Consider the following 72,089-nt stretch of genomic DNA (forward strand, 5'->3'; position numbering starts at 1 on the left):
GAATTCTCTCATTTCTTTTTCATTTACTAACAGAAGTAATTTTATAAAGAGATGGTTTCCCTTATGTGCTATTTGATTCCTTAGTGCTACAGTACAGTTCACTTAGGAAAATTAGTAACGGTGTATTATTCCAGCATGCACTAGTTTAGCTATTAGGGCCATATTTGAAAGCCAAAACCCTAAAAACTGTTGATGATAATTAAGCTGCTGTAATTTAAAATTTTTTTAATTGGAGAAATAAAAATTTGTCAAGCATATCAAGAGTACAGATTTTTCCAAATAACATAACAGCAATTATTAAACTTGGCTGTTAGAGGCAGAGCTTGTAAATGCTATTCTTACCATTGGTATTTTTACACAGTAGAAACTATACAGCAATAAGAATGCATAACAACAAGTTACGCATCTTAAATACATACAGTTTTAAATTGACTACTTACACATCAGTAAGGGGGGATGTTTCTTTTCTGTTAATTTTTTCAGGCCCTTTGCCTTTCCCATATAAATGTACATTAGAACTGTATATAAGCATAGATATATGTTGAGGTAAGCCTACTCTTGTACGTAAGAAGAAAATCATGCTTGTCTTAGATATATGGTTATATAGTCTTTATATGTAAATATTTATCTTTCTTTCATACAGATTACAAATGATTTAAATATTTTATTAATGTAACAATACAGACTTCTCTATATTCCTGATATGTTTTCCTTCTGTGTTATTCCAGTAGTGCTGCTTGGCTCATTAGACTCTGTTGCCGAGGGCAGCCTTGATGAGCAGGACAAAGCAACAGCTAAGCCGAAGGCCCTGCTGGGTGTGACTGATAATGAAACGACAGGGACGGGTGAAAGTGAGAAACTAGCTGTTCTCTAAATACATAAGAGCCTGTGACTAGTTGACTTCATTTCTAGGGAAATACATATAATACATAATAATATATATAATAACTATCAACAATAAGACTTTACATTTCATATTTTCTACCTCTTTCTGTTTAAATAATCTGAACTTGCTAATGGTGACACAATGCTAGTAGACTCAGTGAAGTGTGTTTTTAAATAAATACTTTTTAAAAACTGAATGAATGCTGTTGGTACAAAGTATAGCACTGTAGATGAATATTAACTAATTTTCTGTGCCCCCAGAGTATTCAGTTAAATTTGCCATGTGTAGGAGAATTGAGACTTTGGTTTGGGGCTTTTCCATAGTTCTCTCTGTACAGGAAAAAGCTAGCTTACATCCCCCAAATTCTGAAATGTCTAGGACCGTACAGACTTCACCAATGGTTGTAAAGGTCTTTAAGACAATGCCTTTCAGACTTTTTTAAAAACAGTGGAACCCTTATCTCCAAATGGAATCTTAGATAGTACTCTATAGATAAAAATTATATTTTATCAGTATAAATATAAATGTTTATATTCGTAACATTTATTTAAAAAATTAGTGATAACAATTAAAACAGACCACTACTGTTAAAATTGGGAGTTATAGATACTTGTTATATTCTTATATCATCAGACTTACAATATGTTTGTATATTTTGTTTTTGTTGTATATATACAAAAATACTCTTGGTTGATCCCTTAAATAGGTGCAAATAGGAACTTTTCATCTTTCTTTGCAAGTCCCAGTTGACTAGTTTAGTCAACTAAAGCAACCCAGACTCTTAAAGAAAAGATCAATAGAAATGATAAATCACTAGCCAACTCTGAACATCTGCTTGCATTTTATTTTTATTTTGTTTTTTTAAACTTTTTTTTATCAAACTTTAATACGCTTGTAGAAGAATTCATGTATCATCATAGTGCAGATGATGAATTTTCAAATACTGAACACAGCCATGTAACCAGCAACCAGATCATAAAAACAAAACATGATCAAAACCACAAAGTCCACTCAGATCTCTTATTTCCAGTCACTGCCATCCCAAGAATCACCATCTTGATTTATCCACTTCCATTTTAAAATGTAAGTATAAAATTTAATAAATTACAGCGGAAATTTTCCATCAAGACATGTCACTCCTTTACTTGTTATCATCCAATTGAATATTCTGCCATGATGAAAGCGTGTGCTGGGCAAGTGCTCCTCAGTCTCACTGCTGGTTAAGTACATGTCATGTATGTGCTGTGACAGTCAGGCCACTTGCACTGTTCTCAGTGAGTAGATATGAGTTCTTGTAAAAGACCAACATAGAGCTACAGATTTTCTAGTCAGTGACCCATTATGGGACACACAGGATGGCCAGAGGAATTTGATTCTGTGATGTGCGTGAAAACAAAGCTGGCGGCCAAGTTACTATGCTGGTGGTCTTCAAAATATTAGTTACATAAAAGGCACATCTGAGTGTGTAGATTAATTTCTATTGCAGTTTTTATGTTTTAAAGTGAAATTCCAGTCAAACATCTGTGGACCCCATGATTTTCTCTGAAAACTATCATTTTGTTAAACTCAATATGAAAACCACAGCTATAGATTATAAGAAAAACTCAGAAATAAAAATGCTATTACTGAATTTGGGAGTTCAAGATTTGCAGATACTAACTACTATGTATAAAATAGATAAACAACCAATTTTTACTGTATAGCACATGGAACAATATTCAATATCTTGTAGTAACCTATAATGAAAGAGAATATGAAAATGAATATATGTATGTATGTGTGTGACCAAAACATACTGTAGACCAGAAATTGAAACAACATTGTAAAATGACTATACTTCAATTTTTAAAAGAGTCAAAAAAATGGTTTACTGAAAGAAAAAGTCTATTAAGATGATCTGGGAAGTTATATAATGCTAATTTTTAAAATCTTATTTCTTAAATGTTCTTGATTCTGAAATAATTTGATGAGTCACTTACTAGAAGAGTGTAGAGTATGAGTTTATTGTCTTGTGGCCTTGGATTTATATTCCCAGCTTTGGATTTATATTCCCAGCCTTGCCAGTTGGCAGCTGGGTGACATTGGACAATTAATGCCTCTAAGCCTGTTTCCTCTTCTCTAAAATGAGCCCATGTGATGATCAGCTGAGATAACATTCAGCCTAGTATGTTGCTGAGATTCAACAAGCAGTGCCAGCTGTGTGGTTCTCATTATGTGCATCAACCTCTATTAATAGTACAGATTATGTGAAAGAACATGAAGGCATACATATAAATTCTTGTTGGCTGTGACCTGTTAAATTTACCTAGTATTTCAAAAATACACTTGAAAAATCTTCAGATCAGCATATGAATTTAGTTTAAAACCTGAAAAGATCAGTGGGTTTTTTTTTTTTTTAAACTATTTGTTTTCTGGGATTAAGCAGGCTTGGTTTAGGTGATATGTTGTCAAAGATTATCTTTTTTTATTAATATTACTCATGAAATTCTTTATGCTTTATTGTCTTTAAAAAGTTGATGACTATAAAATAAGGGCCAGATCTAGCCTTTTGCTTGTTTTCATCTGTCTCACAGGCAGGTGCTGTTTTGTGCTGTGGCCATGTGACTGGCGCAGTCACTGAATGTGACAGTACTCTACACATTGGGACCCTTGTCACTGCACAATAGAATTTGACACTTCTCAACTTGTAAGTGGGAAAAAAATAGGAAGCTTTTGACCTGTAATAATATACAAAATAATTAATTACACAGTATCTTCTTTTTCTAATGTAAAAGGCCCTTCTAATGTAAAAGTCAGCCCTTTACTTTTCTCTCTAGAAAATACATGGATAGAGTTAACATACATGACCCTGGGGTTATTTTTAATATCCATTTGGTTAATGACTCAAATTAGGAGAAACATACCTTCCTCCTGCTCCGTTGTCTGAGCAGCCCCTGATGCCTCTCTGCCTTCCATTTCTAATTTCTGACTTTTAGGTCATTTGCTTTTCTGCATGTTTGCTCTGCTGTTGCTTTACGGCAGAACCCCTTCTTTCTGACACCTCTCACCTGTTAAATTAGGTGGAGTGCTCAGTACTGCTGTGCTAGTTACCATTGGGATCATTTATTTTGTGCATACTAAGCGATACTTACACCCCCTGGTATTTCTGTAGAGGAGAAAAAATATATTGTGCCTTTTTCTCTTGTTCATAAAATCAATTCTATCCTTCAGTCAGGCTACTCTGAGTCTGATCAACCATTTAGGGGGCAGGCAAGATCTTTTCCCTAAAGTCCTACTGAATATCCCTGCCACTTAGAGACTCTGCTCTGATGATATACCCTACTTTTTTGTTTTTAGTTTATTTAAGCAACTCTATTCCTTTTTGGGCATGCTTCAAGTAACAGTGGTGACCTTGTTACTGAGTCCAAATTCATTCTGCTTGCCACAAAACAGGCCAGTAAATCAGGAGACAAGGTGTTGGGACAAGGAAAAGTGATTTTATTCGGAAAGCCCACAGACTGAGAGGAAGGCCAACTAATATCTTGGAGAACCATCCTTCTCCAGTCAGGATACAGACTCCTTTTATAAGGGGGAAAAAAAACCCACAGGGAAGGGGGTGTGGTTGGTTGTTGCAAACTTCTTGCTGTAGGAATTCTTTGTTCTTGCAGCCATCCATGTGGGTCAGGCCATGGTGTCACTGTAAACCTCCAACAATACAAAGGTTATTCTCTATTTTGCAACTTGCCATCTCTGCATAAGTGCAGAGGTGCTGACAACCTTAAAGGTCAGAGCCCCAAGAATAGGCCCTCCTGTCCATTTCAGGCTAAAGGCAACATTGTTTCACAAAAGGCACAGAGCTGGCAAGACCAAGCCTGGAAAACAGGGCGCAGTGGTTAAAACTAAAGGAACAGATCCAATGTGGGGTCAGGTTTGTTCTCCTCTGTTACAACCTGAAGCATTAGATGGAAAGATAGCCCATTGTAAGGCATTCTTACACAGTCACATGTAGGAGTTGGCTACATCTTAAGTTTAGAGTTGAAAATAGTCCCTCAGAATTTTATACTATGCAACTCACAGATTGTGTAGAGGAAGAGGAGGCTGTATATACTGTTTTATTTTTAGGTATTAATTATTTAGTCATGGTTATCAGGAGAAAAGGAGACTGCTCACTCTGCTTCTCTTCTTTTTTTCCACTCTTCTATGACACTTTTATTCTTTTCTCTAACTTCCAAAATTTCACTGTTAGTAATGAAAGGTACAAAATGAGTTAAGGAAAGACATCAAAATCTTAGATCATTATCATCATTAGGTCCTTTGAATTCTTTTTTCCAGAGTTTGTTTCTTGGTGGGAAGAGGAGGAGTTTAACAGGGATGGAAGAGTGAACAGTGACTTCAGGTTTTCTCTTGTGGATGACTGGGTGAGTAATCATGCCGCGGCTAAAACAGCAGATCCTGGGAGTAGAACTGGCTTTGTTGGGGAATATAATTAATTCATTTGAGGTTGTGTTAGATGTGATTTACTTATAGAATGGTCTGAATGTTTATTTGGAAATTTAATATTCAGAAAAGAATTAAGGACAAAAGACATAGATTTGTAAGTCACATGCATATGGGTAATAATTAAGTGAAGATTCTTGATGAAATTATCCAGTCCTCTTCCCTAAAAAGAGAGCTTTTAAAAAAGAGGGCTAAAGATGGAGTCCTGAGATGAGCAATGTACCATAAAAGATGGAGAAGTATCCATCAGAGTGGTGGGGAGAGGAAGGTGCTGTATGCAAGAAACAGTTCCCAGGGAAAGAGCTGTGTCAGATGTCTCACAGGGTGAAAAAAATTACAACAGTTGAAGAAATTGAAAGGTTGGATTTGGCCACTAGGAAATTATTTTTTTGTTACAGCAGCTTTAACACAGGATATTGGAACACATATTGGATGGCAAAGTTGGAGGATTGAATTTCAGTGGAAGAAACACAGAAGATGAGATGCTTGGTGGCATCAGGAGGCAAAGAGAGAGAGAAAGAGAGGCAGAGGAAAGAAAGAATTCTTGCAAAATTGTGTCAGTTTGAGAAATTTAGGAGTAGTTTTATCCAGCGCAGAGATTGGTTACAGATGGTAGGAAGAGACAGTAACTAGTGGAGTGAGATTTTACAATGGCCACATCAGGACACATCTCCACCTGCCGACAGGGGTTACTGAACCCGCCGTGATTTCATGCTCGTGGGCTGTGCCACGTACTAGCAAGGTTTATATTTCACCCTGTCTTTATCACATCATACTGTCCCACAGCCTTGTCCACCATTTCTGGTAGATTAAGGGATGACATTAGTGTTTTATATTTTTGTGTATTTGTGTGGTCATGCTAGAGATTTCATTTATTTCAACAGATGTTTCTTATGGACAGAGCAGCAGTGAAATTGAAGCTCTACATCAGACGTATTGTCATGTAGGCATTTCTTGGGAAGATGCAGATGAACAAGGATCTGAGAGTGATGCAGGGGGAAATACGGAGAGCTCGGTGAAAAAGCATCCTCAAGAAGATGAAGGGTCCTCTAAAAACATCTCTACCATGGAATGTTGTAAAAACTTCTTCCTTTGAGACCCTCTCTAAACAGTTTCCAGTGTGGTGTAATTTAAATACAATTTACTGTAGTGATTGTTTCTCTCTCTGAATTTATAGAGTTTGCTTAAATGGAATCTGGGAATCATTGGTTTAACTATAAAGCTAGAGCTAAACATAGGGTAAAATTTCAGTTCCTCCTATAATATATCTTCCCAAGTTAAGAAATCACTTAAGTATTTTCACGTTATTTATGCTTTTCCATGAACATATGCTAAAGTTATTTTTTAAATAGAGAATGGTATTTGGGATCAACTAAATACATATTTAGCGTGTATGTGTGTGTGTGTGTATGTACACCCATACTCATATATTTGATATGTGTAAGGGGGAGGGAGAGAAAATATATAGATATATAATTCAAATATAAATACCTAAGATTTTCTTGTACAAGCAGGTTTACCATGGGATTATTTTATATGCCATTTTATTAACTGTGTCAATCAGAGACAGTGTAATTTTGGTGGTATTAGATATTAAATTAAGCAATTTACATAACATTTTTGGTTGCTATTTTAACTTTTCTCCCCTCTTAGATCTGCCAACAGTAGAGGAGCTGATGACCTATCAGAATAGATTCCTTTGGGGTTGGTGGTTTTGATTTACAACCTGTCAGGTAAGAGTTTTTTGGAATGGATTGTGCAGGGTGTTTGTTTATTTCTTTATTGTTTTGTCACTGGAAACTTTTGGCATCATTTGTTCTGTGTAGCCATCCCTAGTGAATGATTAACGGGTAGCTAGTATGAGTCTACCTGTGAGACACTCCTCTCTTCCCTTAATATTAGTCTTTATCAATTACTTTATTAAAATTCTTCTAGTGCTAAAATTTTTTTTAAAAAATAGATGCTAGTAAAAATGTTAGTACCATTAGGTAGGTAATCTTAAAACTTTTCACTGAAAAAATAAAATCTCATCAGCTTTAATAGCTCAGGGACAGTTGATTCAAATGGTGAGAGAGAACACGGATTTTATTCTGTATATGAGTCATCCATTTGCTTCTTTTTAAGCCAGTTAGTTTTGCACTTAGTCACAGAGCAGCCGTCATCTCCTAGGGTGAGTTCTTTGGTCACAGGATAAACAGGCTTTGTGAAAATGTTCCAGCTCCAGTAGCTATTAATGGAAGCTTGTGGGGCCTTGCTGTCATTCACCAGCACAGGGTACCATGTCACAGTAACCTTGTCATAAGACAAATGTCACATCCATTATCTCATGAGAGCCACACAATAAGTAGGTCAGGCATCTTTATCCCCATCATTCAAGTGATGAGACTGAGGTGAACCAACTTGGTGGCGGGGCTGTCACAAGAACCAGATGATGACAGCTAACACTTTTACCCCTCGCTTACTGTGGGCTTGATACTGTGCTAGGTTCTTTACATATTAGATTTAATTTACTCTTACAGCAGCCCCATGAGGTATATATATTCCATAGATAAGAAACCTAGGCTTTATTTATTTATTTATTTATTATTTATTTATTAATTTAAATAAATTGCCCACGATCACATAGACATAGCTCAGCGATGCTCTTGGATTGCCAGGTCTTTCATCTCTGTGAAATATTTCTGTGAAAAGCCTGTCATCCATTCTTGTACTATTTGTTCATTTGTGTTTTCAACAGACAAGTTTTTGAGCCCCTCCTTGAACCCTGTGCTCATCATGAAATCCACGTACAGTGATTTCCTGACCTTGTTTGTACTGAGCGTGTTAGTTGAGAGAAAGGGATGTGCTGTGGCTTATCCTAAACCCTGTCTACTTGACCGCTAAGTCTAGCATTCCTCCCCTGATCTGTGGTGCTAGTTAGTGTTTTTATGGGGCTGACTGGGCTCCCCTATCACTGCTGTTTGGGGCTACACTTGTGTCACTGAAGGGATTTTTCTACACATCTTGTGTCTTTGTTGGCATAACTGACACCATTTTACTAATGTGAATTCTAAATAGAGGTGTTTACATTTGTGTTTAAAAGCTGAAAACAAGTATACTTACATTAAAGGCATAACAATAATTATAGGAATGTCAGTAGTAGGAAGTTGAGTACACATATCCAAAAACTCTTTAGTAAACCATAGGATAATTAATCCTAGCTGCTGTAACAAATAATCCTTAAAATTTTAGTAGTTTAACATCATCAATTATTTATGTCTTGCTCACATCATAATTCCAAGTGTCTCAGTGGAGTTGGGGGTGGGACTCTGCTCCACATAGTCATTTAGGGACCCAGGTGGCTTTCTGTCATCAACACATGGTTTTGAGGTCCTCCTGGCCTCATCAGTCAATAAGGAAAGGAAATAGATGGTTAGCATGTTTCCTTTTAACTGCCTAATCACAGGAGTGTTACCTCCCTTCAGCTCACGTTGTGTTGGTAAGAACCAGCACATCCAGCTAAACTAGGTCCAAAAGGGCTAGGAAGTGTGGTTTGCTCATGTGCCCAGAAAGAAACATAAATGTGTTTGGTAGGCATCTAGCCAGTCTCCACCAGAAACTTCCCTTCTAACAGCCAAATATCCATTCTGCTCTTCCGTGAGCAAAGACCTACTCAGCCCTTCCCCAAAGCAAACAGCCCAGGGTCCCATTCAGAACGGTATCCACCTGGAAGGCCAGGGTTTCCAGGTGAAGCACGTTCTCTTTGTCAGGTTTCAGGGCAGCTCCTCATTGTCTACTAATCAGTGAATTAAAAGGCAAGTTTCATCCTCCCTTCCCCACCCCAATGTGATGGTGAGACTAAGCCTATTCCTATTCAGGAAGGAGAAGAGTGAGGAAGCTACAGCAATCAGCAGTGCAGCTTTGAGATCCACTGAAAGGCCTTATGAAGACCCCCTACCTTCAAGGTGGGCATTTCCCTTAATTAGGCCATTATTCTGCTCTTAAGGAGGAACTACTTTATAAATATATTGTTCCGTGTAGCTCCTGGTTCCAGTGGTCTTGTGTTTCTTCACCACTGGCTTCAACTGAAGTGGGTAACAGGGGAGGGGACGCCCATCATTGAGGATACACTCTTTTCTCCACCCGCTTTCTGCCTGCAGGTAGGTGGTTGTAAGGCTGCCAGACAAGTATCTAGCCTTTTTTTTTTTTTTTTTTTTGTAAGTAGAGTTGTGGTTTCTTTGTCATCTTTGTCATTATAGCTCCTTCAGAAAGTTTTTAAGGCTTCTGACCTATTTGGTTCCAGTCAGTCCCATGTGCTAGTAACTACATTTAAAGAAAATTAGTTTTTGTTGATCGTTGTTGTTGTTGTTGTTTTTCTCAGTTTAATTGCAGCTGTCTGGTTATTATGAGGGACAATAATCTTAAGTTTGAAGATGACACCTCTAATGTGATATTGGCATTGCCAAGGGACTGAGTCACTCTTCAACCAAGAATTCTCATGAAATCTTGCTTTTTCATAGCATTTTTCAGTGCTGAATCTTAATTGTTTGAGTCCAGACACAGAGAGTGAGCCTAAGAGGCCCTGAGTTTCTAGACGCTGTTCCCTTGGATTCCTTCTTTAAAGACCAGCCCATTCTGTCTTGAGCTCATCTTTTTCACGTAGTATCTTGTTATCAGTAGCCAGTAGTAGCTGGTACTTAAACACTTCCTGTCCTCTCCTGCCGTTCTCAGACTCTGCTGAGGACCCCAGACTCAGAAGCTAGTCGTCGGTCTTATTAACCACTGTGGGTGACAGCTTAGCAAATGTTTTGTCACTTTTCATAAAATGTGAGTTTTCCCCCTCTCCAGCCTCTAGTGTCAGTTTCCTTGCCACCCAGAACCCGACCACTAAGCCCATGACACGTATTTTAGCTTCTGGTCCCTGTCGCCTCACATTCTAAAGGCCAGAACTGGTGCTGGTCCCATGTAGACTGGAGGTGGAGCGGAGTGCGGTTCAGCTGGTGCAGGGCTCGCATGGGGAGCAGTTAGTGAGCGGCCAGCCGGGTTCTGCCACCACGAAGGAGGGAGGGCGCTTAGGTTTTCTGATGATTCCAGCTACTTCTCACAGTTATTTCTAGCAATTATTGAGAAGCCAATCTACCTTATATGAATTGGTAGCCTCTTAAACTTTTCTTTAATCTTATTTTATAAATTACAAAATTAAGTCACCTCATTGACCATAATTAAGGTAATTTGAAAATGACAATATCTGTATTTTTGGAGCTCCCATAATATGCTGATGTTCATCCATATTTATAAGATCTCCTTAAAGGATATTTCTCATATTTTAAAAATGCAATGTTCTGAAATGTTACATTGCATTTAAGTGTTTTAAGCCACAGAAATGATTTCATTTAAAAATCCTAGTGATTTTGTTTTAAGATTTTCCTATACTGTGATGAAATTCATGCATTTTAATATTTATATTTTATGCTTCATCGATATAAATTATGGTTGCTTCTTTAGTTTCTACTGGAAATGTATGAAATGTTTTTCCTGCCTCAAATGTATGTTGACTTTATAATATGGATAAAAGATATATTACAAAAGGGCCATTTAGAAATTCATTTTTTATTTTTCTTAAACAAGAGCAATCTCAGTCTTGTTTGGTTTGGCTTTCCTTTGAAGTAGTTCTTTGAGTAAACCATGAAATCCCTTACATTATACTGTATTAAAATTATTATCTGAAATTTAAAACAATTATGTGACACCATGTGAATATACTCCAGAATTGTAAGTAATATATTTAACATTAGTGACCTAATTTGAGAGTTACAGTATTAAATATATTTAATAGTATTATATGTTAATAATATAAATGTTTCCATGTATATCATGTGTAAACATATATAAATAAAACTAATATTTGAGGAGTCATATAGGGTTCATTCTCTGAGTCCTGTTTTGTTTTATAGCTACAAGAAACTGGCTGAGAATAAAGCAACTGAATTTGTTAACACTTTACCTCTTAAGATGAATCCAAATGTTATGTCTCAAGAAACAAAATATGAACCAATTTTTGGACAAAAATGAGGAGCATATAGTTTTACAAAAGTCACCAAATGAAGGTACAGAAAATAACTGTCCAAGAGTAAATACTGTGGAAGAACAAATAGATAAAATATACCTTGATGTTTTGAAGAAAAAAATACCTGTTGGTCCTTGATTATTACCTCAGGATGACAAAAATACATAAGGTAAGTGTTTATAGTTTATATTGATTGGACATAGTGATCAATGAAGTTACATAAATACTGCTGACAGGTATGTACTTCATGAGCCAGTGGGACTGATTACAGAGTAACCTCCACGTGGATCCTGGGCATCTGTGAGCAGTAGCTGTTACAGCACCCTGTTGTCCCCAGATTTTAAAATGCCACTATAGCATTGGCTTTCTTTTAGAAGCCATTTTTACACTTTAAATTTTTTAAACAAACATAGTCCAGAATTTGAGTAGCATAAGAAAATCGCTTATTCTGGTGCTTTTTATTCAGTCTTATCAGTAGTCTGTGTTTTGCAAAAGGGGGTAAGTTGGCATTTCATATAAATGCTGTTAGCGACTGTTGAGAGACTTATACATCTCTGTTCCTTGTTACTGTGTTCTTGATTTATTCTGTTTTATAGACTCATGACCACAGTATTCCATTTTTATTTTATGGTTTTGACTTATGTGTTTACCATAAACTAACCATAAACTATTTCCAGTTCCTTGTGGAATAAGGCAGGGTGCTAAGCAGTTTTTACCATGAGAAATCTGGAGAAAAAAGATAAAACTTTAAGTCATTTCAACTATGTTCTTCCCCACTCTTCTCCATGTTCACACTTGTAATTACATGTCTTGCTTTCTGGCAAGCCTATTTTGTTTTATTATTTTGCTATTTTTGGTTCTGACTTTGAAGATGTGTTTCAGAGTACTAAAATTCTGATGAATTAGGCTTGGAGAACTTGAACGTTGTGGCTCACCTTCTACAAACTGTTCTTCAGTAAGCACTATGGTTTTGCCATCTGTTAAATCATATTTACAACTGTCACTGATGTTTAAGTACTGAAGAATTTGTACTTGTGCACAGACTCTTAGATCTCAGATGAGTTCTGGAGAAGCAGGGGCTGGTTGGTACACAGCTACCACACAGGAAGGCCAGAAGTGCCCCTCCTTTATTTAGAGAAAACCCCAGAGTGGATTATATGCATCAGTGAGGAGCTCAGACTAAGGCAATCCCAGTTCACCATTCAAGACATTTTCTACTCTTGGAAAGAAAACTTCAAAGGACATTATGAAAAGCAAATACTTGAGGTCCATCCCTGCCTCAAATCAAGCCAGGAAAAAAGGTAATTATACACACTTTTCATAATAAAATTCTGTACACATAATGTATTATTTCATTTTCCTTATTCTCTACTTTCCCTGTTTCCTTCTCTCCTTCTGAGAACTTTCCTTATTCATAGAAAAAAAATTAATCTTATGATGCTACATTCCATCTCTGAAAGACAGATTCAGTTCACTTCAGTTCAGGGGTTTGTCATCATTAATTCTAGGTTTTCCTGAATGAGACCCAGAAAGTATGGGAGGTGAATATAAAATAGGAGAGCCAAACCCCTCCTCATCTGGTTGGCTTTGTAATATCCAAAATGTTTGCCAGAAAAGAGCTATAATTCAGAATGCAATGTACAAATGAAGGTGGATACAGAGAGAAATATCTGGTTGTGAGTTCAGTCTAGTGTTGGAGAGTCCGGATGTTGTATCAGTCACCTGCATGGATTTATAAAGCACCTCTGTTAGTTATTTCCTGGTGGAGTCATCCATCTTGGTGGGAAGAAAGGGTGGTTTCCCAAGTAGCAGCCCATGCCACTATTAATAGGAATAGAAACTCTCAAGTCAGACCAGTGTCTCTGCTGCCTTTAGACTCCGGCGGGGCCGAGAGAGCAGTAGAGCCAGAAGTGATTCATGCTTTCCTTTGTGGTTCAGCCAAATAGACAACTGAGCCCATCCCTGCTGCCTGCTGTGATGGGAGAGCTAGCCTCACTGGGAAACTCACTTCCAGCCTTAAGTGCCTCCCCTGCTTTTCCCTGCAGTGATCCATCCCAGGACCACTTGGACTGTATTAAAATTCTTTCAGCATTGAAGTCTCTTCTCTTCTGTCTGTGTGGCTGTGCGTCTGCTGCAGCAGCCTGTGCATGTCAGATGTAAGGCTCGTCTCTGTCCGTGTGCAGGAGAGCAGCCAGAGCGGTGGCTGTTCTGTGCACAGAGGAATCAGATTCTGTTGCTTAATGCAGCATCCATTCCTCCTGTCCCTAACGTGGGGACCTCAGATCCCTTCCCCTAACAGGCACCTTGTGTTCTCTTACTTTCTCTTCCTTTTCTGTGGAGCACCTGCTTGTGGTGCTGTCATCTGTTCATTGTTGTTAATAACTAACCCTCTACTGGATCTAGTGCTAATGTTAAGAAAAACACTCTGAACATTTCCCAAATTTTAGAATCATCAAGAGGAGTGTGAAAGTTTTTCATTAATGTTTTAGAAGTATTCATCCTGTCTGTACCTTTGAGAGCAAGAGAATGAAGTTCTGTTTTTAATATTACTTTATTATATTTATTTTAGACAAACTAACCCCCAACATTTCTGAAGTTTACTTTATCCAAATTCATTCATATAACAAGTGTTTTTAGGCACTGACCTGGGTCTAGGCACTGTTGGATGCCCTCCAGGTACATTGATAAGCAAGGCAGCACCACCTCCCGTCCCCCATCTCATGGAGCTGTCATCTGATGAAGAGGGACAGACACTTAACAATGAGCATACAAATGAGTAAATAATGTTACATGTTAAGGGGAAATAGAAAGCAGAGCAAGAGTGTCAGTGGTGGAGTCCAGCAGGTCACCATTTGAAATAAGATAGAGTTGGCCTTGGTGAGAGAGCCTTTTGAATGCAGACTTGTAGGAGGAATTGGAATTGGCTGTGTGGATGTGTGGGGGAAGCATATTCCAGAAAAATGAAGCAGTCAATGCAAAAGTCTTGAAGAGGGAGGAATGCCTGGCATTTCGGGGATCAGCATAGAAGCCCACATGGCTGGGGCAGAGTGGGCAGAGAGGGGTGGGGGAGGTGAGGTCGGGCATCACAGGGACAGGCACGGTCGGCTTTTCTAGGGCATTAAGCAGCCTTGGGCTTTCACTTAGTGTGGAAAGGTGAGCGCCTGCGAAGTTGTGAGCATGGGAGTGACTTCACCTGATGTATCTTTAGACAGATTCCTCAGGCTGATGCCATTGGCTGAATGCATTCAAATATAGACCCACACCACAGGGGCACAGGAAGAAGCACAGAGACCAGTTAGAAGGGGATTTGAGGAATCTGGGCTGGGAGTGATGGGGCTCTATCCAGGGTGGTGGCAGTGGTGGTAATGAGAAGCAGTTGGATGGGGATGTATTTAGGAGATAGAGCCAAAAGTCTAAAAGATTGGTTCGGGGTTGTGAGAGAGGCGTCATGGATGATGGCAGGGTTTGCGGCTTGAGCAGCTGGAAGAATGCGGTTCCTCTCCAGCTGGGATGGAGGGGGAGGCAGAGTGGGCTTGGGGGTGGAGGGAGGACCAGGAGTTGAGCTGCTGAGATGCTAACTTTGAGATGCCTGTTCTGTGTGCCAGTGGAGATGGCAAGGAGGCGGTTAGATGGAGGAGTCTGAAGTTGAGAGGGAGGTGTGGACTGTAGGTATCAAGTGTTGTTAAAAATGAATATTTTTGAAGCCGTGGGTTTTTTGTTAATCGAAGTATAATGGATTTACAGTATTGTGTTAGTTTCAGGAGTACAGCAAAGTGAATCAGTTTTTTTGCAGATTATATTCTGTTATAGGTTATTACAAGTCATTGGGTAGAGTTCCCTGTGCTGTACAGTAAATCCTTGTTGCTGAACTGTTTTATGTACAGTAGTTTGTGTCCATTAATCACATACCCTTGATTTCTCCTTCCCCCCACCTCCCCTTGTTAACCACAAGTTTCTTTTCTGTCTGTCTTTCTGTTTTCATATATGTCCATTTGTATTATTTTTGAGATTCCCCATGTGATATATAGTTTTGTCTTTCTCCATCTGACTGACTTCATTACACATAATATTCTCCTAGACTTGACAAAGATTATCAAGGGAGCATATCTGGAGAGAAAAGGCAAACCAAGGCCTGAGCCCGGGGCGTGCTGACCTAAAGAGGTCAGGAGGGAGATGGGTAACCTGCAAGGACAGAGCAAGGTTGAGGCAACCTGAGCATGTGCACTCCTGAAGCCACGTGGGGAGAGTATATAGAGAGTTGATGTGCTGTGTCCGCTGCTGCTGAGAGACAGAAATGAGGACTGACAGCTGACCTTGGAGTTTAGCAGGAAGGAGGCCGTCAGCATTGGACAAGCAGTTTCCGTGGGCAGGTGGCTGTGAAAGGCAGACTGGGAACAGGAGAAGTGGAATTGGCTACTTCAAGGTATAGACCCCCTGGAGGAAAGGGTGTAAAACTTGGGGGGGGGGCAGTATCTGGCAGGAGGGTGGAGTCAGGGAAGCCTTTTGTTTTGCCTTGTTTTGAATTTAATAAGAGAAATCATGGTATGAATGAAGAATAGAATGTGCTTTTTGGAAAGATGCAGTAGCCGGGAAGAAGTGCATGATGAGGGGAGTCGTAGAGCAGAGTCCTCGGGTGGAGGGGCTGTAATGGGGTCCAGGGCACAGTGGGAGGGTTGGCTTCAGGTGGGAACATGGACAGTTCACCTGTGGGAAAGCAGAAAGGAGGAGGGGAGAGGTGGGTGTGGGTACTGGTAGGGGCAGAAGTGGTGAGAGATGGGGGTGATTTCCTCCAGTTGCCTCCACTTCCTCTGAGAAGTAAAATGTGCAGTGATGAGGCGGCAGTGAGGATGGGGCCGGGGTCCTGGAGGAGAGCCGGTGTAGGGGAGCTCTCCTGGAGGGCTGGGCTCCCAGCAGCAGGAAGTCTAAGTTGGTGACTGTGAATGTGAGCTGGGACCAGGCAGACAGGAGGGGGGTGTGTGTGCGCGCGCACACAGCCACTTTCTCCCGCATGACCTGCAGGTGTTGGTAGTTGTGTAGTTGGATTTACCAAGAGGAGTGGTTTTTGCCCAATGAGTGCAGCGGACTGAGAGAGGAGCAGGAAGGAGATGCCCATGTGTCTGGGACGTAAGTGGAGTCATGAAGGAAGAAGACACAGCGGGGGTGTGGACAGTGTGAGAAACGCAGGATCAACAGAGTGAGTCCCAGGGGCCCGAGCGCTGTGGGCATCCAGGTGCCAGAGGGCACACCTGGTGGGGGGGTAGGACTGCCAGCGAGTAAATGCCTAAGACTGAGATACAGGCACGGTTGCATTACTAGTGACAGAAAAAGACCTGGAAAGCCAGTGGGAGAGAGCAGCTGGGGCGGAGAGACGCGCACAGGGAGGGAGTTGAAGGGTCTCTGGTGCGCAGTTAGAAATTACTAAGAGTGAAGCCAGATGTCAGGTCACAGTCAATGGAAATGAGGGGTATGGCATAGAGGTTGGTAGGTGAAGGCAACAATATTTTTATGAGCATTTTCCCTGATTTCAAAATTTCATAGTGTTTGCGACTGCCAAAACAAAAACACATCTCTAAAATTCATATTTATTTAAGTACAATGGCAAACTATGATTTTCTGTTTTTGTACTGATCTACTTTTTCTCATTAGAGTCTCTGTTAAATAGGATTTTTTAAAAAAAATCTGTCTTTTTGTTGGAAAATTGCCCAGAGTGATTTTAGTTTTATTCCAAAGAACTGGAATTCCTTGGGGGTGGTTGTTACTTGTGACAGGCTGGGTGTCAGAGAAGCAGCCTCTGAGTCGGAGGCGAGTGTACAGAAAGTCCAGAGACTGTGCTTGGCGTCAGCACTGGTTCCGAGGGAGCAGCCCCTCGTGGCTGGGGCTGACGCAGTTCGAAGGCTTCTCTTTCTCAAGTAACCAGGGAGCCTGGGCCAGTTAAATCAGAGCTGGTGCACCTGTGCCAGGAACCAGAGCCCCCCTTCTTTCCTGCTGCAAAACCCCTAGTTTTGACTTTAGTCTTCCTTGTCACAAGACGGCTGCACAATCTCCAGCCCTGTCAGGAGGAAGAGGGTGAAAGGTAAAAGGTGCACACCAGTTAACTCAGCAGCTTAATCAGAGAAGTAGTCGCTGTCCTGGAAGCCCCGTGTTGGAAATTTTTGCTTTCATCTTACTGGTCAGAACTTTGATCCTGTGCCCCTGCCCCCTGCTCCATCCCAGGTGCATGGAGTCCAGGGAGAGGGGTGTTTTTAACTGGCACATTGCTGCCCGGGGCAAAATTTTAGTGTGGAGGAAGAGGAGGTTGTCAGCTAGCAGTGTCTGCCATGTGGTGATTTTGCTTTTATTCTAAGTTAATTTTCTTTGACTGTCGACACGTATTTTTATTTTTAGATTAGTATGTTTATTGTCACAAAAGGAATAGTTGCTCATTATTTAAATTCAAAAATACAGAAAAGTAAAAAGGAAGCAATAATTTAGCCAGAAAAAGCTGGTGCCATGGTGGGTGAGCCTCACCCCATGCCTCTCATTTGTGTGTCCTTCTGCAGATGGAAGGAAGCAGGGGTGAGAGCTGGAAGGAAGGAGACAGGCAGGCATATGGGCAAATAAAAATGGACAAAGCATTTTATAAGAACAGATCACACTTTATCAGTTCTTTTAAATAAAACATTAGGTTTCATTTTACTTAAATCTGTAAGAAGAAAAAGAAACTTCATCCTGAGAAATGTCACATCCCAAAAGGTCCCTTCAAGAACATAGATTATGAAAACCCCTGAAAGGCTGCCAAAACCTTATTGTTATTTTTAACTCTTTTTTCCAGTTTTATACATGATCAATTTTCCCTTCTATTAAATATGTAGTGAAACTCTTACATCCCCTACTTGCATGACTCCTACCCATTTTTGTTGGTTTTATTTTTAATAAGTATGTTATTTATAACCTTACTTTATATACTATATATGTCATATCATATTATATATACTTACATATGATTGTATTATTTATAATCAATATATTTATTATATTCTCTCCAGCAGCTATAATTCCCATAAGCATTTGAAAGTGGATCTTGGTTCTGGTTATTACAGAGCCAGAATGCTTTTCACCAGTCCATTAGCCATTGTTCCTCCATTCTGGAATTATTTTGATTGCCTTATAATTTGACTGAATTTTTTGAAGTCATTTTTTTTTAAAAAGGGCTCAGAAGTCTCAAGTTCTGCAGTGTTTTCATGTTTGAATTTTATATCTAAGCAACTTTTCTTTCCTGTATAAAAGGAAAAGATACTGTCCATGTACTATTACTGGAAATAACAACTTAGGTCAAAATGAAGAACTCAGGAAGGGAGAATTCTGGTGTGAAAGCACTGGCTGGCTGCAGCTGGAGCAAGAACCGCCTGCCACACTCCTGGCCGCCGAGTCCTGGGAGAATCACAGTGCTGGCAGGTCTGACCCCGTCACTGGCCACGTTAATGGGCCTCCAGTGACTTGGAGGGATTAATGGCCTGATTTTACAATGACTCAAACAGATACTTTATGAGTGCTTTAAGAGGTTTCTACAGAAAATCTTCTACATCAAACTATCCAATTAAATGTGATTACTACTCTATAAGGAAAACCTGGAAAAGATTTGAAGGAAATCTTGGGGTGAAGTACTTTTGGGGACTTGGTTCTTCTTTTGACTTTTCTGTAGTTTCCAAATTTTTAAGAACCATTTATATCACTTTTAATGAAAAAAGTAAACTTTGCATTTAAGAAGTTAACATCCTAGTCGGGAGGTGGCAGCCCTGGCAGCGGCGGCGGCGGGGGGCCTGAGCGTGGGGGGAGTGGAATGAGGCGGCGGCTGCGGGCTGCGGCTGAGCCGAGCAGCGGAGAAGCGGCTCCCCCTCGCTGCTTCCCTTGGTCGAGCCGGGGGCGTGCGCGCGGCTGTCCGGAGCGGGCTCCTCACCTTTGACTCCCGCCACCCGCACCGCACCCCCAACGGGGCCTGAAGGATGATGAAGCTCAAGTCGAACAGACCCGCACCGGTGACGGCGCCGGCTACAAGAAGCGGGCAGCGTGCCTGTGCTTCCAGCGACAGCGAGGAGGGTGTGCTACTCGTGAGCAGTAGTCGCCATCCAGACCAATGGATTGTCCCTGGAGGAGGAACGGAGCCGGAGCAGGAGCCGAGGGTGGCAGCAGTCGTGAAGTCTGTGAGGAGGCTGCAGTAAAAGGGACATTGGGAGGATTAGTTGGAAGTTCTGAGAATGAGGAGAGAAAGCATAGAACGCACGTCTGTGTGCTCGCTGTCACGGAAGTGCTGGAAGACTGGGAAGACTCAGCGCTGGAAGCAAGAGGGAGTGGTTTAAAACAGAGGCTGCCGTCAGAGTGCTGCAGTGTCACAGACCCGTGCCGGCGTCGTATCTTGAAACGTTGAGGCAAGGCTGCTCAGCCAACAGTGGCACCCCGGTTGCGGCCACCACATACTCAGTTTCTGCTCAGAGCTCAATGCCAGGCATCAGATGACGGAAGACTTCCTGTAAGAGGAACGTAAATTGGAAACTAGACTGAAGCGCAGGGCTTCCCTCTCAGCCTTGCTCTTTTCACTTCCCCTCACAGGCCTCCTCTTTCAAATAAGGCAAGGTGGGCAGCAGAGAAAGGGCTCATTGATAATGCTGCTGTTTGGTGTTACGTGATGGGGCTTTTTTTTTTTTCTTTTTCTTTTTCTTTTTTGATTGAGCAGGCGGGGCTTGGGTATGTAATTTGTAAGTACGTTTGTGCATCATCTGTCTCTCCCTTTCCACACCCCTACAAGACTCTGAAGAGGCAAACAGCCTTTCCTCTGCCTTGGATTCTGAAGTGTTCCTGTTTGTCTCATCCCAGTCCTGGCCAGATATTTTTCTTTGATTTTTAATTGTTTTTATTAAAAGATACCAATATGAGATGAAATCTTTCAAGAACTTGTCCTATAATGTGTGTTAAGTCCAGTAGGTTGGTCACTTTTACTGCAGGACACATTTATCTACACATTATATACTGGGTATATAATATGTAAATAAATGACTTTTAGAAGAGGAATTTACCTGCTTAATTTTTCAAGGGTTTTTTTTTTGTTGTTGTTGTTGTTTAAATTTGGAGTGTTTCTCAAGTGGAGAGCCTCACAATTTACTTTTTTGTTTTTGATGCTAGTGGCTAGGTAAGTTTCCCTGTCCTCTCTCTTTTCTCCAGCCATTGACTCTAGTTATGTAGGGTATGGGAAGAGCTTATTAGCAACCTTCATCGTGCTCCCAGGACTCATGGCCTTCTCTTCTCGAAGCTGTGTTTCCATGCCAAGAAAGAAACAGGAAGAAACATATTTTCTTTTTTATTACCAAGCCAGGAGCAAATGGCCTCAGCTCAGATCTGGAGAAACAGTGATAGAAATGGAATGCCTCCCTACGTGTTGACAATAGGGATTTGAACTGGATTCTTGGGATTATTATCTAAAAGACTGGAGCATCGAGCTCTGTTTCTGTCCTGCTGGTTTGGAATTTTTTCCATAATGCTACTTACCGCTGACAGCGGCCTCTTTGTGCATACATGCCTTACACCGTGCTGAACTGGATATTGTTATTGTACTCGGAAGCATCCAGCTGTACTTGCCAAGTGCACCTGTACAGTCCTTTCCTCTCTCTGGGTAACCATGTTAAGTTCCTGAAAAGTACACAGGAGGAAAATCCAGGTATTTGCTTGTCTTTGTGATGGTACAGTATTTGTAATTGCACCATGAAGCATTCTCAGAAATACTAAATTTGTCTCCCACTGGGATGTGGAAGGTCCATCTTCCACTGAGAAGTGGTATGGAAGAATGCTTAATCATTTACTAGAACAGCTACGTAATGCATTGGCCCACTGCAAACTGTCTTGTTGGTTTTTGATACAGATTTGACGCTGGCTTCATTTGCCAGTTGTGTAGTTTAGTTGGGAAGTAAGCAGAAAAGGGTCTTGAGACAGGAGGGGGAGGGTGGGGAGGGGGGCAGCACTGATCAGTCCCTGGCTTGGGACAGGAGTTTGTTGCTATACTCCTACTGGCATCTCGTTTGTCAAAGCATAGCCAAGATGTGCAATTAAAATTGTAGTTCCCTTTATTTAAAAATTCTAATAAATACTCCAACTTTGAAAAAAAAAGTTAACATCCTGAAGAAATTATATTAAAAATGTAAAATTTTAATTCTTCATTTACCTTAAAGGCAGTCAGGGAAACGTTCACTGGGGGTCAGTTCAGGACCTGCAGGGTTTGAATACGGGCCTCCAGATCTCTTCTAAGGATTTCCCTTAAACTTTCTTTTAGTCTTATTAACTGAATAATTTATTGGCCTTAGAACTATTTCTGCTGTTTGGGGATTTATGAGGTAACTTAAAAGACAAAACTTTGACCAAAATATACATGAATAACATTTTTTTCTAAAGTAATGTATGATATCACAGTATTAGAGCAGGATTATCATTTTTAAAATCAAACTTAAACTAGTTGTTATATTTTCCATGCAATTTATATTATTCCAGTGATACTATACCTTGATATACTTTATATAGAAAAATGTGCTTTAAAGCCCACTTAATCTGAACTAGAATGCTTCATAAAGCTATCAGCTGCTCTTTGATTCCTCTTTTAGATACTTTGTTATTGCTGTGAACATTTAAAAGAGTAATTTATTTAAAGTGATGAAACCTGAAATTATCCAGATCCACATTCTCCTCATGTATTTAGCTCCATGTGTCATTGGACATGAGCCTTGGGTCAGTTGGCCTCCGTGTCAGATGGAGTAGAGGCCGGTCCCAGGAAGGGGTCCCGTGGGCAGGGCCCTGTGTGCAGGGGGACAGCTGTGTGAGGGCGCTTGTTATGCACCAGCCTGTTGTGAGATCCTCACTTGTCTTAGCGCTCCCGTTGTATTAGTGCTTCTTGTTACATAATTGCCGAATGCACATTCAGCGTAGTTTGTATTTGTGGTGCTTTTAACCATTGTTTATAACATTCAGGAATATCTGGAGCAGGACTCACCAAGCCCACGGGGAAAGCTGAGTGGCTACCCAAGAAGTCTGAGGGCCCCTCAGAAACTGATGCCTGTGTTCAGTTTCCGAATGTAGGTGTTGGATTTCACAGTAATATTCACAATGGCTGTACGGTCTATAAGTATATGTAGAAATTAAATAATAATGAAATATATGAAATTTCTTCTGCACTGGGTGATACTGCACTCACTCACTCTTAATGAACATTTATTGGTTTTTCTTGTGTAGTAGAACTTTGTTAACCGTGTCATTTTCATTCTTTGTGGTTTTTTTCCCTAACCCACTGTGTTCAAATCTAATATACAACTCTACATACTGAAGTAATGCTTTTCCTTAAAAGGGTTCTTCAGGATACGGTGGTGGGAACAAGGAAGCAGAACTGACTATGTTTGAAAGAGCTCAGGAAGCAGAGGGAAAGTGGAGCTGGGGGCACAGGCCCTCGGGGAGAGGATTACAGTCACATTCTCAGAAAAAAGATTGAGAGCTTTGGAAGATAAGATGGAGGAACTACAGAGACAGCAGGAGAAGGAACTTTTCCAACTGAGTCAAGACAATTATATTCTTCGAGCCAAAGGACTAGACACATTGTCCTACTTTTCCTTTTATTTATGGAAAAAGAACTACTAGTCTCCGCTAAATGCACTGTCACCCTCTGTCCCTGTGGCTGTTTGACTTGATGCATTTGCTGTCAGTGACTTGGTTCCCGAGAGTGCCTCCCAACAGAAGAGCCTAAATCGAACCCCTGGGGGAAAATCAGAATTTAAATTGGCTCATTTTGATCATTCTCTTGTTAGCAGTCCTTTTTGAAAATAAATCCCTTAGTTCACGGTGACCTTCAAGGAAGAAAGAGTTTCAGAAAGATTGCTGTAGAAGGGCTAAGTTCAGAGAATGACACTGTGTAGCATTTCTGAGTTAATTCCACCATCAGAACCATCAGCACAAAACATCCTGTAACGAATTAACCATCACTGGTGTTAAGCTAATTCCAGTGTGGTTGTAAGACAATTCTAGGTCTGTGCACCTTGTGTTTTCTTTTATTCTTTCTCACTTCATCACTTCATTTTCCAAATAAAACAATTTCTGCATTTTCTCAATGAAGTAGCTTTGAAGAATCAAACAAAAATCAAAGGTGGTTGCATTTTGAGGAAACATCAGATCCTGTCACTGAAGAAAAAGCAAAGCAAATCCAAAAAGAAATAGGAACAAGAGACACTTCTTCAGGGATGTCAACAGGCATGGTTCTTCAGCACGTAATAGGTTTGCTATGAGATCTTTTGGTTTTGAAAATAAGGCAGTTAAAAATATTTGTGTGCATTTAATAGGTAATGGGAATTCTGGCAATATGAGGAAGTAATCATTTGACTGGTCTGCACATTTGTCATGGGCAGAATTAAAATGGTTAAGAGCATAGGTTCTGGATGGTTCTTGGCTTCACTACCTGCTGTGCAGCCTTGGGCAAATCACATCCCCCCTCTGAGCCAGTTTTCCCATCTGTGAAATGGGAATGAGACTGACAGTACCTGTCTCATAAGAATGGTTGTGAAATTAAGATAAGACAGGGCCTCTGTCTCCTGGAGCCCTGCAGCAAACGCAGGCTGATTCTGCCCCTTGCCTGCCTGCTGGGGGGAGCCCCCCTTCCCTAGTTGGAGTTAAAAGAATGTGGGTTAAGGGGGTTTTCACTGGTGTAGTGAGCCAGGGGCCCAGAGAGGCCCACGCCCCGCATGGGGAACCAGGCTCCTGAGGGTGTGGGGACTACACCCTGGCTCTCCCTGAGGGTCATGGGGCCTTTGTCACCTGCTGGTCAGGGCTCGGCTGGGCCGGCGGGGTCTTCCATGGGCTCAGAGAACAGAGGCCCAGGTGGGCTTTTTTTGGCTACCCTTGTTTTCTCTTGCTTTACACTTAAAAGCCACTTGTGTGAAATTAATGCCACATTAGGAAGTATATATATTTAAATCATAAAAAAAGACAGTGCAGACCAACTTGAGTGCCCTCCACACAGTAACCAGTTAATGCTTGTTGCCTGTGACTAATTTTATAGCCATGTTCCCTTAGAAACTGTCCTATTTTTCTTTCATTTTCTGTAATGTTTTTCAGTAGACAATATTGGCTAGTTTTGATATTATATTCAGAAATATGAATCTGAAATCAATTGCCAATGCCCTGAGATTGAAAAAAATTTGACTTAAAATTGGGAGAAAATGTACGTGTCATGTAGAAGTCAGACGTTTCTTCTGTGTGATGGCATCTTGGTGACACTGACCTGACAGGCAGGCAGGACAGGTTTAGTGATATCCAGCATGAACTTTACCTTCATTTCCTCCCCACCACTCCCCCTTTTTATTAATTCCCTCCCTTTCTGTCTCATTATCTTTTTCTCCTTTGACAGTAGTAGCCTAAGCCTAGAGCCTGCCAGTAAGAAGCATTTTCACTCCAGGGACGCCCAGAGAAAGTGTTAACTGCATCAGAGATGACAGCATTTACTGCAAATTGGATAGCACTGATTTTGCAGGACACATGGCCCTAGAGTTAGTGAGAGCCGTCCAGACCCTTTGCCTGCTGTTCTGTGCTTGCTGCGTGGAGCATGCCCTTTAAGGAACAGACCTGTGAGTATGCCAGCCACCCCTCACACACACACAGAACACAAGACTTGTATGGCAACATATGTACATATTTTTCTGGGTTTCAAGGATTCTGTAGAATTAAGCACAGACTATCTGCCAGGCATTAGGCCAGGAGTGGTGAGACAGTTCAGAGTTTAATTAGATTTCCAAAGGTCCTTGGTTTTCATCAGATTCTTAATCTTAAAGAGGTTAATAAGCCAGGGCATCTAAGCATACATTGCCACTGATCTCACTGTCTGAGCCCCTCTTTAGCTCAAGCCAGGTGCTGAGCTGGGTCTAGGCTTTATTCTGCCTCGTCCTGATCTTCCAGAAACACCGAGTCTCTACCTCCTTGCTTACAGAGAGCTCCAGAAAGAAGCCTGGCTACCCACTGTGGCTCCATCCAGTTACCTCACCACAGAAAGTTGGGCAAAAAAAAAAAACAAAAAAAAAAACAAAAAAAGAAGGTGCAAATGTCACCAAGTCCAAACTCATTCTGCTCACTGCACAACAAGCCAGTAAATTAGGAGACAGGGTCTTGGGGCAAGGAACAGCGACTTTATTTAGAAAGCCATTCAGAAAGCCGGCAGACCAAGAAGATGGCCGACTAAAGTCCTGGAGAACCACCTCCCCCAAGTCAGAATTCAGGCTCCTTTCCTACTTGCTTGGCTGTTGCAAACTTTTTGGCATAGGAATTCTTTGTTCTTGGAATCCTGTGTTCTTGCAGCTGACCACGTAGGTCAGATCATGGTGCCCCTGTAAACCTCCAACAAAAGAAATGCTATTTTGTATTCTGCAACTTGTTATCTTTATATGAATGGAAATGTGTTAATGTCCCTAAAGGTCAGAGCCTTGAGAATAGGCTCTCCTGTGTATTTCAGGCTATTGGCAACACTGTTTCACAAAAGGTGCAGAGCTAACAAGTCTGAGCCTAGAAAAGAGAGCACAGGGTTAAAGTCAAAGGAACAGATCTAATATGGAGTTGGGTTTGTTCTTTTCTATCACACAAACAGCCCCCCCCAGCCTTTCCATCCCTGGTGTGCAAAATCAGGACGTGGTTTTTCCTGCAGTCACTCACCCACTTACCCCTGTGAAATGCAGTGCATTATACTGACAGGCTCGTTGGCTTTGGGAAGTTCTGCAACTTTTTGTTTACTAAGCATTTTGAGCATTTTGGAAACAATTGTTTTCAGCTAACAAGTCTTTTGAGAAAATTGAAACAGTTTGAAAAAAATTTTAAAGCTTACTCAAAAACTGAAGAAATTTAAAGACAAAATATTTAAAGGATGTATCTTTCATAAGCACATATGCTAATGTTATATAGGTCCTGCTGAGTGAACTAAAATGTAACTTTCTATTCATAAAAATGAAAATGAAAAATTGTATAATCAAGTGAAAGATCTCCATGAAAAAAACAAGAAAAATGAGGAGTGAATTTTCAAGGAAAACCAGAGATTATTCAGCAAATTAGCTTCCTGAAAGTAAGTCCTTTTTAAATTCTTAAAATCAAATCGATTCTTTCTAAGCATATTATTGTTATATTAATAATACATTTAGTTACACTTGGAAATTTTAAAAATTATACACTGATTTTCAGTTTTGTAACTTTCATATTTTCACTTTTCAGTGGATTTTCTTTTGGCATTAGACGACTAATACGTACTTCAGTATTTTCAGCATATTCATATTTGAATTAGACATTAGTTTTAGGAAGTTGAACAGCCCTCTTGATCCTTCATTAAGCCTGGGACACTTATGTAATGCATCTTGTAATGATGCTTTTAGTAATAATAGTAAACTAAATGTACAGTATCATTTATTGTCTTAGGTCAGGTTCTGAACAAGTAGAGCCTGAGCTGGGGGTCCTTGTGGAGGTGATTTCCTGGAGGATAACTCTCAGGAGAAGGGGAGTGAGAGAAGCAAGGTGGGGGTGGGCAGGGGGAGGGAGGGCAAGTGAGACCATGGTCCCAGCCAGAGGCTGGTGTCATTCTTCTCTAACCAGGAAGCTCAGGAGAGCAGACTGCACCCCAGAGTTGGTCCCCAAGTGAGGCAAGTGGGGGAAAGCCATTTACTTCCCCCAGCCAGTCAGTCCCTGGCTGAAGTGTGCCCCAGGAAGTGGGTGGGGGTATCTCTAGGCTGGGGGGCGGGGTCTGCCATTTGGTGAGGATGTTTCTCCAGAGGAGGGGAGCCTGCAAGTGGTGAGAACCAGCACTCACCATGGCGGGCTGGTGGAGCACCAGAACCTACATAGGAATCATGCTCCCCACTGTAAGGGCTCTGGATGTTACTACACTCACCTTTAACATGTTAAGTGAAGGAGCTGAACTGACAACCATGGGCAAGCTAGGTCCTGTCTTCTTTTAAGAAGTGACTAATCATTTCCCCTAAACATTCAAATAGGACTGCTGTCAGAAGAAACTTCTTGGCTGTGAATGTCATGTATGTTACACACATTCACATATTTCTTCCATTTTTCTGTAACATAACTTAGGGCATTGAGGCAGGGCTGCTGGTAGCTCACACTGATCTTTCATGCAAAATAGAAAAAGACACACATTGTACAGACAGAGCTAGAAAGTACACAGGTTGGCAAGTGAGGGCACTTTTGCATAAATTAGGGGGGAAAAAAACTCCTTTCCCCAGGCCAAGAAGAGAAGATCTATTCCAGGTTCCAAAACTGGAGCTCTAAATAATTTTCACAATGAAATAAATGATTTCTTTAGTACATTGTGGTTAGATGATCATATATGGAGTCCTAAAGTCCTTTTGTAATGTCTCTGGAAAAACAGAAGAATTGATTCTAAGGTTCAGGTGGTAGACTGTATTTGGTTGGTTAGTTTCTGTGTGTATGACTGGCAATGTGTGTTTCTCAGAAAGGAGTCTAGAATGACATGGCAGGGGGCACAGACCCCACAGGAAAAATGCAGCAAATCTTTGTGGGACATTGATTTGTTTTTTCTCTGAGAATTGGCAGGAAGTATTTTTATATTCCTAATAAGCCAACACTCTGAGGGTTTCCGTTCTTTTAGATCCCACATCAACATTTCCTGCAGAGTGTACTCCTCACTTAGTAGTTTACTCTTTAGAGAAAATGAACTTTTTATTTTCAGTGACACAGAGTTCCACTGTGCATTAGTTTTTAATTTTTAAGAACTGAATATTTTGTATTGAAAGGTGTAAGGACCAGAGTGGTGGGCGATAAGGTCAGAGAGGCAGCCAGAGGCCCCTGAGTGTGTCTCACAGTAAAATCTTGAAGAACCTCAGTAACTCTCCTGAAATGACATCCACAGAAGGTCACACAGAAGATACAACAATGAAATGATGCAGCCAAAACCCATGATAATACAGGGCTTTATGAATGGATTTATTTTCTTGGTAAGGCTGGGTTTTAAGGTAGTGTGGTACAAAATTTCTGACAGTTTTTATTTTGAAACTGAACTGTACCAAGTGTCATTCCATGAATCCAAGAGTTCCTTCAGCAGTTCTGAGTTGAGTCCCATGTTCATTTACTGAGCACCTGCCCTCTGGTTAGTGCCATCAGGTAACCAGGTGGTGACATCAGTGTCGGTCCCCAGAGAGCTTGCAGCTTGTTAAATAGAAAAGACCTGCACAGAGGTCAGGGTCATGGGAAACAAAGCCCTGAGCGCTGTGCTGAAGGGACATGGAAGGTTAGTGGGGGGGGAGGGGTTATCAGAAAGAGCCGCACTTGAACTCAGTCTTGAAGGATAAGTGTGACTGTGAAGCGGAGGAATGAGAGTATTGAGAGTTGTGTGGAATGTTGGGCCAAGCATTTTTTTTCCTGCATTTTTCACACAAGGGTGAGCAAAGTCAAGTTCTGCTTTCTAGTAAATATATACTGTGTCAGGTGCCGATGAGTGTTTAGGGAAGAAAATAAAGCAGCACATGGTTGCCATTTTAGAAAGAGGGATTGAGGAAGGCCTTCCTGGGGCCGCATCTGAGCAAAAGTCCTGAGCCAGTGCGGGAGCGAGACACCCGGCTCCAGGGGGCAGAGCTGCAGGCAAGGGAAACAGTGCAAGCACCCTGGGGTAGGAGTGTGCTGGGTGTGTTCCCAGGACAGCCAGGAGGTCTCTGCAGCTGGAGTGGAGCAGGAGGGGGAAGATGGTGCGTCAGAGGAGTGGGCAACACTGGGTTGTGCGACACTGAAGGTCATGGTAATAAGGACTTTGGATTTACCCTAAGAGAGAGGGGAGCCACCAGAGAGTTTCAGATGGAGGAGTGATATTAATGGACTCTTCAAAACAATTCACCTCTTCCTGTGTGGAGGACAGACTGCAGGTGCCGGAAGGGGAGAGGTGGGCTAGTTAGGGGGTCGTCGTCATCCGGGAGCAGTGAGAGCGGCGGCGGGGAGGGCCCTGTGGCTGTCCTGGGCACATGCTCAAAGCTGGCTCTGGCGGGCTCCGGGAAGCTCTGGGAAGCCCATCATCCTTTGGTGGGGGCGGGGTAAAATCAGAGCTAAAATTTAGGAAAGATAATTAGCAGCAGATCTTAGGATGGGTTGGGTAAAAGGGAGCCTGTACCACAATCTGTCATGGTTAGGAATAATTTGCTTTTGTACTTCTAGGAATATCAAGAAAGAGAAAACCAGTTTATTGGAAGACATCAAAAGACTGAAGCAAGACAAGCAAGATCATGAAGCAGACTTGGGAAAAATGAAGACAGAGACCAAGCCAGAGAGCAGGTGTGTGCACCACTGGGAACACACCGAGCTGGGATGGTCACTTTATACTCGTAACTGTTCAGAACTTGAGTGTAAGTAATAGCAATTGGATAATAAAAGCAAAAAGCTATTCCTAGAAGTATATTGTAATTTTAGAAACTTTTAAAAATTAGTTATTAATAGGTATTTGTGTTTGGTTTCTGTAGCAGTAATTGCAAGATTGAAGAAACTCAAAGATTATTTTGAATTCATGGCACTGTGTGCGCAGTTGTTTGCAGTCCTCCCAGCAAGATGGCAACCTTCCAGGGCCGGGTCTCCCTTTTTATCCCTGGGCCTGAAACATAAGCTCTCAAGTGTTTGACAAATGAACAGACAACACCGTGCAATGTTTGTAGAAGACATGAAGGTGAATATTGTATTCCCCACCGGGGAAAACAAAGGAGGAGTTAGATAAGAATGCAGGAAAGTTTAACATTAAAAAAATTAGAAATAAACAGGAGGGTGCTAGTAAGGGTTTCAGGGAGGAGAAGCATCTGAGCTGGGTCCTGACAGGTGGAGGGCCTCGGAAGGGGAGGCGGGAGGCCGCCCAGCATGGGCGTGTCACTGAGCGCACCTGCCCTGGGCCATAGGTGGACAGGGCACAGGGCTGGAAAGGTCGATCGGCGGAGCCCTTGTTTGCCAAAGGAAGGATCTTTTCTCTGTGATTTTATGATCTTCAGTGTAAGATACGTACAAATAAAATCCACTAACCTGTTTGTAAGAACTATACTTTCCTCGTCTGTAAAATAGAATAGTAATCATCGCTCCCATCATATATTTTTTGTGTTAAATAAAATCATACAAACTTTGAGAATTGGGACTGTGAACACAGCCTTCTTTTACTAACACACTAGACTGGACACAACCTTGCTACATCCATTGTTTTGTTTTGTTTTGGATTTTTTTGCCTCATTTTTTCATAATGCTTTCATTAGATAGGCATTGGTTTTCATGTGAAATGTTTTAATTTAGTTATTTCTATATTTTGAAAAATTTGGGTTATTGAGTTACTTTATCTTATAGGTGAAAAATTACATAAAACTTTTAGAAGAAACACATAAGAAATGAGTCACCTGCAGAAAAGATTACAGCAGAGTGCTGAAAATCAGGGGCTTCTGGGCAATGATGCAGTTCAGCTTAAGGAAGCAAATGAAGAAACTGAGAAGCTCAGATCTGAGGTGATAGATCACTCCAGAATGTGTTCCTCTAGATGAACGCTGTTAGCTTTAACAGCCAGCTGTTAGCCTCATGTCACTGAACCAGTGCTCTAAATTCTGTTAATTAAAACAGCTGATTTGGGATTGGTTTGCTTTCCTTTGCGTAGTCTGTTTTAGATTAGACTGAGAATACAGTCCGCTGTCCATATCTAGGGGCTCCCTATCCAGCAGATTCAACCAACTGTGGATTGAAAGTATTTGAGGAAAAGCAGAAAGTTCCAAAAAGCAACACTTGAATTTGCCACACGCTGGCAACTACTTACATAGCATTCACGTTGCATCAGATACCATAAGTAATCTAGAGATGATTTGAAGGATACGGGAGGGTGCACATAAGTTCTATGCAAGTCCTCTGCCATTTTATACAAGAGGCGTCAGCATCCATGGATGTTGACATCTGGGGGGAGTCCTGAAATCAGTGCACCGTGGTTACTGAGGGATGACTGGAAGTCCAGGCTCCTTACCCCAGCCTGGCAGGTCCCCACGTGGTCTGAATCCTGCCTGTGCCACACTCCCCCAGTCACTCTCCTCCAGCCCTGCCAGACTGCATTCTGATTCTTGAACAGGCCAAGCTCACTGCACTTCATGTCTGGCCCCTAGAAATACACGTTACCTTCTGAGCATGGGTCTGCTTTAATAAGATGGACTGCATTGCCACTAGGGAAGACAGAGTGGAGGTTCCTTAGAAAACTAAAAATAGACTTACCTTATGATCCAGCCTTCCCACTCCTGGGCATATGTCAGGAGAAAACTCTAATTTGAAAAGTCACATGCACGTCAATGTTCACAGCATCACTGTTTATAATAGCCAGGACATGGAAACAACCTAAATGTCCATCAACAGATGACTGGATAAAGAAGTAGTGGTATATTTATACACTGGAATACCACCCAGCCATTAAAAAGAATAAAATGCCATTTTCAGCAACATGGATGTACTTGGAGGTAGTCATTCTAAGTGAAGTAAGCCAGAAAAAGAGAAAAATGCCATACAATATCACTTACATGTGGAATCTAAAAAAAGACACAAATGAACTTATCTACAAAAGAGAAACAGACCCGCAGACATAGGGAAACAAGCTATGGTTACTGGGAGAGAAGGGGATGGGAAGGCATAAATATGGGAATTTGAAAACTGCCCCCTTGGGGAGTGATGGAAATGTTAGCTATCTTGATTGTGGTAATGGTTTTATGGTGTAGACATCTATCAAACTTCATCAAATAGTACATGTGAGATATGTGTAATTTATTGAACAGGAATCATACCGCAATACATTTTTTTTTTTTAAAGATTGGCTGCATTGTGTCCTATGTTTTTGTGTCTTCAGTGAGTGGGTCTTCAAGTTTCTGGTCTGCCATATTTTCTGAACCAGAAGTGCCCTGCTTCCCTTTTCTTTGATAAACTGTCAGTGGGTGGCATTTATTCCTGTGGCTTCAACTGCTCTCTGTCCACTGATTAACTGTCAAATCTTCTCCAGTGTGGACATCTCATTTCCATCCCAGAAATATACTTATAATTGACAAGTAGACATTTCCACTTGATTAGCCCATAAAAATCTCCAGCTCTGTATGTCTGAATTTACACTCGCTCAGAACTAGGTTTGCTTTTTCAACCAATGGCATCACCGTCCCATCTGTTTTCTGTGCTATACATCTGGGAGTTTTCCTTCACTTCGCTCCCTCACCCCCATCAGTACTACAATTCTATTCCTTAGTGTCCCCCAAGTCCCCGCCCCTCGCTCCCCACTGCATTCACACCCCTTGCTAGTCTCCCCAGTGCTGTTCTTTAGAGAGAACAATCCACTTTTCTCACTTTTAATGACTAATCTGAATGTCACTGTCCTCCTTAAAACCCTAAATAATTCTCTGCTGTGTGTGTGAGGAAGTCCACGCTCCCTGATTTAACGTCACAACTTCTCATCACCTAGTTGCTGCTTTTTTTCACCCTCAGCTTCCATTAGTTCCCCACAGCCTCTAGCCTCACTGACCTTCCTTCCCTAATTGCAAAGTGCTCTTAGACACGAGCACACCTCTGCATGAGACACGCAAGCTGCCGAGAATCCCGTCCCCACCACGCACTTTCCTGGTCTAGAGATTTGCTGGAATCCTTCAGATGTCAGTGCAGGAAGCATTTCCTCTCTGACACCTTCACTACCTTCTAGAACCCAGCCCCAGGCAGTGCAAGGGCCCCTCTGAACATACAGTATACATGATGCCAAGTGACTCTTACTACATTGTTTTGAAAACCTATTTAAATTTGTCTCTTCCATGACACACTGTGATCTTCTTGAGGGATAGGGGCTGTGTGGTATTTGTCTAGACAGCTAATGTCTGGCACAGACCCCGGGCCATCGGAAACAGTCTGCTGACTCTCAAGAATTGTCATCTTTGCGATGTAAGAAAGACTACATGATCTCTGATCTTACACCATCCGGCAAGGGTCAAAATAATTTCACATAGAACTACACAGGCAAAATATGTGTATTCTTTTCCTCTTTGTGAGCCCGAGATCATAGGCATCCTGGAACATAGGTGTCACTCTAAGCTGTCTGTCCCCTAGGCTGTCACGTCCAGCTTCAACATATTCTGTAGAAGTCGTAGGGATATGTGTACAAGACCCCCTCTTACAGCAAATGGAGCTTCAGCCTGACCGAGTTTAATGTCCATATAAAAATTGGATATGTTCCAAATTGAAGCCTGAAGTAACATTTCCTGTCTCTCCTTCGAGTCTGTCAACCATCTGCATCCCACATCCCCACCAATCACCTGCGTCAGGCCACCTTCCATCTAGAAACATTTTCGGTGGGACACTTGGATGAGAACTAATTACAGCAGTCATGAAAATGGTCCCATGAACGTAGGCTCTGCACAACAAGGATGCTTTGACCGGAGGCCTCAGCCGTGGCCTGCAGGGTCTGTTCACGTGTTCTGCTTGGCTTCCCTGCAGACGTTCAGCAGAAAATCAAGCCTGCAGTTAAAGTCATAGAAGGCCAAATAAATCCAGAAAAATAAAGAGGCAGATTTATCTCCTTGGAAACATTTCTGAAACTCATCCACTAATGGGAAGAAGAGCTTTAAGAGGTTCGTTTCAGAGCAGATGATGTCCAACTGCAGGTGGGTCACTTTTGTCATTGTTGCCCACTAGTTGGCTTTCTGCTGCTTCTAACATGCCTCCGTTTAGAGAAGTGGCCTGAGTCGGCCCTCAGAGCAGACAGGTGAGCTGGGCCTGGCGACAGCCAAGCTCCTCTGCTGTGTAGTACACAGCTGAGAAGGAAGGGATGGCCCACGGCTTCCTCTGATTCTCCATCCATCACTTATAAACTCTCTGAAGGGAAAATGGAATAAAAAATCTTAATTCAATATGGTATTGTCAAAGTATAAAAATAATTGTCTTTGGAAGGGAGGGTATAGTTCAAGGGGTACAGTATGTTTTGGGTTCAGTTCCCGGTACCTCAATGTAAAAAAATAGTAAGAAAAATTCTTTTTAAAAAAGAAAAAGAACAAAGAAGAAAAGAGATCTCAAACAATCCAACTTTAAAAAGAAAAAATTTTTTTTGAAAAAAGAAATCAGCTTGGTCTTTTGCTAGATTAGGAGTTGGGATTAACAGATACACACTACTATGTATAAAATAAATAACCAACTCCCAGGTCCTTAATAACCTAGTTCAACCTGAATCCTTTCTCTTTTTTCCCCTAAGCAGCCCGTGGAAGCATCTGAAATTCTTATCTTATAAAAGAATTCATTTAAAGGTGGTTTGAAAGTTACTGGTTAAAACAGTTATTTGTGGTTCCATGAATACAGGTCTAGTAAGAAAGACAGACAATAAACCAGTAAGCAAATAAATATATGACGTACTGCCAGGTGCTAATAATTGCCACAAAGAAACATAAAGCATATTAGGAGAGAAAATGATTGAATAGGAAATATGTGCGTGCTATTTTAAATAATGTGGTCAGATAAGTCTTCTCTGAGGGAGAAATAATTTGAACAAAGTCCTGAATGAAGTAAAAGAATAAGCCACGTAGGTAACAGATGAGAAAAGCCTCCCAGGCCGGGAGAAGTGTAAGTACGAGACTTGGAGTTACAAACACAGCTGTCCCAGTGGGGACCATCTGGGCGGTGAAGATGGGCTGGAGCAGAACGGTGAGAACTGAGGCTGCAGAGACGGGTGAGGGACCAGATCACACAGGGCCTTGGTAGGGACTCTGGATATCCTTCTGAATACAATGGAAAATCATGAGAGTATTTTGTATAGGGGAACATCTTGATCGAATTCATATTTTAATAAGAACGTTTTGGGTAACATATGGGGAATAAGCAATGGAAGCAGGGCAAGGTAAGCTGATGGGAAGCCAGTGGGAAGAGTGCTGCTGACCTGGAGAGAGACACCGAGGTTGGGCTGGGATGATGGCGGGAGACTGGCTGAAAGGGGGACACGATTTGACAGTAACGGTCTCAGGCCTTAATGCTCGAGTTGGACACAGACAGAGTGGTTCAGGGTGACAGGTATGTGATATTTGGGACTGAGTCACAGTTTTTGTGCAGGGACCTCAGAGGACAATAAAGTGGGGACGTTGATGTTGGTAAGTAGGGTTGGTGGGCGTTGAATTCCCCCCAGAGACGCGTCTCTGTTTCTCTGTAGATAAGGTCAGCAGAGCAGGGATGGGTGTTCCTACTTCTGCAGAGAATTGCGTATCCTCCTCATCGACAAATTCGAGAGGCCGACCTGCCTATCCAATTGCAACATCTTGAATCTGCTTCTTTCTATCCAGGAGGAGATTTCCAACTAAGATGCCAATCAAAAATTCCCGTGTCCAGAGTTAGAGCTGTGTGCCTTTGGGATGATCTCAGAGATGCCTCCACAGAGGCTCGGTGTGCTCCCTCTCCCTCAGAGCACACAGTTCCCTTCAGCCCGGTGGGTCTCAGCGGAGAAGGCCACACAATAGCTCCTCCCAGGCCCTGGGGACCATCCTCCCACTTGGCCAAGCTCTGAAAATGAGCACGAGGTCGGAGCAAAGGGCTTTATCCAGGGCGCCATCTGGCAGATTACATGAGGGCAGTCTACAAAAGACTGGGAGGGTTGATGGTATAAATGGATTTTAATTTTCCTCTGAATCTGATTCTGTCCTTCCGTTTTGTTAAGGAAGTGTTCTTAGGCCAGACATGATTCTCCTTTTTTCTTTCTATTTGATCATCCAGGAGGTTTAGATAGGATATTTGTTTTAGGGTAAGAATCTTTAAAAAAAATCCTTGCAAATAACGTCTTGTTAGGCATTTGGCCAAGACAACCAATAAATTCTCCCAGCAGTATTGAACCCCCTTGTTCCTCCAGGGGGTCTCCAAAGGTATACATGTTCCAAATCTGACCCAAAAGCAATGGGCCTTTTTTTTTTTTTTAATCACTTCACCATGGATAAAAGATGTCACTAAAGAAGGCGAGAAAAGAGCAGGTCCCCATCATCCAGAGTCCCTCCGAAAGAGCCCACAGAAGTAAAGAGGACACGAATGAGAGAAATGGTTTATTTATACACACGCAGGAGCCAACCAGAAAAGTAACTACCATGTTAAATGGTGAAATTTAAAGGCTTTTTTATCAACCTAACTTAATAGGGCAAAGGGGGAGGAGAGAATTGGCTTCCATGACAGGTTTTCTTGTACATCTATTGAATCTCAGGTGTCTTCAGCTTAAAGTGCTTTTATATTAACCATGGGTTCCATCTGGCTTTCCATTCTTCGAACTTTGTTCTTCTTTTTCAAGATTCACTCATGTATTCTGAGCCCCTGGATTTTCCACGTGAATTTTAGATTAATTGTCAATTCCTGCAAAACACCGCCTGGGATTTGGGTAGGCATTCTTTGAATCCTTAGATTATTCATGGACAGTTGTCATCTTAGTAGGATGAAGCCTTCTGCTCCATGAATATGGGATTATTTTCTATGAATGTAGGTCTTAATTTCTCTCAAGAGAACCTCTCATCCATTGTAGTCTTCAGTGTCCAAGTCTGGGACTTCTTCCTCACCTCTATTGGATGCTGCTTCAGAACAGACACAACCTCCTGGAGAACCTCTGCTGCCGCGGAGCTGACATGGAACTGAGTCTTGAGAAGGCTTTAAATTCTTTAAAAAATAGGATTAATGTACTTTAATTACTCCATAGATAAGAAATGAATGGTTCACATTAACATAGGATTTTAATCCTTTTATAATTAGTAGAGCAATAAAGAAACGTTACAAAAAATTGAAATATTGCCTAAAAGAGAAGAGATTTGTAAACCCCACCCACAGAGGTAACTGTCATGAATGATTTGGTGCTTATGTCTCAGTCCCTCTGTCTCTGAGTATGTCTCTTTCCATCTCTGTCTCTCACACACTCACAATCAGATTCATTTCCATCTATGTTGATTTTACACATATGTGGTCGTGCAGATGGGACCCTGGGTGCAGACAGTGGGTCTGCATACTTCCACCCTGAGGCCTCCCTTGACATTGGGTTGAGACCTGGCACCCACTTTTCCAGCTGCACAGCATTCATTCATCCACATGAACCAGAACAAAGGGACCGCATCCCCTCTCCATCAACATTAGTGTTGCTTTAATTCTGACTGTTTCAACCAGTGCTGTGATGAACACCCTTGAAAAGGCATCTTTGAATAGGTGTGTAAGGACTTTAGTGGGATGAACTCTAAGTATCAGCACTGCTGGGGAAGAGATGCAACTGTGGCCCTTGGATGTGTGCTGCACCCTGTTCTCCTGGAGAGGAGCGTCCCTTCACTCTTCCCTCCAGGGGATCTGCTGGAGCCTCTGCCTGCTTACATTGTCACCAGGGCTGGTTGTCACCTGACTAAAGACCCGCCAGTGTGATGGTGACCGGTGCTGTCTCTGCAGTCTGTCCGTCTTCCTGTGTCCTCACCTGAGAGGTCAAGCATCTCTAACACACACTGGCCACCTGCACTGCCTCTCATTGGAACTGCCCCTGTCTCTTCTCGTCCTGTTTAGAACACTGGGTTTTGAGAGGTTTTTGGACTACAGGGATGGGAATACTTTCTCCAACCTTGGGTTATGAGGAACACTTTTTCCAGGTTGTGGTTTGTCTTTCCAGCTGTTTTTCTGGGCTTTTGTTTGGTTTTCGTTTTTGCCACAGGAAGAGCTAAGCATCTCCCTTCTGTCTTCTGGCTGTGGTGTCACAGGGGGAACAGCAGTGTCTACCCTGAGATTATGCACAGTTACTAAAAGGGCTTCATTTTGTACATCACATCTTTAATCCCCCAGGATTTCCCTTTCAAATAATACAAATGCTATTTCAAGTGAAAACAACAACAACAACAAATCACCAGCCCCAGCTTAAAACATGTGGGCAGGCACAAAAAACCACCTTTTGTAAAGTTTAATTGACAGGGAACACCCAGGAGAGGTACAGACACCCAAAGAGAAAGAGGACTCGGGGTTTTCAGGGGCTGGGGGAGGAGGGAGGGGAGTGCACGCTCTGGATCCAGGGTTTTACTTTGAGGAAAGAAATAGTGTGAAACTAGATGGCAGTGATGGTCGCACAACATTGTGAATGCCCCTAATGCTCCTGAATTGCACAATTCAAAAGGGGAAAAGTCTATATTTTATTATAGGAAACTTTAAAAAGAAAAATAAAGGATGCCATAAATGATGTGAAACAAACAAAGGAAACAAAAGAAAACCAAACAAAAACATCTCCAGTGGAAGGGACGTCAAGTTCGGGTGGGGGAGGGGACTGATCGTAGGATTTTGGAGAAGAAGTTGTGGGTGGGCACAGAGGGGGCTCAGCCCTAGGGTTTCCTGACTCCTGAACTGGTTCTCCGTTGCCCAGCAGTCCAGGTGCAGGATCTTCAGGTTCAGCAGGAGCTGCTTGATCTGCAGGAGGGAGCTCAGGGTCTCCTGCTGGATCCAGATCATCCTTTTTTTTGGTCTCTGACATCTTCGCCTGCCCTCACCTGCTCTGGATCTGTAGCTGTTGGAAGTGGAGAGAGCTTTAAGTCTTGCAGAACTGCTCATGCTGTGAGAGAGGAAACATTTACCCACCTGCCTCCCTTTCCATGTGCCTTTTCAAGTACAGAAATCTTCCCAGAGCTTTCCAGAGAGCTCCCACCCAGGAAGTGCCCAAAGGATGTTCCCTGTGACTGAATTTTTCCAGACAGGTGGTCCTAGGCCAGTCTTTGCTCTGGTCCCAACAGCAGCCTCTGGGGACGCCTCCCTGTGTGGCCCAGCCCTCGCCCCTCCCTCACCTACACACAGGCACCAGCCCTGCCCTTCTCACCTTCAGGCTCTGCTTCGGGGGCTCCTGGTCCTCCACCTGACTTGCAGCGAGGTGGGCACGGTGCTCCAGGTCGGAGCCGGGTGTGCTGAGCTGCCCGTCAGCCCCGGGCAGGTCCCTGGGGAGAGGCCTGGTTGGTGTCTGGGCCGGAAGTCTGCCCGATTCATTTCTGGGCCATGGTAGTGGGGACTCCTCCATATCCAGACTCACTTGGAGACTGCACTGGCCCTCAGAAGTGTGGCACACCAGCCCATCACTTGGGTAGGTCGCGTGGGTTTCCTTGTCCACCAGCTCTTATGGTATCTGGGTCTGCAATGACAGTGACCAGCAGACAGCCCGGGCCGGAGGTCTCAGAGCCCTTCCCAGCTAGGATCACCCCTGCTTCTGACCACTCGACCCTCTGCTGCCAGATCAGACTGGGACCTTGTTCAGCTCAGTCACCCGGGAGGGAAGAGACATACCCTGAGTGTATGGGCAGCAGAACCCTTCCCCGGCTCTCCACATCCCAGACAGACAGCTTTGACCTGGGCTGGGGATGTGACCGGGCCCCCAGACCTCTGACCTGCTCTTGCTTGAGGCAGAAACCCATCCCCAACATGACTGCTCCACCTCCACCAGCTGGGACGGGGCCGTGGGGCTACCTGGGTGGGATCTGAGTGGTGGCCTGGCCTGGATGGGACTGCCCTGGGCCTCCCTGTGTTACCTTTGGGTCTCTCTGGCCAAAAGGCCAGAGGCGCCTTGGGTGAGACCTGACCCAGCGCCGGCAGCGTTGGTACAGCCCCTCGCTGCGGGCTTTCCGGAGGCTGTGGCCTCGGGATATTGGGATGCAGGAGAACATGCCTTCTGTCTCCAACCAAGTGACCTGAGTAGGGACTTCTCTACAGAGGGTGCCTGGTGACCTCGGTTCCAAGTTGTTGTGCTCTATTGCCAGGGAAGTGAGGTCACTTCCTGGGGTCCACTTACCCAAGCTTCCTCCTGACACAAATCTCCCCAAGGGCCTTTCTGGGCTGCTGATCTCTCATTTCCCACCCCATGCCATGTCCACACACAGTGACACCAACTCAGCCCCCCTCATAGCCCTGTGGAGGCCTGGATGCAGCCAGTGCTGCAGCTCTGAGGACACAGTTGGGTTCACACCTGGCTCACCCCACTCAGCTGTGCTGTCACCCTGGACAAGCCACATGCCTCTCAGGGTCTCCCCAATCCCCCATCAGCACAGTGGGGTCATTCTGGCCGCTGCTTCCTAGAGAAGCCATCCTGTCTCTAGACCAAGTAACACCTACCGCACCTGTCAACCCGATGGGCTGGCATCACAGGGAGCTTGTGTGCAGACTCAGCAAAGGAAGGGCCCCACAGAGGGCTGGCGGAGCGCAGAGCACATGCCACACAGGCCGGGGTCTGCCCTGGGCTCTGGGGAAAGTCACCCTCCTTGCTGCTGCTTCCCAGCTCCTGGTCGGGGCATTGAAATTAAATACAACTCTGACATCGTCCGCTCTGGCATACAACCTCCTAGGTCATTCTGTCATGTTGACATACAGGCCCTGTGTCCCATCTCGGCCTCTGGGGTGCGTTGCCCCACAATGGCTCCCTGTTTTTTTGCCTTCTGCTCACATGCCTTTGTTTGATCCCCACTCCCTCCAGGGTGGATGGACATAGGGACCAGGTTCTGACATGTAGACTGACTTGTGAAAATGTGCGCGACTTCTGCTCATTCCCAGCTCTGGTGTTCCTTCTCTCTGTGTCTCTCAGTGCCTGTCTCTCTGTCTTGTCTCTCTCTCTCTCTGTTTCTCTGTCTCCCCCCACTTCTCTGTGTTTCAGCCTGTCTGTCCCTTTTCCCGGATGTATGAGTGTATATATTTATGTGTGTATGTGTGTATATATTTATGTGTATATGTGTGTATTTATGTGTGTGTATTGTTAGGGCCCAGGGCAGGTCACTTCTGAAAATGCCTTGATGACATATTGATTATTTTGAATTCATGTTACTGAAGAAAAATTATCTTTGAAAATTGTGCAAGCACTTTGGTGGGATCAGCCCTAAGGATCAGCACTGCTAGGGAAGGGATGCTCCTGTGGCCCTTTGATGCGTCCTGCACCCTGTTCTGCCGGAGAGGAGCGTCCATTTGCTCTTCCCTCCAGAGGAACTGCTGTGGCCTCTGCCTGCTCACGTTGTCACCAGGGCTGGTTGTCACCGGGCTAAAGACCTGCCAGTGTGATGGTGGCCAATGCTGTCTCTGCAGTCTGTCCGTCTGCCTGTGTCCTCACCTGAGAGGTCGAGCATCTCTAGCACACACTGGCCACCTGCACGGCCTCTCGTTGGAACTGCCTGTGTGTGTTTTGTTTCTTTCCTGAACACTGGGCTTCAAGAGGTTTTTGGAACATGGGGATGTGAAGCTTATCTCCGACCTTGGGTCATGAGGAACGCTTTTTCCAGGTTGTGGTTTGTATTTGCAGCTGTCTTTCTTGGCCTTTGTTTTCTGGTTTTGTTTGGTTTTATTTTGCCACAGGAAGAGCTAAGCATCTTACTTCTAGCTCTGGTTTCACAGTTATAACCCCAGTGCCTACCACAAGATTATGCACATAGTTACTAAAAGGACTTCATTTGGCACGTCTCATCTTTAATCCATCTGGATTTTCCTCTCAAAATACAAAAATGCTAATTCATGTAAAAACAAACAAAAAAATTCACCCTTCCCTGCTTAAGATATGTGGGTAGACAACAACAACAACAAAAATCCACCATTTATATGATTTCATTGATAGGGAACGTCCAGGATAGGTAAAGACACAGAGAGAGGAAGGGGAAGAAGGCTTGTCATGGGCTAGGGGAGGGAGGACGTGGGGTGTGCTTTGGATACAAGCTTTTACTTTGTGGAAGGCAATAGACTGAAACCAGTGGTGTTGGTCTCACAGCATTGTGAATGCACCTAATGCTCCTTAATTGCACAATTTAAAATGGGAAAAGGCTAAACTTTATTCTTATAAACTTAAAGCATAAAAATAGAATACAATGTAATAGAAAAGATCAAATCTGACTCCATATAAGAGCTGTTTTGGCTTTAACCCTGTGCCCCCTTTTCTAGGCTTAGTCTCACTAGCTCTGCACCTTTTGTAAAACAATGTTGTCTTTACCAGAAATACACAGGAGAGCCTATTTTCAAAGCTCTGATCTTTAAAAGATATTAACACTTCTGCACTTATATAAAGACAACAAGTTGCAGAATAGAAAATAACTTTTGTTAGAGGTTTTACAGAGGCACTATGACCTGGTCTACGTAGACAGCTGCAGACCAAGATAATGGCAGACTAATATCTTGGAGAACCATCTTCCCCAAGTCAGACTTCAGGCTCCTTTTCTACTAAAAAGGGGAGGGGCTGTGGTTGTTTGTTGCAAACTTCTTGGTGTAGGATTTCTTTGTTCTTGGAATCCTTTGCAGCTCTCCACGTGGGTCAGATCATGGTGTTCCTGTAAAACCTGCAACAAAACAAACTTTTTCTATGCTGCAACTTGTTATCTTTATAGGGGCACAAAGGTGTTAATATCCTTAAAGTTCAGAGCTTTGAGAATAGGCTCTCCTGTTTATTTCAGGCTAAAGGCAACATTGTTTTACAAAAGGTGCACAGCTAGCAAGACTAAGCCTAGAAAACAGGGCAGAGGGTTAAAGGAAAAGGCACAGATCTAATATTTAGTCAGATTTGTTCTTTTCGGTTAGAGTGCTTTTTGGTGAGAGCTAAGAGGATGATTCCTGGGTGGGTCCTCCACTGTCCCAGGCTGCAGTTCAGGCAGGAGCCCTGCCAGGTTCACCATGACTTTGGACCTGATCTCCCACAGAGAAAGTGACAATTATTGGATTAAAATTACCTGTCAATGTCCCTTCAATTGCCTGTAAACTATACCATGGCAGGGAATGTCTCATTGGCCAGTCAACTGCCAGTCTCCCCTGATGCAAGGGACCAGCGTCGCGGCGGGCTCCATGGTGGCCTGGCCAGCGCACCTGCCTACTTTGCTCTCCAGCCTTGGATTCCCAATGTTGACACTTTCAAAGCTCCCGTCCCTCTTCCCTCTGACCTGGTGTGAATGAACAAGGTCCCTGCACCCACCTGGGCTGAGGCCAGGCCACGCACACATCCCCATGCACACAGCCCACCCTCTGCTGTCTACCCCTGGGCTCAACTGCACCCTCTGAACTCCGCCACCCCAAAGGTCCGCGTGCCCAGTGCCTCCGCCCTAGGGGTCCAGATCACCATCAGGACCATCAACCACCCAAGGCCCACAGGCCAGTGGCAGGCAGCCTGGGATCACCCAGACCCGTCGGGTCAGTTGAGGCACAGGGTGCGGGGATCAGGGTGCCAGGGCGGGAATTGGAACCGCCTTCAGCCCAGCCTGCCTCACCCTGTGGCCTCAGACATTAACTATGAAGGTCCAGACTAGGCTGGATCCCCCACTGGTGGCAGTAGTCATCATTACTGGAGCCTGGATTTCCCCACCCCAACCACAGGGTGAGGGAATCAGCTCAGGGTAGGGGTGCACTCAGAGTGAAGGGGATCCCATGGTGATGGGGTACAGGTTGAGGGGTGTGGGGCCCGCTCAGAGTGGAACTGACCTGGCTGAGAGGTGAGGGGGACAATTTCAGGATGTTGGGGGTCCTGAGGTGAGGCATGAGGGGTAAGCTGGGGGTGTAGGGGCCATAGGTTAGGACCTAGCAGGATGGAGTGTCAGGGCAGGGACCTCGGTGTGAGGAGAAGGAGCCCTGTCTTCAAGTTGTGGTGGGAGACTGGGCCTGGCCAGGGGTGGGAGGGTAGTAACAAGGAGGGGAAGGTGAGCAGGGGAAGTGGGGCTGGCGGGGTGTGGCCCGGCCCAGGGCAGTCGTGGTTCTAGTTCAGTGCCAGGACCCAGACGGTGGCGGGGTGAAGGCTCTGGGGATGGAGACCTGGCGGGACGAGCAGGAGGGGCCCCACCTGGCCCCTCCCGGCCCCAGTGGCCAGGGCCTGTAAAGCAGGAGACCCACCCGGGCAGTTATGCTGCGGGCGGGAGGAGGAGGGGCGCGCACGCGCAGACGGACAGATGCGCGGACGCCGGAACCCGCCCAGAACGCGTGGAAGCTGGCGGGAGCCGGTTGCTCCTGGACCAGCTCCTGGAAGACGAACACGGCCTGGGGTCTGGGCCGCCGCTTGCCCTCGGTTCGGCTGCCGCTGCCAGGCAGTTAAGGGGGCGCTGGTGGGGGCTTGCTTCTCGGGGAGCCGGCGGGTGACTCCTGGGCTGTGCGGCTGGGGAGGCGCAAAGGAGGGGAGCGGAGGTGAGGTCCCGGCCGCGCGTCCCGTTAGGACCCTGAGGCGGGTCCCAGATGCCGCTGTGTTTCGTGGTAACCCCGCTCTTAGTAGTTCCTGAACCCCGCGTTTTTGCCGCCGCTTATACCCGGGTTTAGGAGAGCAGGCACAGCCCCGGGAAGCGGGAGGGCACCGGACGGCTCCGGAGCATCTCCGACTGCCCCTCAGACCATGGCCTGCTCCAGGGAGCCGGGTGCGGTGCGGTCGCGGGGCCTCGGATGGAATGGGGGCTGCCCCATTAGAGCCCCTGGATTTGCTCCCATCTTCCCCGCGGCCTGACCTTGGGGGCGGCCTCTAAAACCCCAGGTTCTTGTGACTCAGGTTACAGGTCAGGCTGCTCCTGGGAGGTGGGCGCAGTGAGATCAGTGTGCTGGGATGGCTGCAGCAGCAGCGGGAAATGGTTGCAACCCCTGCGCTCTCACAAGGCAGCCCCAATCCCGCCATCGCAGCCGCTGCCATTCCCTAACAGCACAGCACCCGCCTTCCAGGAGCAGGCTGACCTGTAACCTGAGTTCCACGAACCCGGGGCAGCAGAGGCCAAGCTCAGGCCATGCACTGGGGAGTTTGAAGCAAATCCATGGGCTCCTATGGGCAGACCCCATAACCCGCCACTGCATTTGACCACACCGTGCCCTCCTCCCAGGAGCAGGCTGACCTGGGGACCATGCCTGGAGCATCAGAGGCCGAGCCCTGGACAGGCCGTGGGGGAGATGGGGGCAAATCGACCAACTTGCCAGGTCGCTGCCCATCTCCCTGCCGCTGCCCCAGGTTTGTGGATCACTTGTTTTCAAGTCAGTGGGTACCTGAGAGGCAGGCCCGGTGAAGTCAGGAGGTGGGGGCTGCGGGGACGGGTGCTGCCCCAGGGGGAGCAGGTGGACTTGCTCCCATCTCCCCCAGGGCCAGCCCTGGGGACGGCCTCTTCTGCCCCAAGTTTGCAGGACGCATGTCATGTCAGCCTGTCCCTGGGAGGAGGGCTCAGTGTACTCGGGGCAGCCTCAGTGGCTGACAAAGATTTTAGAAGTGGGCTCTAGCCCAGCATAACTAACTCTCCTTCCTTCTCTTGCTTCCTCAGTTGGTGGCTGTATTGGCATTTACATTATAAGTTATTGCTGGATAATGAACATCGGGTTCTGTGCTATAGAGAAGAAACTTTATTTAAAATCTATTTTTATATATAGTGGCTAATATTTGTAAATCTCAAACTCCCAAATTTATCCCTTCCCATCTCCTTTCCCTGGTAACCTTAAGATTGTTTACTAAGTCTGCAAGTCTGTTTCTGTTTTGTAGATGAGTTCACAATGTCTTTTTCTCTCTTTTTTCAGATTGCACATATGAGTGGTATGATTTGGTATTTTTCTGTTTCTGGCTGCTTTCACTTAGAATGACGATCTCTAGCTCCATCCATGTTGCCGCAAATGGTTTTATTTTGTCCTTTTCATGGTAGAGTAGTATTCCAGTGTATAAATATACCACAACTTCTTTATCCAGTCATCTGTTGCTACATTTAGCTTGCCTCCATGTCTCGGCTATTGTATACAGTGGTGCTATGAATACTGGGGTGCAGGTATCTTTTCACATTGGAGTTCCTTCCAGTAATAAACCCAGAAGTGGGATTGCTGGGTCATAGGGTAAGTCTACTTTTAGTTTTTTGAGGGATTTCCATGCTTTCCATAATGACTACACCAAACTGGATTCCCACCAGCAGTGTAAGAGGGTTCCCTTCCATCTACAGCCTCTCTAGCATTTATCATTAATAAAATTCTGAGTGATGGGCATTCTGACTGGTGTGAGCTGATACCTCATTGTAGTTTTGATTTGCATTTCTCTGTTTATTAGTGATATTGAGCATTTTTTCGTGTGCCTATTGGCCATTTGTGTCTTCATTGGAGAAATGCTTGTTTAGGTCTTCTGCCTATTTTTGGATTGAGTTGTTTGTTTTTTTGTTATTAAGTTGTATGAGCTGTCTATATATTCTGAAAATTAAGCCTTTGTTAGTCGTATCATTTGCAAATATTTTCTCCCATTCATAGGTTGTTGTTTTGTTTTACTTATGGTTGCCTTTGCTGTGAAGAAACTTAGGAGTTTAATTACATCCCATTTGTTAATTTTTTTCTCTTATTTCCATTGCCTGGGTAGATTGCCCTAGGAGAACATTGCTAAGATTTATGTCAGATGTTTTGCCTATGTTTTCTTTTAGGAGATTTATCATGTCTTGTCCATCTGCATCATAAGCCTGTACTCTAGATCTGTGCTTCAGTTTTGAATTTTGAGCTTCTTAGGGAACACCTACTCTTAACTCATATGTCAGATTCAACACGTCTAAAGCTGATTTCATAATCTGTTTTCTTGCAGCGTCTCCACTTATTCAGTGGGATAATCATTCTTCCGGTCTTGAATACCCAAAGGCTTGGAATGGTCTTTGATTCATCTTTCTCTCACCACCCTCCACATTTTGTCAGCTTCTGGAACTGTATGTTTTTGGTTTCAAGTGTCTATTCTGATACTCTGATGAAGAGCTTTCATCCCTGATACGTGAATTTTTCCTTCTGTTGAATTCTTGGATATTCTCCCCCCCCTTTCAGTCAACCTACAGTTTTGACCCTCCAACATCTAGAGTCAAGTCAAAGACTTACCACAACCAGATCTCAGCCAGGTAGTCTCGACCCTCCATCACTTTGGTCTTACCTTATGTGTTCCAATCATTATGTGACTTAGCCTCCTAGGGTAACCTGTGCCTTATTAAAACAGGAGTCACCAGCATTTTCCTATCCAGTCCTCAGTTAAAACAGCTTAGAATTGCCCTGAGAACTAGTTGGAGCCCCATCCCCTTCATAGAGTCTTCCCTATTTACTCCAAATACTTCTAGTTCCTCTTTGTATCCCTGCAGTGTTTATGATCGATAGCCTGTTATCTTGGCTTTGAGTGCTGACTTGGTACCATTCCCGGGTGGTTTCCAATGTGTCTCCTCACTTAGATTGTAACTGGAGAAGACTTCATTGTTCAGCCTTCTTTATACCCCTCACCCTGCTTAGCATCGGGCAATAGCAGGCATCCAGGCAGTGCTTACCTACTTTATTTATTCGCAGGGGTGGTGGTGTGGAGTGTAGCTAATAACTATTAATTCAGTGTTGCAATTAAAAAAGAAAGCCAAGAAAATCCATAAAACTTTATCTCCATGTTCAGTTTAGTGCTTTACCTCAACAGTTTTCTTAACTCTGTGTTTACATTCACATAGTGTTCAGTGCTTGTACAGTTCCCTGAGGCAAGCAGGTGAGATGTCATTATGTTTGACATTCATGTTACATTTCATATTGGATATTTTTGTGGAATGACAAAACCTTCTTTTAGAAGTAAACAGCTGGAAGCCCAGAGAGACTAAAATGGCCTAACCCAGGGTCACCTGGTTAGTGTTTGGCACAGGCCAGGACCATGGTTCACATCTTCTAGCTGATCCTCTTCCAGTGCCTTTTCATTCCAGTGCTGGGAAATGTAGCCCCATCAGCCAAACGGCCAAGTCACATTGCTGCCCCTTTACCTGCCAGTGATGGCAGTGCTACGAAAAGTGGCAAAAGAAAGGTCCGAAATAAGAGTGATAAAAGACATGGAAGTGCTGGAAATGGATCCTCAGCCTCCTCCTCCCTATTTGAGCGCCTCACAAGTGTCCAACTCTGACAGTGCTGTTCATTGTTTATAACAAAGTCTTTAAAATCAGACTGATCTTTTATAGGACATGCTTTTACCCTGGTCCCTTTCCTGCTAGTAGTCACTGTCAGGGACAGAAGGTGCCTGACTGTGCTCCGTTTGTCACTTAGGTGGGAGGGAAATTGGGAGAGGGAGCGGGTTGAACTGAAGCCGGGCTTTTTACAGCTCTGTTGTTCTAGGACCAGAGCAGTTCCACTCCTGCTTTCATCACCTCTCCACCTCCGGGTCCCAGCCACCCACTCCTGCCTGCTTCCCCACACGCCACGTCCTGGGGGAGGACAGGGTTTTGGGCAATGCCCCCTCCGCCCTCCGCTCTGGGAGGTGCAGGAGTCTGCTTCAACTTTTGAGCTGTTTTGGTAATTGGCCTTTTCCAGCTTTTCTAGACATCTGCTTTCCAGCTCTGAGACATTGGAGATGTAACTTAACCATACATGGACTATACTAATGTATTCAGTGACATTAACGTGATGTTGCCTTTAAGGTGTTCTGTGACTGGATAGGAGGTTTTTTTTATCTCACAGGATGCTTCACATCCAATTGTAAAGGCATACAGGCTGCAGGTGTAAGTCAAGTTCTTACATGTCTGTAAGGCAGATATGGACATTATTTGGTAATAAGACCATATGTTCATAGATTACAGTTAGTCCACCGGCTCTGTATCTAATGAAAGTTTAAATTCCAAACATTTGAATAAAATTTGCAGAACATGTCTTTTTGCCTGTAATTAGTTGCAAAAACTGAAATCAAAGCGCTACCACAAGGCACAGTGTTTCCAGTGGAGAAAGCCGTCTACTTGTACAACCTCTAAGTAATGCAGTGGTTCTTTGGGTGAGATGAGGGATGCCAGAGTATTTTGTTGGGAAACTAGAGTGGCATGGCAAATATTCTGGGACTGGTTACAGTTGAATCTCTACTTCCTATATCCCAGACTCATTACAGAGGCAATGTTAGTGCGGTAACCAGCTTCTGAATGCAAGTGTAGCTGGAAGACAACAGAGAAAATAGAAGGGATGTAAAGTAATGGAGGGACTTCAGAGCAGTACAAATGGCGACTTTGACACCACCAGCTGCTGACGTGAACTTGGCAGGAATTTGTGAGAAGTAGTGGGTGTCATTGCAAGCAGGGGAGTCCTGCAGCTTTTGGGGTGAACAGGCAAAGGGGAGAGCAGATATGGTGGCCACCCAGGGGCTGAGTATTTGTGTCCTGAATGTGAAAATGTCTGGTCCCCTGTTAAATTTTGCAGCCACAACTCCACATGTCTCAGGGCATTAGTTCCACCAGAAAATCAAAGAAACTTAACCTCTGTTTCCTAAAGTGTTTGTTCTCGATCTGAGATGATTGTCCTGTGGTGGGAGGTAAGTGGGCGATGGGTCCTATTACATCACACCCTTTCACTAAAAGTCTACCTTGCTGCTTTTCACCCTACTGCTAGAGGTGCTGTCATTCTGTTACACCTAGACCTGTAAGACGGGCTTGCCTGAATCCTCACGTGAAGAGGGACGGTTATGTGCAGTTTTAAAAAATTGCTTGGGTCATGGGGTTCTTTGTTCCCTCCACTGGAAATCACTATTCCAGGGCAAATACTATGCATCTATAGAAACTATGTTATTTCTAAGATGTCTTCAGAAGTTTTGCAGTAGGTTTAAATCTTTGCTTGGTGATAGCATCTTGATTGTTTGAAGGAGGCAGCCCTCATTAGGGGCTTTATTTGCTTCCTGTCTGAGAGTTCCTTTACTGGCAGTAGAGTGTTCTTAGGCAGAGTTAGAAAGTTACCTGGTCTGAGAAGCCGACCTTGCCTGCAGCTGGGAATTGGCAGAAGAGTCAGCTATGGTAGGAAGGCTTTAGGATTATCTGGTAGCAGAGTTGTGGGATCCCAACCATGGGAAGCCTCAGCTCTAGTAGAGTATGTTCTGTAACAATTGGGTATTGGATAAATTTAATACTGGCTATGGGATGTAGAGTTGGGAAAGACTTAAAAGTAAAAGAACCTTAAAAAAGAATCTCCTGGGGAGGGTGTAGTTCAAGTGGTAGAGCTCATGCTTAGCACGCACAAGGTCCTGGGTTCAATCCCCAGTGCCCCCTCCAAAAATAAATAAACTTAATTACCTATGCCCTGCCAAAATAAAAATGATTAAATAATACAATAATAAATTAAAAATATTAAAAAGAATCTCCAAATATTTTAAAGAAGACAGTTCTCAGAATGAGAGCTTTTCTGCATAAGACTAACTCTTCACAGGAGAAGCAGGGAGAATGTGTAACTTCACTTACAGTAACTTAAAAGGTAAACCTTACTCTCTCACTTAGCCGTTTCCTGGTGTACGTTCATCATCCACATCTGTAGTTTTAGACATGATGTGTCATTTTCTGGTACTGCATTCTGCTTCTGAGTGAGAGACTGACACACAGTCACATAGCAATTGAAAAATTGTACAAAGAACTTTATTGTTAAGAATGTAGACCTGTGGCAGGGTGCTGCATTTGCAAGTGACTCTCAGTACAGAGAACACTTAAAAGAATGCAGTGTTGTTTCTTCTGTAATCCTTTAAGCCTTTGAATAGAAGCTTTTCTTTGTAGAGTTTCTGGACTACATCAGAAAAAGCAGGAACTAAAAATAGCTTTAAGAAAGCACTAGCATAGACGTTGCTTACTGTCTTAAAGTTAATTCTTTAAAGCAGGAAGTTGTAACTCTCAATTTCTTAACCAAATATAAACATTCTTGACTCTTAATGACATTCTTTGTGGGGTGAAGCTGCTTTTGCTTCCATTCTGAGCATTGAAACGCCTTCTATGATAGTTCTACCCATCCTCAATATTTTATTTTGTATTTGTTGTGAACTTAAATTATTAAACTTGAAGCAGATATAAATATCATTAACTTGCTACATATGTAGTTACTCAGTGTTTCATGGTCAGAAAGACTTTTTCTCTCCAACTCTGGACTCTTACAATCTTCTGCTGATTTGACATCTTCACTTGGATCTCTGATATCTTAAAACCAACATGTGTAAAAACTGAGCTCTTGGCCCTCCTACCCCCCAAACTGGTTCTTTCTGCAGCCTCCTCCATTCAGTTAGTGGAAACTTAATCCTTCCAGCTGCTTGGGTCAAAAAACTTGGAGTTATTCTGACTCTCACTGACATACCACATGCATTCTTTGAACAGATCTGGTTTAACACTGACTTTAAAACATATCCCGAGCCCAGCCACTTCTCACCATGGCTCCCGCCTCCACTGCTGCTTCCCTGCCCTGAGCCACTGTCCTCTCCTCCTGCACAGCCCTTCTCGGTGGCTTCCCTCCCTTCATCTCTGACCCGTATAGACTATTCTCACCTGGCAGTCAAGTGAGCCGTGAAAACCTAAGTTAGATTGTGTCGTCCTTCTGCAGTGCCTCCCCATTTCACTCCGGGTAAAAGCCACAGTACTTACAACATCCTCCAAGGCCATACAGGATCTTCACTGCCCCCTTCCTGCAGCCCCAGACCTTCCTGTCATCCTGGAACACGCGGGGGGTGTGCTGGCCTTGGTGATGGTTATTCCGTCTGCCGGGCCTTCTCACCTCCTAGTCCTAGTTCTAACCTCAGTCCTCAGTGTGGCCTGTTCTGCTATTTAATACAACATCACCCTCATCCCATACCCTCAACTCTCTTCACCTTGCCCATTTTCCTTTTTTCCATGGTTCCTCTTTCCTAACATGCCACCTCCTCTGTTGCTCTGTTGTGTGAATTGTCATCTGCACCCCCCGCCCCAGCTGGACTCCAACCAATCTCCATAAGGACAGGACTTCTGTTTTGTTTATTGATCTATTCCAAGTGCCTAGACTAGTCCTGGGTACATAGTAGGCAGTCAAAAATTATTTGCTGAAAAAATTAAAAGACAATTTTAAAAATGAATCATCCTTTCAGGAATGGGTGAGGAAAGGAAGCTGCATGAAGGGAAATTGTGCAGTAAATAATGATATTTGCCTGTTGTTCTTTGTGTGATTGATATATATATCACATATTTAAGGCTTAATTTGGTATACCAGTTTCTTAATTTAATAGCTGTATTAAGGTGTAATTTACAGGCCATACAATTCACATATTATAATTGTACAAGTCAGCCATTTTAGCTATTTCTAGAGTTGTGCAACTGTGTCCTCAAAAAGTCCCCTTGTGTCCATCCATATGCAGTTAGCCCTCCCCCCAGTGGCACCCTGACTGTATTTGTTTTTTTTTTTTTTTTTTTTGGCAACCACATCTCAAAAGAATACTTTACACATCAGTACCAATATAGCTTTGCACTTTTAGAAATGACACACTTAAATATGAAATCAAATGTCATTGCTGAATGTTGGTAGCAGTTTTAGACATCGGTGAGAAGAATGGACTTGAATGTCAGGCTGGCTGCAGTCTTACCCAGCTCCACCATTTACAAAGTTACCCAAATTTTTTTCCGCCTCAAGCTCTTTATCTGTTATATGGGGGTAATAATAGCAGCTTACAGAGTTGTTGTGAGGATTAAGCAAACAGGGAAATGAAATTTAGTATAGTGGCCAGCTTATAGTTATTACATGAAAAATAGCCTTGCCCGCAGAGAGCAAAATTCAAATCAGTTTCTAAGTTTCTAAAGTATGTGTAAAATATGATCCAGTTCCTGCCTGGTGTGTAAACACGTATGCCTACTGCAGAATGTAAAAGCAGGCTAATTTCCAACAGAGAAGATCATTTCTCAACATTTCTTTTGAAAGCAGTTGTGAAAACATTTTTACTAAATTTTCTGTGCCCATCTCTGACAGAGCTTTGATACCAGGGAGGTAATTATCTACTTTTTAGTTAAACTCATGCTGACCATCACAAAGTGTTCTGAGTTATATTTTAGCCTTTATGTTGGGAAATACTGTGAGACTTACTCTAAATGCGTAGGGGGAGGGGCATTCATTATAGCTCTTGTAGCCCGATAAGCCTGCACTAAATTATCTTTTTTTTAACTTTTAATTAAAGTAATTAATTAATTTTTTGCAAGGGGGTGGTAATTAGGTTTTTATTTATTTATTTTATTTTTAGAAGAAGTACTGGGGATTGAACCCAGGCCCTTGTGTGCGCTAAGAATATGATCTTTCACTTGAGCTATACCCACCCCCCTAAATTATCTTTAATAAGGTCTTTTTCTCTGTTTTCTTATTTTCTTTTATGTACAGATGCACAAAGCTGGGTCTTCAGAAGCCTCTGAATTCCAAAGATGATAATACTGAAAAACACTATCCAGTGACAGTGAATCCTTGCATATGAAGAAAGATTGTAAAGTCCTGAATGAATTAAGAAGGTATTGTTACATTAACACACATGTAACCATGGCTCTCTTACCTTTATTTTTCACTTTATAATGAAGATATTCCCCACCTGTCAAGGTTGCTTTGTTTGAGATAGGGAATATCTAAAGCTTTTTCTGCAAGTTTTTTAAGTAAGGAAGAGAGCAGGTAATTTATCATAAGTGTGAATGGTGTAATCTGCTCTGTCTAGTATGGTAGCCACCAGCCACATGTGGCTAATGTGAATTGAGATGTTCTATAAGTGGAAAATACATAATGGATTTTCAAGACTTAGTACAACAAAAAGAATGTAAAATATTTATTAATAAGTTTTAAAAGTGTTAATCACACTTTTGAAATGATAGTATATTGGATATTTTGGGATAAATATAATTATTACTGAAATTAATTTCACTTGTTCCTTTTTATTTTCTAAATGGAATTACTGGAAAATCGTGACCTGCATTATGTTTCTATTGGACACTGCTGGCTTCTAACTTATTGCAAATAATATGAAAAGAAACTTTGATTAAAAATTTTGTAATTGAGTAGTTGATTTACATCATAGTAGTTTCAGGTGTACAACACAGAGGCTCAACATTTTTATAGATTATATTCCATTTAAAGTCATCGTAAAACAATGGCTATATTTCCCTGTGCTGTACAATACAGCCGTGTAACCTATCCATTTTATATGTAGTACTTCGTACCTCTCAAGCCCTTAACCCCAGCCTGCCTCCCCTCTCCTCCTTCTCCCAGCTGGTAACCACCAGTCTGTTCTGTGTACCTGTGAGTTTATTTCTGTTTTGTTATAGTCATTAATTTGTTTTATTTTTTAGATATACATATAAGTTTATACGTAGAACATTTGTTTTTCTTTCTTTGACTTACTTCACTTAGTATAATACCCCGTAGGTCCATCCATGTTATTGCAAATGGCATTATTTTATTTTTTATGGCTGAGCAGTATTCCATTGTGTGTGTGTGCATGTGTATATATGTGTGTGTGTATATATATATGTATATAATATACCACACCTTCTTTATACAGTCATCTGTCAGTGAACTTTTGGGTTGTTTCCATGTCTTGGCTATTGTAAATAGTGCTGCTGTGAACATTGGTGTGCATGTGTCTTTTTGAATTATATTTTTCTCCAGACATATGCCCATGAGTGGGATTGCTGGATCACACAGAAGTCTATTTTTAGTTTTTTAAGGAACCTCTATACTGTCCTTCATAGTGGCTGCACCAATTTACATTCCCACCAACCAAGTAGGAGGGTTCCTTTTTCTCTTAAAAGGTCAAAAAGTCTCTACATTCATATACTTTTCTTACAGTTTAGGACACAATTTGGCAAAAGCCAGATAGAATTTAATAGCAGTAAATACAGTATTTTTTTTAATGGCCATGCAATATGGACAGATATGTTATTGATGAGTTGGTTCCCTAATTTTGTAGATGTAGAAGTTTTTATAGCTTCACAGACAATTCAGTCTTGCAGAGAGAAAAATTTCTTTGTATTTTGCTGAACTTGTCTGGGTGGTGTAATCGACTTTGGTCCAGGCCTGCAGAGGTGAATACACATCCAAACCTGAACCATTTGAATGTCTGCAAGATTTTAAAAGTCTAGAATGTCAGATCTGGACTATAATTCTGGTAAATGACATCAGTGAGTGGGACTCAAAAAAACTCCATTTGAGTGCAAAACATTTCATAAGCCAAAAAAGGCTTTGAAATTGTGGCAAAGCCAGAGACTTTTGTGCACCACAAATGGCCACAAACCCATGGGGACAACCACAGGCCTTCTGGAGTGCCAAGGGAATTCCATGTGAGGAGTCCAGCACTCACAGGAATCCAACAAGTCCCTCCCAGCCAGAGCACCTTCATTGCTAATGTGCTGTTTTGGGCAAATGTCTTTTCCTCAGGTTCAAATTGGTTTCTTGTTATTTTTTTGCATAAAAAAAATCAAACAACTTCTTGTTCCCTTGGTGAAAGTAAAAGCCTAACATTTTCTGATTTCTTTTGACAGAGAAAAACATGAGCCTATGAATCTAACCTCATCTGTGATTGTCTGCTGCTGGGAGCAACCAGATCAGTGTCAGTCCCTTTGCAGCCATTGGCTGGGAGCCTGCATGTTACCTGGAATGATATTTGAAACATGTCACCCTAGCCGTGCCTTTGCTGTGGGCTGGGAGGCGAGTCAGTCAGAATCTGCACTATGGAATGTATGTTTCAGATCCGAAGCTAGGAGATATTTTTTAATAGTCAGAGAATGTACTCATAAATAGATCTAGTAATGTATTTATGCAAGAACATTTTAAAAGATTTTTTTATTATAAAAATTTACCCCCCAAAATTTAAAATGTAAAAATAGTGGAATTAAACATCATTTATAACTTAATTATCCAAAAAGAATCTTAAAATCCTTCTGAACATTATTTGTTTTGCTCAAATGTAGATATTTTTCCCTTCCAAAAAGGAAAATTATTTCATTTTTTTGCTTTTTCCTTTTATTATATATTCCATATCAATAAATATAATTCTTTTAAATCCTTTTTAATGGCTGTTTAACACTATATTGAACAGATATGGAAATAGTCCTAGGTTTCAGAAATTTAAAAAATTGTCATTACAATACCACTGAAAAGAATATTTTGGTGTTTTTATTTTTAGTTACTAATTTGGACTAAAAATTAACAAGTTTAGATTTCTTCATCTAAAACATTGGTAATTTTATGAATGAACTGTAAGGATTTTAAATAACTTTCAGTAATTTCAACAAAGAAATTATCTTAAAGTAAAAATGTATGATGGCTTGCAAATCTATTTTTATTATATCTTCACTTTTACCAGTGTCATATGTGTGTGTGTTTGCACATGTGCTTTAACTACCAGCAATGTAAGAAAAATCTGTGTACTAAAAATGTGAAAATAGTTTCCTGGTTTGTGTTTTCATTCTCCCAATATAGGTTTTGGATGACAAGCTTCTATTTGCAAAAGTACACAGCCTGTGGGAGGTGCTCTGTACATATGCTGAGATACTGCACATCAAATTACCTCTGAAGCCCAATGATCTGAAAACCCGGTCCTCAGACTTCGATAATTTCAGCTGTTTTATGAAAGTCCTCCAAGTGGATGAAAGTATCATCAAGCCAGAGCAAGAGTTTTTTACCACCCTATTTGAGAAGAGCTGCGTGAATGACTTTTATATGCAGGATAGAGATACGTTCTCCCATCCAGCCACCAGAAGCCGCATTGTAAGTCTAAACCGAGTTTGGCTGTTTTGGGGGTGATTTAGAACCTGCTTTGAATTATCAGTGATTTGGTTTGGTTGGTTTGGTTTGGTTTTTAAAAGATGCCCATAAAAAGGTAAAAAGAGAAAGAAAAGAAGTATGCCTACAGATTCCTGTTAGGATAGTAAACAGTGGCTGGTTAGTTACCCTGTATAAACCATACAGTCTCTTTTAGAATCTTTTTAGGTTTACTTCATCCTTTCTCAGATCAAGTATCAAGTAAGGGACAATATTAAAAAATTCAGGATTAACAGGCTTGTGAGCTCCGGGATTTGCAAGGCAGCTTTCCCTCCCCATGGTGTAAGTCAAATGGCAAAGATGAAATAAAGCACCTCATGTCTCCTCTGGTGATAACAGGAAAGGGCTAATGTTCTTGACCTTGTTTTTTCCTGGGTAAAATGAAGATAATATGTCAGGAGGCGACAAGCTCATTTAAGGCAGGAACCATGTTGTCTTGTTCACTGCTGAATCCCAGACACCGGGAAGGCTGAGTTTGAATGTGAGTGAATGAATGAACTGTAGTTCCCCCAGAGTTACCATGTGGGGTGGTGCGGATTAGCAGCTAAGAGCGTAGACTCGAGAGGGGAGGGTACAGCTCAAGTGATGGGGTGCATGCTTAGCACACATAAGGTCCTGGGTTTAGCCCCAACACCTCCTCTAAAATAGACAAATAACCCTAATTACCTCCCCACCCCCCACCAGAATTACCTTGTTATCTCCCCACCACTTAAAAAAAAACAAAAAGAAAAAAATAGTAGTGGCTAAGAACATACTCAGGCTGGAACACCTGTGCTGGTTTCTCAGTGTCAATCTTGTAAAAGTCATTTAGCCTCTGTGTTTCTCAAGTTCCTCAGCAATAAAATGAGAATAATAATAGTACCCACCTCGTAGAGTTGCTATGGGGATTAATAAATCTGTGTCAATGTTAGAACAGCCCTGGCTAATAGTAAGTACTATGCATCAGTCAGCTCTTTTCATAATTACTGACAGATGTTATTATCAACCAAAGAAGTATTAGTTCTTTGTAAGGGAAATGCATGTTAGACCATTTCATGTACCATTTTCTGTAATTCAGGCTTTTCCCTCTGAAATACCATTTTCTGTCTGTGCACTAGAATGTCACTTGGCTTTCCAAAGTTCATCTGTCTGGGTTCTTGTCATGATGGCAATACTGCAGAGTGTTGACAATTTTTAGGGACTCCGTCTGTGATGACAGCAACCCCTCAAATTCAGGAGCACTTCTCTAGCTGATAACATCTCTCATGAAATGAAGGTTTTAAAATGTGACTGCATCAGATGCTTAATGATGCCATAAATGCAAGGATGTTATATCTAAGCTCTTTAAATAAATCCTGTCATTGAAATAAAGGAAATGCTATATTATAGTGCTCTATGACTTTGTTATCTTCGCTATCCATTTATCTGACTCTCTAAGACCAAAGAAAGCAAAGACAGACATTGATCATTACTACTGTGTGGTACGCGCATTTGTGGATGAAGACAATACTGAAATGCACTGTTTAAGATATTAAAATGGACACTAAACAGCTGCTTGATGCACATGCATGAACAGAACAGGGAGCTGGGTGCAGGGAGCAGACGCTGAACTTCCTGGATCAGAGACCCAGCATAGCAGTCCAGCCCAGGAGTCCACATGTTTTATATTTTTGTCCCAGCAAAATTAGCAGTGAGAGTCTGAAATGAACTTTGGGGACACTTGCAAACAGCTGTCATGATTACTAATGTGGGACACCAGGATTCTACAGTGTTTGGTTGGCGTCTGCACACAACCAGTTCTTTTCCACTAAAGCCTCTTGTAATTGCTGGTCCCACATCCAGGCTGAGGAATCATCTCATGTGGTGTTTGGGAGGGAGGTAAGTGGAGTCAGGACCCATGTTAAGGCTGGGTGGGTAATAATCTGGTTCTAGTACAGGAGAAAGGAAACTAGGTCAGGTGGGAAGGAGAATGACTGGATTTAAATTTTGTTTCTTGGGTAAGATAAATATATAACATCAGGTTAAGTTTCTTTGTTGTTTATATTCCATGTGCTGTCACAGAATAACTACTGAATTGTGGGGACAAAAAAGCCTGGGTTTTAGAATTGACCCTGCCCCTAACCTGCCAGAGTCCAGGTTCCTCTGGGTGTCCAAGGAGGGTGCTGGACTGTCAGGTGTCCCTCCACTGCAGCAGTTTGGTCACTTGGGTGGCCTAGTTTTTTTGCTGTGGAAGACTGGCCCGGTTGTAGGACATTAAGCATCTGCAAGGCTCTCACCAGGTACCCACGGTGGTCCCAGGACTGTAACATCCAAGCGTTCCTTTCCACCCACGTTTGCAAATGACCCTCAAGGGGTTAGTATTAATACTGGGTGAGAATTATGAAAAATTCTATGGTACCTCCATCCCTCCTGGCAAGTGAGGGCCCCTTATTTACAAAAGACCACGAAGTATTAGCACCACATTTTATCAACAGAACATATGAACACGTGGTGACAGTGACCCTCACCTGTTTGCTTCTGCTTTCCAGTGCAACTTCAGCCTCCGTCAGAGGACCTCAGCTGCCCCAGCGAACAGGGTCTTCTGTACAGGGAATGGGCTCCTCCTCGAAGCATAGATAAGAAGCAGCCCTTAGATCTCGTCAGGTGAGCTGCTGTGGAGAGCACTCCAGTGGGTAGGGCTCAGGGTTGCCCTCATGGCATCTGAGTGTGACAGTCCACCAAGAGTGTTACCAACCAGGAAGCTCACAGGAGCTCTGAGCTTTGTTGCCCCAAGTTTTTACTGGAGGCTTTATTACAAAGGCATGATTGATTGAGTCACTACTGACATGGCTAACCCAAACCCTAACTGTAAGTCAAACCTTTCCTTAGCCCTAAACTTTGAGTCCCTTCCTCTCCCGGTGGTCACTCACATGTCACAAAGCTCAAAGCCCCTCTCCTCTAATCACATGGTTGGTGTCTCTGGGTGGCCAGTCCCCATCCTGAGTCATCTCATGAGCACAAGGCATCCAAGGGTCCACCATGAACAGCAAAGACACTCCTATCTTGGGAAATGTCAAATCTTTAGGGGTTGCCGTCCAGGAACTGGGAACAAAGACCTCCTAAATTCTTCATTAAACATTAGATTTCACTTAAATTGTAAAATAAGAGAGAAATTCTCACTGCTTTGCTGTATCTTCTGTCTGACACCGTCCCGCTACACCACGTGACTGTAACGTCTCACTCAGCGTGGCTCTTTTCAGAGCATCAACGTCGGCTGCTCCCCGGAGCTTATGCTGTTTGGGAAAGGTGGCTGGGGAGAGGGAGACCAAGAACAACTGAGCAAACAAACATAATTGGGCAAATAAGGAAACAAAACATCTGATTGAAATGAAGGAAATAACAGAGTGTTGAGATGGGAAGACATGGGGGGAAGTGAGTCAAGAAAGCTATCTTTGAGTAGGTGACATGTTAGCTGAGATGTGGATGGTGATAAGGAGGCTGGACTTTGAGGATCTGGGAAAAGTCACCCCAGGGATAGAGGCAGCTTGTCCATTGGCCCCGAGGCACAAATGTGCTCAGCAGGTTTGAGGAGATACTGGAGCCAGCGCTGCTGAGAATGATGAGACGCGAGGTTTAGAAGAGCATCAGGAGCGCGGAAAGGAGTGTAGACTCTAAATGCAGTGAGAAACGGTTATGATAGTTTAAGCACTAAGGTAATTTTCTCTCACTCACATTTTGCCAAGATAATGTAGAGAATGAATTGCAGGGACCCAGGAAGCAGGGAGGCCTGGTCGGAGGCTCTTGGAGTGTGCCAGATGAGAGATGGTGGGAGCCAGGGAGAATGCGTTTGGGGAGTGGGGCTGACAGGATGCAGTTATGGGCTGGCTGTGGATGGTGAGGAGAAGAGGAGGGTCAAGGTAGCCCCAGGTCGGCCTGGAGCCAGGTGCCTGTTCTTTCTAATCTCAGCGCCCCGTGCAGGTGCCCACCTACTTGGGCAAACCTCTTAACCTTCAAAGCGAGGGTTTTAAAACACTGTGAAGTGTTTTTGCTTGTTTCACATTTTATGGAAAATTTCAAACATGTACAGAAGTAGAGAGAACAGCACAGCCAGCCTGCCTGTATCAGTCACCCAGCTCCAGAACTGTAAACTCAGAGTCACTGTTGTTGCATCTTTCTTCCCACCTCCTTCCCTCCCCCACTACGGGATCATTTTGAAGGCAATCCTACATAGCTTAACCTCTCACTAGTGAAATGACAAGGTCTCTTTTAAATAAAATTGGAATATTCCCTTTTTTTAGGGTTACAAAATAATTCCCTGATTGTCACAAAAATATATGTTTAAGTAGTTTTTGGATTGTAATCAGGATCCAGACTAGGTTCAAACATTGCAGCTAACTTATCTCTCAAGTGGGTTCTGATCTAAATTTCCCTTTTCTCATTTCCCTTGAAATTGCTGAGGGGTTTCTCTATTTCCTGTTTGACTGATTTCATTTTCCCCTGTGGTGTTAGACTTGTTTCTCCATCCTATGTATTTGCTTTAGCTAAGTGATTTGATCCTCCCCTAAAAGCTTGATCTGATTGAGGTTCAACTTTGTGCAAGAATACTTGTTATGTGAAGTTTTGTACTCCTGTCATAAGGTAAATAATGCCCTGTTGACTCTCTTTTTTTGATGACAGCAGCCAGTAATGATTGTCACCTGGGATCATTATTTCATAAGGGATTTTATTTCATGTGGTCATACTCTAATTTCCTCCCTCAATTATCAGCAGGATCACAGTCATGATGAGGCACTTTCTCATTAACCCGGGTTATCCTGTAGAACACGGTTTTAAGAGGATGTTTGTACATATGTAAATATTTAAAGTTGATACTTTTATCTTTTCTTTTTAAATATTTTTTTCTAATGAAGGTACTAGAGATTGAATCCAGGACCATGCATGCTGAGCACACACTGACAGTGTGTGTACCCCATCCCCCTTGAGATTCATATTTATATGATGTTTTCCTTCTGCTATTTTTGTTTTATGTAATACAGTATTTGATGGCAAGGTGATGGGTTTGATGGCTCTTTAATCATCCTTTATGGGCTTTTGGGGTTTGTGTGTGTGTTTGTGTTTGTAAAGAAAACAATTGCCCCCCTATTTCAAGTATATTTTGCTAAGGAAAGTATGTTGATCTTTTCCCTGCTCCTGGCCCACGTCTTCCCTTTGTTGCTTCCCACTAGTGGCCCCTTGAGCTCTGTGACAAGACTAGCATGTCGTTAATCCAGGTTGAAGGAGATCTGAAGAGATTTATTCAAGGAGATGAAATTTGTAGACAGTGTATTGGAAAGTATTGAGAAAGTTATTCATTAGGAGAAGGTCTGGGGTTGAATTGTTAAGTGCACAAAAAACTAAGCTATGAACCAGCAAGACAATTATTAACTCCAGGAAAAAAAAGTAGGGAAAAAAAAGTAAGTCTAGCAGACAACTTGTTACAGCTGTGAATAGTCTGTACAGAGTTCTAATAATGTAAAGCAAGGATACTGAGCTGATCAAAATTATATTGTAATTGTATCAAAAGGTTGGAAGAATGAAGGTTTGGGTGTGTAGATGAGATGGGGTTTGAAAGAGAGCTTAATCCTCATTTTCCAAAATAGAAATTTAAATAGGTGATATATAAAGCTGAAAAAGTCAGTAGGCTGTGTTACAAGGATGTTAGTCAGAGAAAGGGAGTAATTATTCCAAGAGTCAGCAGTAGGAGCTGAACATGGTTGCTTCTGACCAGGAAGTGGGGCGGTTGTTGGGAACTGCTCTTTTTTACAATCGGTGTTCGAGAACTGTTTGACTCTTTAATGAATGTATGGTATAAGTTTGATAAAAAGAAATGAAAGATGAATTTTGAAAAATTGATGTTAAGAATTGGGGTGTTTTTGACAGAGAGAGATAACAATCAGACAAAACTACATTTGAAGGGATCCTCATTATTCCTAGCCTTTCAGTAAGGACTAGGAGGCAGACATCTGTTTAAGGTTCAAAAATTCTTTCTGACCTTCTTGCCGACATGTAACCTTTGGAAATAATGAACACCTCATCACTGTAAATATGCAGGCAGAGGCTGCCTGCCCAGCTCTCTAACTGTAGCATGGTGTGTTTACCACTGGCCAGTTGGAGCAGGCAACTTCTAACATTCTTTCAGTTTTGAATGTGGCATTTCCAGGGCAGATAGTTGATAAGAATGTATTACAAAAAGCTTAACAAGAAAGAGTCCAAGACATCTCAAACCCATTGCCAGGGTTTTCTCTGCCAGACACCATCCTGAGCCTGCCATCCGTGAGCCAGGCCACAAAGACCAGTCACATGAGAATGAACACACTTTGTCCCTCCTGTCTGATTTGGCACCGGGCTCAGCCATTTCCCCCATGGAATGGTCCACGCCCAGGTCTCTGACGATGGAGCTGGTCTCACAGCAGCCCTGTGAGCGCTGGTCCAGCCCTAGGGGTTCCTGTGTGAAGTTTCTCAGGACTCCAGGCTGTTCTCAGAGCTGAGTCCCCCCTAGGCTAAGCCCACGGAGCTCATCTCAGCTCCAGACTGAGCCGGAAGCCTCCGAGAGAAATCAGAGCTGAGGAAATCCACAGGTTTTACCCAGCACTGCTGAGTCAGCCGTGCGCCAGCTGAGGGAAGTATCAGTAGCAGCAAGACACACCTGAGCCACCGCCTCATTGTTCCGCCTCATCCCCTAAACACTCTGTGTCTGCCTGTCTTTGTCTGTCTCCCTTTCAGGACCAGCCTGGCACCGCTTCGTGCCCTGCCTCCTTTCTTCTCATCTTGCCTCCCTGGCCTGTTTCATCTACTCCAGATTAACTGAGTAACATTGAAGAGTTTTTAAAACCTAGGAAGAACAGACGTGCTAGATACAAAGAATACAGGGCAGTACCTTCCTCAGTCGCAAACCTCCTGCCCTCTCCCATTCCCACAATGAGTTTTATAAATATTTTGTCAGAGAGACATTGCACTCCCAGTTGTTATCATTATCAGCCATTTCCTTATTATCTGTGGTTTATGATGCATTTGCTCCAGGGATGTTCCCGAGATAAGGCAGGAGCAGATGACTGAGCCAGTTGTTGAAGTCCACTTGTGTTAAGCCTGTTAAGATTGATCTTTGGGGGGATTTATTGAGTGTGCCAGACTGTCCAGTGAGTGGTGATGATTCCCTGCATCTATTCCGGAGTTGACCTCATCCCCTCCTTTGCTCTGTTCTCATTTATCTCTCTTCAGCAGGTGAACCAGTGATCTGTACTTCTATGATACGTAAAATACTTCTTATTTCAAGGTAGAATTTGGGGGCTGCTATGAAAACGCATATGTTTTGAGTGTGAATTGAGTCAGAGGTTTAAACTTAAAGCCCCCTTGATTTAGAATCAGAAATTAATATGATGGAGGGAGGGTATAGCTCAGTGGTAGAGTGCATGCCTAGCATGCATGAGGTCCTGGGTTCAATCCCCAATGCCTCCATTTAAAAAACAAATAAATAAACCAATTATGCCCCCCAAAACAAAGAAAAAAAATTAACATGAGGATGAATCTACAGAGTGATTATGTGTGTCTTCTGTAACTACCTTCTGTTTTTCTGCAGGAAATTCTACAGAGAGAAGTTCGGAATCTACTTTGCTTGGCTGGGCTATTACACTCAGATGCTCCTCCTGGCAGCAGTCATGGGGGTGACTTGCTTTCTGTATGGATATTTTAATCAAAATAACTGTACCTGGGGGTAACTCCTCTTTATTCCTTGTTACCGTGCTTACTTACTTAGAATGACATTCTCCTGGAGCATCCATGTTGCTACAAATGGCCCTATATTGTCAGCTTTTATGGCCGAGTAGTTTTCCATTGTATACATATACCAATTCTTTAGCCAGTCATCCGTTGACGGACATTTAGGCTATCTCCATGTCTTGGCTATTGTAAATAGTGCTGCTATGAACATTGGGGTGCAGGTGTTATCCTGAAGTAGGGTTCCTTCAGGATATATGCCCAGGAGCAGGATTCCTGGGTCATATGGCAAGTCTATTCCTAGTCTTTTGAGGAAACTCAAAACTGTTTTCCACAGTGGCTGCACCAAACTGCACTCCCACCAGAAGTGTAGGAGGTTGCCCTTTGTCCACAGCCTCTCTAGCATTTGTCATTTGTGGATTTTTGAATGATGGCCATTCTGACTGGTTTGAGGTGATACCTCATTGTAGTTTTGATTTGCATTTCTCTGATAATTAGTGATATTGAGCATTTTTTCATGTGCCCATTGATCATTTGTATGTCTTCCTTGGAGAATTGCTTGTTTAGGTCTTCTGCCCATTTTTGGATTGGGTTATTTGGTTGTTTCTTATTAAGTCATATGAGCTGATTATATATTCTGGAGATCAAGCCTTTGTCAGTTTCATTTGCAAAAATGTTCTCCCATTCTTTAGTTTTTTTTTTGTTTTACTTATGGTGTCCTTTGCTGTGCAGAAGCTTGTAAGTTTCATTATGTCCTATTTGTTTCTTCTTGCTTTTATTTCTATTGCTTGTGTAGACTGCCCTAGGGGAAGATTTCTGAGATGTATGTCAGATATTTTGCCTGTATTTTCTTCTAGGAGGTTTGCTGTATCTTGTCTTAAGTTTATCTTGCTGAAGAGACTGTCTTTATTCCATTGTATATTCTTGCCTACTTTGTTGAAGATTAGTTGGCCAAAAGTTTGTGGGTTCATTTCTGGGCTCTCTATTCTGTTCCATTGGTCTATATGTCTGTTTTTGTACCAATACCATGCTGTCTTGATGACTGTAACTCTGTAGTATTGTCTGAAGTCTGGGAGATTTATTCCTCCAGCCTCTTTCTGTTGTTTCTTCAGTAATGTCCTGGAAATTCTATGTCTTTGATGGTTCCATATAAATTTTATTGTGATTTGTTCTAGTTCTATGAAATATGTCCTGGATAATTTGATAGGGATTGCATTAAATCTGTAGATTGCCTTGGGCAGTGTGACCATTTTAACAATATTGATAGTTGCAATCCAAGTGCATGGGATACCTTTCCATTTTTTAAAGTCTTCTTTAATTTCCTTCACCAGTGGTTTATAGTTTTCTGTGTATAATTCTCTTACCTCTGTGGTTAGATTTATTCCTAGATATTTTATTACTTTGGGTGTTATTTTAAACGGGATTGTTTCTTTACTTTATTTTTCTGTTGATTCATCATCAGTGTAAAGAAATGCAACTGATTTTTGAACATTAATCTTGTAACCTGCTACCTTGCTAAATTCTTCGATCAGCTCTAGTAGTTTTTGTGTGGACCTTTTATGGTTTTCTATATATAGTATTGTGTCATCTGCATATAGTGACACTTTTACCTCTTCTTTTCCAATTTAGACCCCTTTTACTTCTCTTACTTGCCTGATTGCTGTGGCCAGGACTTCCAAGATTATGTTGAATAGGAGTGGTGATACTGGGCATCCTTGTCTTGTCCCAGATTTTAGTGGGAAGCTTTTGAGGTTTTCACCATTTAGTGCTATGCTGGCTGTAGGTTTGTCATATATAGCTTTTATGGCGTTGAGATATGTTCCCTCAATGCCCACTTTGGTGAGAATTTTTATTATACATGGGTGTTAAATTTTATCAAAAGCTTTTATGCATCTATTCAGATGATCATGTGGTTTTAGTCCTTTCTCTTGTTGATGTGAAGTATTACATTGATTGTTTTGCATATGTTGAACCACACTTGTGTCCCTGAGATGAACCCCATTTGAGCATGATGTATAATCTTTTTTAAGTGCTGTTGCATTCTATTTGCTAGTATTTTGGTAAGGATTTTCTGCATCTGTGTTCATCAGTGATATTGGTCTGTAATTCTCTTTTATGGTGGTGTCTTTGCCTGGTTTTGGTATCAGGGTGATGGTGGCTTCATAGAATGAGTTTGGGAATATTCCTTCTTTTCAAGCTTCTGGAAGAGTTTGAGAAGGACTGGTATGAGTTCCTTGTATGTGTGGTAGAATTCCCTGGTGAAGCTGTCCAGTCCAGGACTTGTATTTGTAGGGAGGTTTTTTTTTTTTTTTTTTTTAAATTCAATTTCATTCCTAGTGATCGGTTTGTTCAAGTGGTCAGTTTCTTCTTGATTCAGTCTTAGTGGACTGTATGTTTCCAGAAACTTGTCCATCTCCTCTAGGATATCCATGTTTTTTCCATGTAGTTTTTCATGATATTCTCATATGATATTCTGAATTTCTATGTTATTTGTTGTAATTTCTCCATTTTCCTTTCTTATTTTGCAAATTTGTGCTCTCTCCTTTTTCTTCTTTGTGAGTTTTCCCAGAGGTTTGTCGATTTTATTTACTCTTTCAAAAAAATTGCTTTTGGTTTGATTGATTATTTTCTCTATTTCTTTTTAATCTTTATTTTATTTATTTCCTCCCTGATCTTTATTATTTTCTTCCTTCTGCCGACTTTTGGGTGTTTTTGCTCTTCTGTTTCTAGTTCTTTTAACTGGTGGGTTAGATTGTTTATTTGATATTGTTCTTCTTTTTTGAGGAAGGCCTGTATCGCCCTAAACTTTCCTCTTAGCATTGCTTTTGCTGTGTCCCATAAGTTTTGTGTGGTTGTGTTTTCATTTTCATTTGTCTCAAGGTATTCCTTAATTTCAACTTTGATTTCATCATTGACCAATAGTTTTTTTAATAGCATGTTGTTTAGTCTCTATGCTTTCCTTTTTTTCTCCTTTGTTTCTCTGTAGTTGATTTCTAGTTTCAATGGCATTGTGGTCAGTAAAGATGCCTGAGATAATGTCTATCTTCTTAAAATTGTTGAGGCTTCTTTTGTGACCAAGTACATGATCAATCCTAGAAAATGTCCCACGTGTATTTGAAAAGAATGTATATCCTATTTTGGGGGGTTGTAATGCTCTGAAAATATCCAGTAAATCTAATTTTTCTATTGTATCATTTAATTTCTCTGTTGCCTTATTTATTTTCTGTCTGGAAGATCTGTGTAGTGATGTTAATGTGGTGTTGAAATTTCTGGCAATGATTGTATTCCCATCAATTTCCCCCTTTATCTCTGTTAGTACTTGTTTTATGTACTTAGGTGCTCATGTTGGGTGCATATATATTAATGATTGTAATATCTTAGTACTTGTTTTATGTACTTAGGTGCTCATGTTGGGTGCATATATATTAATGATTGTAATATCCTCATCTTGTATTGCTCCTTTAATCATTATAAAATGTCTTTATTTATCTTTCTTTATGGCCCTTGTTTTAAAGTGTATTTTGTCTGAAATCAGTACTGCTACACCACTTTTTTGGCATTTCCATTTGCATGCAATATCATTTTCCATTCATTCACTCTCAATCTATATGTGTCCTCCCTAAAGTGTGTCTCTTGTATGCAGTGTATTGAAGGTTCTTGGTTTATTGTCCAGTCTGCCAATCTGTCTTTTGACAGGAGCACTTAGTCCATTATCATTTAGAGTAATTAATGATAGATGAGTGTTTATTGCTATTTTGAACTTATTTTTGCAGTTGACTTGGTATTTCTTCTTTGTTCCTTTCTTCTTCCTTTTGTGGTATGGTAATTTTCCTTTGTGTTATCTTGGATTGTATTTAGTTTTGTGACTCACTTGTAAGTTTTTGGCTTGTGGTTACACTTTTTTGTAAGTCTGTTAACCAATTACTGTAACTGTGTGTACTAAACAGATAGTAATGTAATCTCAAACCCATCCTACCGAGAACAAAAAATTTGAAAAAAAAGAAGAAAGAAAAAAATACTCTATATTTTCTTGCTTCCCTCTCCCACTCAATGATTTAGATGTCTTCCTTTACAATTTCATGTTCATTCTATTTGTATTTCATGGTAGTTATCACCTTTCCAGTTATGAGTTCTCATTTCTGTAGCATCCTGCTTCTTTTCTATTTAGAGTAGACCTTTCAATATTTCTTTTAGCATGGGTTTAGTGTTGCTAAAGTGTTTTAGTTTTTGCTTCTCTGTGAAATTCTTTATCTCTCCTTCTATTTTAAAGGATAGCCTTGCTGGAGAAAGTATCCTAGGCGGCATATTTTTTTTTCATTCAGAACTTTGAATATATCTTGCCACTCCCTTCTGGCCTGTACTGTTTCTGTAGAGAAATCATCTGAGAGCCTTCTCTTGTAACTCACTGTTTGTTTTTCTCTTGCTGCCTTTAGGATCATTTCTTTATCTTTCAGTCTGGCCATCTTGATTATGATATGTCCTGGTGTGGGTCTCTTTGGGCTCTGCCTGTTTGGGAATCTCTGAGCCTCCTGTACTTGGGTGTCTGATTCCTTCTTTAGGTTTGGGAAGTTTTCAGTCATGACTTCTTTAAATACCATTTCCATCCCCTTTGTTCTTTCTTCCCCTTCTGGAACCGCTATTATTGCATAGATTGGCATGCTTTATATTATCCCATAGGTTCCTTATATTGTTTTCATTGTTTTTTATTTGTTTTTCTCTCAGCTGTTCTGATTGGGTGCTTTCCGTTGTCTTGTCTTCTAGGTCAGTTATTCGCTCTCTGCATTATCTAGCCTGCTTTGTACAGCATTTACTTCTGACCTCATTTCAGCCAATGAATTTACCAATTCTACTTGGCTCTTCTTTACAGCTTCTATTTTGTTTTTGACATATTTTATGTCTCTAAACACTATCTCTTTTAGTTCCTTCAGTAATTTGATCACTTCTTTTTTGAAATCTTGATCTAATAGACCATCAATGTCTATTTCATTGATCATTCTTTCAGGGGATTTCTCTTACTCTTTTAATTGGGACTACTTCCTCTGCTTCTTCATACTGCTCATATCTCTCTGGCACTGTGGCTTAAGGAGTATCAGTTATCTATTGTGGTCCTTAAAGGAGTTTATTTATCTATTTAAAGGAATAAAACTTAAAAAAGAGAGAGAGAATTTTAAAAGAATGGAGGAAAAGAAGGTTTGAAAACAGTGTATAATCAATAATAGAAGAGCAAATTGAAGCAGATTAGGAATCGAGTTCATATGTCTTTTAAAAACCTTAATAAAAAGAAAAAAATCAAAACACAATATTTGAAACCTGTGAATAATCAATAACAGATCAAACCTAAGAGAATTAAAAATGAAATGAGAATTGTAAACATATAGAATTGTTTAAAAATTAAAGATTAAAAAGATAATAGAAAATAAAACAGATACAAAAAGATTTAAAAAACAAAGATGTTCTCCTCGAGACTGTGTGCTCTTAATGTTTTTATTGAGAGGTCTTTGTGTCTTCGCCCTGTTTCACGAACTCAGCTTGCTCTGTTGGCTCCCTCGTCTGTGCTGCTCACAGTGTCTGTCGGCAAGAAGATCGCACCCCTCCAACACTGGGTCAGGTGCTGCTCTCCTTCGCGGTGGGTGGGTTGGTCCCTCCCCTTCTAGATGCCGCAGTCTGTGCTGTGCCAGTTGCTCCATTGGTGGGCTCAGCTTCAAGAATAACAGCTTTATGGAGATATAATTCACATGCCATAATATGCAGCCTTTGAAAATGTGCATTAGGGTTTTAAGTACATTTCAGGGTTGTGTAGCCATCACCCACAAAATGAACCAGTACCCTTTAGTAAGTCACTCCCTAACCTTCCTTTCCCTTAGCCACCACTCTACTTTCTGCCTCTATGGATTTGCCTGTTCTGGGCATTTCATATAAGTAGAACCATACAGTGTGCTTCCTTTTTTGATTGTCGTCTTTCATTTAGTGTGACGTTGTCAAGGCTCATCCATGGTGTAGCATATATCAGTACCCAAATTCCTTTTTGTGTTCAAATAATATGCCATTGTTATAAATACACCACAATGCTTATCCATCCATCACTTGATGATGAATACTTCTGCTGTAAATGCTCATGGACAAGTTTTTGTGTGAACACATATTTTCATTTCTCTTGAGGATATATAAAAAAATGGAATTGCTGGGATGTATTCTACTTTTAACATTTTGAGGAATTGCTAACGTAGCTTTTAAAGTGGCTGCACCATTTTATATTTCCAGTAGTAATGTATGAGGAGTCCAGTTTCTCCACATCCTCATCAACACTTTTTATCACTGGGTTTATAGATACATATTTATATATCATATATCATATATATTTGTCATCCTAGCTGGTATGAAGTGGCACGTCATTGTGCTTTTGATTTCTGTTTCCGTAATGCCTACTGACGTTGAACATCTTTTTATGTGCTTATTTCCCATTCATATGTCTTCTTTGGAGAAACATCTATTCAAATTCTTTGCCCATTTTAATTCTATTTGTCTTTGTATTGTCATGTTTTAAGTCTTCTTTGTCTATTCTGGATAAAAGTCCCTTATCAGGGAAAATATTGGAAATATTTTCACCCATTCTGTGGATTGTCTTCTTACTTTCTTGATGAAGTCCTTTGAAGCACAGAAGTTTTTAATTTTATTGAAGTCCAGTTTACTTGATTTGTTTCTTTTGTTGTTTGTGCTTTTGGTGTCATATCGTAGACGTATTTGTAGTCCAAAGTCCTGAAGATTTTCTCATTGTTCATTTTCTAAAAGGTTTAGTTTCAGGTCTGTGATTTATCTTGAATTAATTTTCATAAATGGTGTTAAGATAAAAGTTCAGTTTTCTTTCTTTCCAGGTGTATGTTCAGGTGTCCCAGCATCATTTTTGTAAAGATTATTTTTTCCCCATTGGATTGTCATGGCACCTTTGTCAAAAATTAACTGGCTACATGTAAGAGTTTATTTATGGACTCTCAGTTCTTTTCTCTCAATCTATTTGTCTGTCCTTTATGCAACTACCACACTGTATGGATTACAGTTTTGTTAGTGAGTTTTGAATTTGGAAACTTCAAAACTTTGTTTTTTTTTTTTTTAAGATTGTTTTGACTATTCTGGTTATCTTGCATTTCCATATTAGTTTTAGGATCAGCTTGTTCATTTCTTCCAAAAAGCCAGAGTTGCTTTGAATCTATAGGTCATTTTGAGGACAATTGCCATCCTAACAATAATAAGGCTTCTGATCCATGAACACAGAAGAGCTTTCCATTTATTTTAGGTCATTTTTAACTTCTATCAGTAGTATTTTAGCTTTCAATATACAAGTTTCAGACATTTTTCTCAGTATTCCACATATTTTTCTTAATATTCCTAAGTATTTTATTCTTTTTGATGCTATTGTAAATGAAAATGTTTCCTTCATTTTTTTTATAGATTATTCACTGCTGTTGTATAGAAATATAATTACTTTTTTATATATTGATTTGTGTC

At 42.1% G+C, this 72,089-nt stretch overlaps 1 long non-coding RNA gene and 1 pseudogene across 1 annotated transcript; both read left to right on the forward strand.

The window, feature by feature from the left end:
- The first annotated feature begins 19,390 nt into the window (after positions 1–19,390).
- LOC123616134 (diphosphoinositol polyphosphate phosphohydrolase 1-like) lies at positions 19,391–25,031 on the forward strand (annotated as a pseudogene).
- Positions 25,032–26,389: 1,358 nt separating this feature from the next.
- On the forward strand, positions 26,390–32,221 carry LOC141575776 (uncharacterized). The gene is made up of 3 exons (XR_012503586.1): positions 26,390–26,508; positions 29,610–29,797; positions 29,912–32,221. It is a non-coding gene; the product is annotated as an uncharacterized LOC141575776 (long non-coding RNA).
- The last annotated feature ends 39,868 nt before the right edge of the window (positions 32,222–72,089 follow it).

This window comes from Camelus bactrianus, chromosome 32, assembly GCF_048773025.1.
Source record: "Camelus bactrianus isolate YW-2024 breed Bactrian camel chromosome 32, ASM4877302v1, whole genome shotgun sequence".
NCBI lineage: Eukaryota > Metazoa > Chordata > Mammalia > Artiodactyla > Camelidae > Camelus > Camelus bactrianus.